The sequence below is a fragment of the Dromaius novaehollandiae genome, chromosome 5 (genome assembly GCF_036370855.1).
Source record: "Dromaius novaehollandiae isolate bDroNov1 chromosome 5, bDroNov1.hap1, whole genome shotgun sequence".
NCBI classification, from domain to species: domain Eukaryota; kingdom Metazoa; phylum Chordata; class Aves; order Casuariiformes; family Dromaiidae; genus Dromaius; species Dromaius novaehollandiae.
The window spans coordinates 69,008,781-69,064,011 of NC_088102.1; the positions used below are offsets into that span (position 1 = coordinate 69,008,781).

The following is a 55,231-nucleotide window of genomic DNA, read 5'->3' on the forward strand; positions in this document are numbered from 1 at the left end:
GGAAAAAATTGCTAGAAAGCAAAAATAAAAAGGAGGGAATTTTATATTTTTGCTCTCTAGGGATTCTTCCCCCTCCTTTTTTTTCTTTTCTTTTTTTTTTTTTTTTTTTGGCTTTCTGGAAATTTTTCTTTTTAGCTTTCCAGGAAATAGCTTCACTTTCTGGGACATTACCCTTTCTGCTCTCTAGGAATCCTGCCCCCCCCCTTTTTTTTTTTTTTTTTTGCTTTCTAGGAATGTTCTGCTCTTGTTTTTTTGCTTTCCAGGAACAGCCCCCCCCCCCTTTCTTTTTTTGCTAAGAATCTTTTCCTTTTTTTTTTTTTTTTTTTTTTTTTTTGCTTTCTAGGAAATTTTCACCTCTTTTTTATGCTTTCTAGGAACAATTTTGCTCCTAGGATAATGCCCAGAAAAATTCCTAGAAAGCATAAAGGGGGGGATTTTTTTTTTTTTTTTTGCTTTCTAGGAATTTTTCACCTTTTTTTTTTAAAATGCTTTCTAGGAATAATTTTGCTGCTAGCATAATTACTAAAAATATTCCTAGAAAGCATAAAAAGGGCGAAAATTCCTAGAAAGCAAAAAAAAAAAGCAAAAAATTTTCCTTTTTTAGGCTTTCTAGGAATTTTTTGCCCCCCCCCCCTTTTTAACCTTTCTAGGAATTTTTCACCTCCTTTTTATGCTTCTATGAATAATTTTGCTCCTAGGCTAATGCCTAGAAAATTCCTAGAAAGCATAAACAGTTTTTTTTTCTTCTTTTCTTTCTAGGAATTTTTCACCCCCCTTTATGCTTTCTAGGAATATTCTGCCCTTGTGGGGTTTTTTTGGTGTTTTTTTATTTTTTTTTTTACTTTCTAGGAATTTGCTTTTTAGGAATTACGCTAGGAGCAAAAATATTCCTAGAAAGCATAAAAAGGTGGTGAAAAATTCCTAGAAAGCAAAAAAAAAGTGAAAAATTCCTAGAAAGCATAAAAAGGGGAGCAAAAATTCCTAGAAAGCCTAAAAAGGTGAAAAAATTCCTAGAAAGCCAAAGAAAAGGGGTGGAATTCCTAGAAAGCATAAAAAAAGAGCGAAAAACTCCTAGAGAGCATAAAAAAATTCCTAGAAAGAAAAAAAAAAAAAAGAAAGAAAAAAGGCAACCCCCTCCCCCTTTTATGCTTTCTAGGAATTTTTCTAGAAATTATTTTCTAGAAAGCAAAAAAAAAAAAAAAAGGGGGGGGGGAATCCCTAAAAAGCCTAACAAGGAGAAGAAAAATTGTTAGAAAGCATTAAAAAAAGAGGCAATAATTTCCTAGAAAGCATAAAAAGGGGGGGATAAATTCTTAGAAAGCATAACAGGGGGCAGAAAAATTCCTAGAAAGAAAAATAAAAAAAAGGAGGGGAGGGGGACATTCCTAGAAAGCAAAAAGCAAAAGGGAGGGCAAAAAAAAAAAAAAAAAAAAAAAAAACCCTTTTTTAATGCTTTCTAGGAATTTTTTTAGGAATTATCCTAGCAGCAAAATGATTCCTAGAAAACATAAAAAGGAGGTGAAAAATTCCTAGAAAGCAAAAAATCTCCCCCCCCATGCTTTCTAGGAATTTTTCTAGGCATTATCCTAGGAGCGAAATTATTCCTAGAAAGCATAAAAAGGGGTGAAAAATTCCTAGAAAACAAAAAAAGGCAAAAAAAAAAAACCTTTTAATGCTTTCTAGGAATTTTTTAAAGAAATTATGAGCAAAATTATTCCTAGAAAGCAGAAAATGGGTGAAAAAATTCCTAGAAAGCAAAAAAAAAAAAAATGTTGGGAATGGGCAAAAAATTCCTAGAAAGCATAACCGGGTGTGGGGGGGAATTCCTAGAAAGCATAGAAGGGCGGCAAAAAATTCCTAGAAAGAAAAAGAAAAAAAAAGGGGGGGGGGATTCCTTTTTATGCTTTCTAGGAATTTTTCTAGGAATTATGCTAGGATATATGCTAGGAGTAAAATTATTCCTGGAAAGCAAAAAAAGAAAAAAAGAAATAGAAAGGGGGGAGGAACCAAAAAAACAAAAACAAAAACAAAAAACCCTCTCCGTTTTATGCTTTCTAGGAATTTTTCTAGGAATTATGCTAGGAGCAAAATTATTCCTAGAAAGCAGAGGAAAAAAAAAAAAAGAAAGAAAAGAAAAAGAAAAAAGTTAAAAAATTCCTAGAAAGCAAAAAAAAAAAAAAGGGGGGGGGATTCCTAGAAAGCAAAAAAGGGGCAGAAAATTCCTAGAAAGCAAAAAGAAAAAGGAGGGAATTCCTAGAAAACAAAGAAAAAAAGGGGGGGTTTCCTAGAAAGCAGAAAGGGTCAAGTCCCAGAAAGTGATGCTATTTCCTGGATTATTTTTTTTTGCTTTCTAGGAAGTTTCCCTTTTGCCTTTCCAGGAAATAGCGTCACTTTCTGGGACTTGACCCTTTCTGCTTTCTAGGACCCCCCCCCCCTTTTCTTGGCCTTCCAGAATAATTCCTCCCCCTCCACCGCCTTTTTTTTTTTTTTTTTTTTGCTTTCTATGAATCCCCCCCTTCTTTGCTTTCTAGGAAAAAGGGGGGGATTCCTAGAGAGAAAAAAATTGACAGAAATCATAGAAAGCAAAAAAGGGAGGGGATTCCTGGAGAGAAAAAAAACAGAAAAAGAAAAAAAAGCTAGAAAGCAACAAAAAAAAAAAAAAAGAAGGGTGAGAAAATTCGTAGAAGACAAAAAAAAAGCCCCCCCCAGAGGAAATTCCTAGAAAGCAAAAAAATGGGGGGGGGGATTCCTAGAGAGGAAAGAAAAGGGGGAAAAATTCCTACAAAGCAGAATGGGACCTCTCCCAGAAAGTGAAGCTATTTTTCTGGAGAGCAAAAAGGGAAAATTCCTAGAAAGCAAAAAGGAAAAGAGCAAGAAATTCCAAGAAAACAAAAAAAAGGGGGGGGATTCATAGAAGGCAAAAAGGGAAATCTCCCAGAAACTAAAGATATTTCCTGAAAAGCAAAAAGGAAAAATTCCTAGAAAGTGAAAAAAAAAAAGGAGGGAAATTTTATTTTTTTTGCTTTCTAGGAATTCCCCCCCCCTTTTTTTTTTTTTTTTCTTCCTGGAAATTTTAACTTTCCAGGAAATAGCTTCACTTTCTGGGCGATGTCCCTTTCTGCTTTTGGGAAATCCCTCATCCTTTTTTTTTTTTTTTTTCTTTCTCTAGGATTTATTCCCCCTTTTTTGGCTTTCTAGGAATTTCTATGAAAAAGAAGAGAGGAATGCCTAGAAAGCAAAAAAAAGGGGGGGGGGGATTCCTTGAAAGTTAAATAAAAAAAAAGGAGGGGGGGAAATGCCTAGAGAGCAAAAAGGGACATCTCCCAGCCAGGGAAGCTATTTCCTTAAAAGCAAAAAAGAGAAGATTCCTAGAAAGGAAAAAAAAGGGGGGGGGAGAGAATTCCTAGATAGCAAAAAAAAGGGGGGGAATGCTTAAAAAGCAAAAAAAAGGGGGGAGGAAAATTCCTAGAAAGCAAAAAAAAAAAAAAAAAAAAAAAAAGGAGGGAGGGAGAAAATTCCTAAAGGCCCCCCCCCAAAAAAAAAAAGGAGAGGAGGAGGGAATTCCTAGAAAGCAAAAAAAAGGAGGTGGTAGGAATACACTAAAAGCAAAAAAAAGGGGAGGGGAGAATTCCTAGAAAGCAAAGAAAAGGGGGGAAATTCCTAGAAAGCAAAAAAAAAAAGGGGAATCTCCCCCAAAGAGAAGCGCTTTCCTGAAAAGCAAAAAGGGGAAATTCCTAGAAAGCAATAACGGAAACAATCCTGGAAAGCAGAAAGGGCAAAATCCCTCGAAAGCCAGGGAGAAATCGCCTGGGAGGCAGAGGCAGTTTTCCTGGGCAGCAGCAGGGGTGGTTTCCTAGGAAGCCGTACGGGAATCCCTGGAAACCAGGGCTAAGTTTCCTAGAGAGCAACAACGAAATTCCTTAGGAAACCCTGGAGGAAGTCCTGAAGTGCAAACGGGGAAAATTCCGAGAAATAAAGGAGACGTTTCCTAGAAAAAAGTTGTAATTCCCTAGGGAGTCTAAGGGAAATTTCCTGGGAAGCAATGGGGCAATTTCCTAAAGAGCAACGGAGGCGTTTGGAGAAAATAATATGGCTGCTTTGCAGAGAGCGATGGGGGAAATCCTGGAACGCAAACGGGAAAAATTCCCGGGAAGCAACATTGAAATTCCCTTAAAAAAAAAACAAAAAACAAAAAACAAACAAACTAGGGAAATTCCTGCAGTGCAGAGGAGGAAAACGCCTGGAAAGCAAGGGGGCCCATCCTAGGAAGCAGCGGTGAAAGCTCCTGGAAGCAGAGGGGAAGTTTCCTGGAAGCGGGCAGCTCCCGGAAAGCCGCGGGGCACCTGGAGCAGGGATTGAAGCGTTTTGCACCCGAGTCTGTTTGGGCTCCACGCTGTCAGTTTGGGCTTAAACCGTGGCGAAAGGGGAAATTTCCTGGCCTGCAGGGGAGCAAATCCGCCGAAAGCGAAGGGGGGGGGAAGTTCCTCGAAGGGCGAGGGAAATTTCCCGGAAAGCGAGACGCAAAAGGGGAAAAGAGCCCCCAAAACCCGCAAGCTTTGCACCTGCCTTACCAACATCCCCGCTAAGGCCCGGGGCAGCGAATCTGCCCGTTTGCAAAACTCCCGCAAACCTCCGTGGCGGGGTTTTGGTGTTATTTTTTTTTTGTTTGTTTTATCTTAACAAAAAAAAAAGAGAGAGACAAAAAAACGCGCCGCAGCCTGGCGCTTGCCCATTTATGTATTTTTTGGGGAAACGCGACCTCGCCGGTGCCTCTTTCTGCCCCGCGGCCCGAAACGCAGCTGCAGGCGCCGGGGCCGCGGCGCTTCCCCTTTCCCGCGCCCGGGCGGTTCTCCTCGGGCCGCCGGGTGATTTCGGCCACGCGGCCGCCCCGCATGGAAACTAAAAGGCCTGAAAAAGAAGAAGGAAAGGTGGGAAAAGATAGATATATATATATTAAAAAAAAAAAAAAAAGAGAAGGGGTAGGGGAGTTCCCAGGCGCGGTGCTGAGCCCGCGGCCCAGGAAAGCCCCAGGCGGGCAGCGAGGCGGGCGGCCGCCTGGGAGAATTTTTGCAATTTTTTGCAAAATTTTGCAAAAAAAAAAAAAAAATTGCAACACAGCTTTTTTTTTTTTTCTTTCTTTTTTTTTTTTTTTAATTATCCTCGCTGTTGTTCATCGCAGCCTCCTGGCCTCCCACGCGCCGAGCGAGCGGTGCCAACCGAAACGGGCTGGTTTCGCCCCGGGGCAGGGGCAGGCCGGCATTCCTGCTCGAGGAGGAAATCCTGCCTTAAAAAAAATATATATATACATATATATATATATATATGCATGCGGCCGTGCTGCGGGGGGGTGGATTATATTGGCCCAGAGCAAGATGCACGGAGCCGCCGCGGCTGCCGGAGCAGGTGCCCTCGCCCCTCCGCCCCCTCCGCCAGCCTTTTTTTTCTGCTTTATAGCAATCATTTGTTTCGGCGCGGCTGAAAGGGCCCTTTCACTTTCGGGCAGCGCACGTGGTTTCCAGGAAGCCGGGGAGGCCGCGGGGAGCCGCCTCCGGCCCCCGCTATAAGGAGCCGCCGCGGACGGGAAACGCGGGGCGCAGCCGGCACCTGCGCCCGAGCCCGGTCCGCGGCGATGGAGAGCGAGGGGTAAGGCTGGGGGGGGGGTGGGAGGATGAGGAGGAGGAGGAAGGCTCGGCGGGCGCTGGGGGCTCGCCGCGGGGGCGTGCGGCCGCCCCCCGCGCTCACGGGCCGCCCGGCGCAGGGAGGTGCAGCCGCTGCGCTTCGGGCCCTGGCTGCTGCGGGCGGTGAGCAGCGGGGCGTACCGGGGCCTGGGCTGGCTGGACGGCGCCCGCACCGCTTTCCGCGTGCCCTGGAAGCACAACGCCAGGAAGGACCTCTCCAGCAGCGACCTGGAGATCTTCAAGGTAGGCCACCAGCATCATCACCACCACCACCCCCACCCCCACATCCCCATCTCCACCCCCATCCCCATCTCCACCATCCCCATCCCCATCTCCATCACCACCATCACCACCACCATTCCCATCCCCATCTCCACCATCCTCATCCCCATCACCCCCATCCCCATCCCCATCTCCACCCCCACCATCCCCATTCCCACCCCCATCCCCATTCCCATCCCCACCCCCATCACCCCCATCCCCATCACCACCACCACCATCCCCATCCCCATCTCCACCTTCCCCATCACCCCCATCCCCATCCCCATCACCCCCATCACTGCCAGCATCCCCATCCCCATCCCCACCATCCCCATCATCATCCCCATCACCACCACCCCCATCCCCATCACCACCACCCCCATCCCCATCACCGCCACCATCCCCATCCCCACCATCCCCACCATCCCCACCATCCCCACTATCCCCATCATCATCCCCATCACCCCCATCCCCATCCCCATCCCCACCATCCCCACCCCCATCATCACCACCCCCATCATCCCCATCCCCATCCCGGCGGTGCTGGTGCCCCCCGGCCGCCCTAACGCCGCCCCCCAGGACTGGGCCAAGGCCAGCGGCCGCTACCAGGCGGAGCGGGAGGATCCGGCCCGCTGGAAGACCAACTTCCGCTGCGCCCTGCACAGCACCCGCATGTTTGTGCTGCTGGAGGACCGCTCCAAGAGCGGCGAGGACCCCCACAAGGTCTACGCCGTCGCCGGTGAGGCTTGCTGGGGGGGGGGGGACGCCCGGCGGCGATGCCCGCCCCGCCGCACGCTCACCCGCCGACACCCTCCCCCCCCCCCCGCAGAGCCCCCCGAGGCCGGCGGACGCCGCGACGCCCAGCCAGAGGCCCCGCGGCGCCGGCAGACCCGGGCGCCGAGCCCCATGGGGTGCTCCCCTCCGCAGCTGGAGGTCGACTTCCGAGACCTGTCGCTGGAAAACGGCCCCCCGGGCAGGTGCTGGGACGGGAAAGCGGGGGACGGGGGGCGTTTCGGCCCCCCACCGCCCGCCGCCGGCGTCAGCGTGAAAGCGGAGCTGGCCGAGGCCCCGCTGGACGCGCTGCAGTGGGTGATGCAGCAGTGCGACCTCGGCCACCCGCCGCCGGCCTGGGACGAAGCGCCAGGTAAGCCGAGGTGCCCCGCGTGCCACCGCGGGGGCTGGCGGCCCCCCCCGCCGCCTCCCACCGCCCCTCTGCCCGCAGGAGAAGGCCTCTACGTGGAGGAGACGCTCGGCCCCGCCGAGGGCACCGGCCCCCCGGCGCTCCCGCCCTGGGCCGCCCCGGCGCCCGCCGACCCGCTGGAGGTGCAAAGCATCGCGGGTGAGCGCGGCGCCAGGACGCTCGCACCCGCGGCCCCTCGTCCAGCCGGCCCCAACGCCGCTCATCTGCCCTCCACAGGGGACGCGCTGCAGGTGAGGCCCCCGGGCCTGGACGCCGTCCTCGCCGAGCTGCCGCCGGACGACGTGCTGCTCTACGGCCCGGCCGGGAGCCCCTGGGAGGTGCCGGCGGCTCCCCGGGACGCGGGGCTGGTGCCGCCGGCTGCTCCCTGCCCGGCGGCTCCGGAGGCCGTGCTGCTGCAGGGGAACGCAGGTCGGTGCCCCGCGGCCGCCCCCTCCCAGCCGCTTTTGAGGTCTGAAAGGGGTTTTGGGTCCTTCTCCGCTCCGGCGGGCCGCGCACCCTCGCCTGGTTGTCGCGGGGTTGCTGGGTTCACCGCGCCGGTGGTGGGACGCCGGCTCGGGGGGCACGGTGCTGGCCAAGGGGACAGGCAGCGAGCAAGACCCCCGGGAGCGGGGCTGGAGCCACGCGGGGGTCCAAAGCGCGGGCAAAGCCTTCCTCACCCCCGCTGCAGGCGGCATCCCTCCCAACCTGGACGTCAGCATCTTCTACCGCGGGAAGCTCTTCCACCGCGAGGAGGTGGGCAGCAGCCGGTGCCTGCTGGCCTACCAGACCGCCGACCCCGCCGTGGCCCTGGACCTCCCCTGGCTGGTGCAGTTCCCCAGCCCCGCCGGCCTGGCCGACCAGAAGCAGCGGCGCTTCACCGAGGAGCTGCTGCAAAACACCGGGCTGCTGCTGGAGCAGCGCGACAACAAGATCTACGCCCAGCGCCTCAAGAAGTGCAAGGTCTTCTGGGCCCTGTCCAGGCAGCTGGACGTCGGCAACCTCTCGCCCAAAGTGCTCTGCCGCAACCAAGAGACGGAGATCTTCGACTTCACCGAGTTCTGCACGGGTAAGGGGGCCCGGCGCGGGGCACCGAGGTCCTGGTGGGAGCGGGTGGCCACCAGCCTCCAGGGGAGGACGGGATGGCGGGGACCAGCCTCCAGGGGAGGACGGGATGGGGGGACCAGCCTCCAAGGGAGGACGGGATGGCGGGGACCAGCCTCCAAGGGAGGACGGGATGGCGGGGAAGGGCAGGCCGGGCCGCAGCGGTCAATCCGGGTCCCTCTTTCCACGGGCTGGGGCGCACGCGAGAAGGTGCTCCATCCAACGCCTCCCAGCCCCTCCGTGCCCCCTCGACGCCCCCGCCTCGCTCGCTAAAACCCCTCTCGCAGAGCTGAGGGACTTCCGAGACTACCGCCGCGAGCGCTCGCCCGACTTCACCATCTTCCTCTGCTTCGGGCAGTGCTTCTCCAAGGCCAAGCCCAAGGAGTCCAAGCTCATCCTGGTGAAGGTGAGGAAGCCCCCGCCCGCCTAAGCAAAGCCTCCGGGGCGCGGGGAGCCGCTGGCGGGCCAGGGCGCGCGGCGGCCGCCCCAAACGCTGCGCCTTGCGCTTCCGCAGCTGGTGCCCAAGTTCTGCGAGTACTGGTACGAGCAGGTGCTGCGGGAAGGCGCCTCCTCCCTCCGCAGCCGCAGCCTCAGCCTGCAGCTCTCCGACTCCTTCAGCCTCTTCGAGCTCATCGAGCAGTACAACATGCAGCTGGACTGAGGCCCCGCGCGTCGGCGGCAGCGTCGCAGCGAGACCCAGGCGATCTCGGGGAGCCCCGAGCGGCCCGCGCCCGCCTACGCTACCCCCGGGGCGGCTCTCGACCCCAGCGAGGCAGGGCCGGGGCTCCAGGAGCAGCCCGCCTGGGCCGGGGGCCGCTCAAAAACCTGGCCGCGTGGGCAGCCGGTCCCGGAAGCGACCCGTCCTCCCTCCGAGGGTGAGCAGTCGCCGTTGCTGCCAGCCCTCCGACCGAAGGCAGCCACGGCGGGGCCAGGGACGGGCACCGGTGCCCGGGAAGCAGGTCTTCCGCGAGCCGGGGCTGACGGTGCCCCGTGGGGCTACGACGGGCGGCAAAGTCCTGGCCTCGGTGACGGGAGCGGGGCTCGGCCTGTGCCGGGCTGTCAGCTGTTCATATGCATTTTTGCATAGAACGTAGCCATTTACAGAGTTATTTTCTTAGGTTTCATGCATTTAAATATATATATATATAAATATAAAAATATAAATATACATGTATATATGAAAAACCCAGATCCTGTCTACTGGTACATATCCCTTCCCGACACTGACCTTGAGCCTCTCTAAAGCAGCCTGAGTTTTTCCTTTGTGAGGATGAGCACATACCCACCACCCCTCGCCTGGGCACCCGCCCCCACCACCCACCCGAGACCTCCAGCCCCTCCGAAGACACTGGGAACACTGGGGCAGGACAGAGCAAGGCTAGTGCTGGGAGAGGAGCCCTCTGCTCCCGCTCTTGCTGGTACCCAGGCCACAACAGGCACATTCTCCCCCCTCCTTCCCCTGACACCTGAGTAAAGTGACTTTCCATGCATTGTTGAGATATTTATTGCAAACGGAACTTGTAGACCAGGAAGCAAAGCACGTTGAGGACGGCTAAAACAATTCTTCTTCCACAAGTGCCTCCTCGTTGGCCCCGTTACTCACTTGAGATGTTCTGAAAAAGGAAGACGGTAACTAGGCTTCAAAGCACCCCAGGGAGCGCAGGGCCAGCTGATCACCGGGAAGCGTGGCGGGGGCTGTTCCTCCAGCGAGACCCTCAGAGCTAGAGCCCAGTCCAAACCGGGGACCCTAGCTAGGACCAGTCCAACGGGGGCCGAGCCAGCGCGTGCCGGGGGCTGGAAGCGGCTGCTCCCGCTCAGTTTGGGACGGGGGGGAAGAGGACGCGCGCGCCACGAGCCCAGCCGTCGTCGTCGGCACCGGGCCGGGAGCAGAACCCCCCCGGGGCGCGCGGGCGGGAGAGGCGGGGGCCGCGCCCCGGGGATGCACCTCACCTGCCGGTTCACGCGGACGTCGCTGGGCCCGAAGGTCGTGGTGCCGTAGCTGGTGACGTAGTAGCACACGGGGGGCTGCGCCGGGGGAGCCGCCGGCTGCTCGGGCACTGCGCCAGGAGAAAGGGGAGCGGTGTCGGCTGTCCAGCAGCCTCGCTCCGCTAAACCCAGCAGTTATTTACCCCCTCGCAAGGCCAGGAAAGCTCACTGCTGACAGGCTCTTTGATCCCACAGAGGGAGAGGAAAACCGCTCTGGAAGAACTCGGAGTAATTGCTTCAAGAAAGGGACCCGAGACCAGCCTCCCACCCCACGCTGCCCTCAGAGTCAGGGATAAGAGGTGCCCGTGCCTCTCTGTGCCTCCCAGCCCGCCTCCCCGTTTAATCCCCTACTCCTGGTCCGGTCCAGGCCCTCGGCGGATCTGCCCTTCCCACACGCAGGACGCAGGAGTGACTTTCCGCCCACCGCCCCTAGCTGCCCTGCGGCCCGAACCCACCAACGCTGCCCTCACCTCTGGGCAAGAGCAGTTCTGCTCGGAAGCGATGACCACACGTTCCACAGGTTTTAACCTCTTCCTTCGTCCTGCGAGGGAAAGAGCCCACAGAAGGGGAATGAGCAGGAGCTGCCCTCAACACCCGCCTTAGATGCTGCCAAAATCCCTGAAAAGGCTCCCTCTTTCCATGCTGGCCCTTCTGGACACGGTTCCTTAAGTCAGCCGGCAGGAGGGCTGCCGAGCCACCCACGTGTCCCTGTGCCCCGGGCAGGGAAGCGCGCTCAGCTTGCTCTGGGAAACTGGGGGATCGGGCACTGCCCAGTCCCCGTTCAGGCAGGGGGTCAGCGAGGACATCACGTGCCTTATGCCCGAGCACCCAAGTTCCAGCTTTTTTCACCTTTTTTTCCCTTGCTCGGGTATCCTGTACCATGAAATGCGGTGAACCGTTACCACAAGGGACAGACTGGTGCATCCAGGAGGACAACACGGGGCCTGGCAAGTATTGCAACTAATCTCACATGGCTTTTAAAAGCCCTTCGGTCCCACCGGCCCTGCAGCAACAGCCACCGGGCGCCAGCCCTCTGCTCCGAGGGCCACCGCCCGTACGCACACAATGTTTCTGCCATCCATGTCCGGCCACACAAGCTCCGCGGGACACCCGGCAGTTCGGCAAGGCGTCTTCACGCAGACGTGCAGCCCCGGCCACTCCTCTGAAAGCTTCTGGCCGATGAAGAGGATGGCGACGAGGAAGTCCCAGGCAAACCGGAATTCTGTGGGACGGGAGGAGAAAGCTGCGGTGACTCACGCCCGCCCCAGCTGCCTGGCGGGCGGGACGGCGGCGGCCGGGGGGTGACGCAAGGCCTCGGACCGCGCCAAGAGCGATTGCAGCAGCTGGGTCTCTCACGCTCCCCGGGGCCCTGGAAACGTGGACGGGGAGAGAGTTCCTCAACTCGTACGGTCCTATGGCTCGGAGCTGGAGACACGGACCAAGAGCACACTCTGCCAGGACCCTTAGGGACCGGAGAGAGGCTGACCTACTTGCTTCGTGAGAAATAAAGATTTGTCTTTCCACTTCCATCTGATGCCTCGAGCGCGGAACCACGAACAAGTTTCGGGGAGAAAGGGGAAGGTTCGGCTGAGCTGCTGACGCTTCAGAGGACCCTGGCCAGACTAGGGCACGCTGCAGAGCCTTCTGCGAAACTTCACCCCGAGGAGCGGAGGTGGGGTGGGCTAAGGGGAGACGTGTCCTTGGGAGCCACGAAGCAACGCAGCGCGCGTACGCAGGAGGCAGCTAGGGCGCAAGGCGAGGACCCGGATTCTTACCCCTCCTTTCTGCTGGCTTCCTGCACCGGAGCTCCAGGTAGCTGTAGGCTCTCTGGTTGTTCTCTTTGATCAGCAAGGGTTTGCCATTGCATATGAGCAGGCAGGTCACCTTGGCCACCCAGTGCGTGGAGTAGAAGGAGCAGGCTTTCACCAGGAACCTGCAAGGAGATTGCCCGCGGATTTAACCGCCCTCCTCCCTCCCCCGTTATCTCCAACATTAAGTGTGGCACTGGGTGGAATTCAAAATATGAAACCAATTTCAGCTGAAACAAATGTCGAAGCTGAAGGAGGACCCTCTCCTACCGACTGCTCAAGCAGCAGGAGCTAGGGCTAAACGCCAGGCCCACAATCAGCCGTTACAGCAAATTCACTAGCTTCCTAAGGCTAGTGCTAGAGCAGGAGTCAGGCCACCTCATTCCCAATACCTTCTTCCATCCTCTCCAAAAAACAGCAGTCAAAAGCCTCTTTCTTAAGCCAAGAGCTGCTTCCGGATTTGGCCAGTCAGACGAATTTTGAACGCAAGCCAAGAGAAGAAGCCCACAGAGGCAGGAGACTTTCCAGAAGTGCAACTAGTCACAGCACCAGTAGAAACTTGGCCCTCCTCAATTCTCTGCTGTGGTGGGCCTGAGAGACCTCTCCCAGCTGCGCTGATAGGCTAACCCTGTGGTCAAATCCCTGCCAAAAAACCCACCTCAGGTGAAAGGTGAAACAAAAGAGCGTTATCTTTGTTCGTGTGCAGGCAGTGAATATCGAAAGGATTTGTCCAGGGCTCCACAAGACCATGGCAGAGCTGAAAAGCCACCTCTGGTCTCGAGTCCCAGCCCAGTGCCTGAACTGATATGTTCCCTCAACAGCTGTGGGTCTGTCGACAGTCAGACCAGCTCTGTGTCAAGCAACCCCCAAACGGACCAGCCGGTGAACAGCCCACAACCTCAGCACAAGCTAGAAACTATTGCTTACCTCTGAAAGAAGCCCTCAGGTATTTCAGGTGAGAAATAGGCCCGGATGTGGAGGTCTTCAGGGTGATCTCCTCCCCACACCTCAGAAACCTCTTCGGTCTGGTTCAGGTAGGTTGGGAACAAGTACCAGGACTCCCCATGGCCTTGTGTTGCCTCCCATGGCTTCCCAGGCACAAACTCACCGGCCTCTGGGTTGAGAGCTTCAGCCTTCCTCACTTCCAGGCAGATCTCAAAGTGCTCCAGGAGGCTGAAGAGCTTCCCTCTCCTTCCGTGGGGCTTGTGTCCCATTATTTCCTCAAAGATGTCCTGCATCCCTTCCGAATAGAGCTGGTACTTGACCAAAGCCCGCACTGCCCGGTGGCACAGCATCGCCTTCGACTTGAAGGTCCACACCCAGTTGGACCTGTCCCTGATGGTGGAGTGCTCCCCTATGAGCGTGTCCACAGAGATGCTCTCAAGCTGCTGGACCAGGCGGTACCTCACGAGGAGCTGGGTGGGAAGGAAGGGAGAGAAGGGGCTGCGATGAGAGGAGCACAGCAAAACTGCAGGCGCTGTCTACGACCTGGGCCACACGGAGAAGACCCACACTCACCTTGAACATGCTTATGAGGAAGGTAGGCTGGAGAAAGACCGTGTTCTCCAGATGCTTGATTTCCTCATACCATATGATAAGCCCGATGCGGTGGAGGTACCGCAAGATATCCTGGAGAAGTTCTCTGCCCAGGTTGGCCAGATGCTCTCGATGGGAGAGTTTGCTGAGGAGGTACTGGAGGTCCATCATGCCTGGAGGCAGGCACAGGATTTCAAACCATATCTCCTAAGCCAGCAGTCAAAGGCAGACACTTTACAGAGCCAACAAACGCAAGCAATACCGCATGTCAAACAGACCATGCCGTCCCTAGGGTAGCAGCTGGGACCAGAACGCTGCTCAGTGGCTGCGCCCCAAAACGCTTTGCCCACCCTCAGCCGTCCCACTGTAGCAAGGCAGCTGACGGCTTGCTAGAACCTCAGCAGAGCTCCCGAAAAACGAGGCTAACACTTTTTTCAGTGTTTCAAAGTGTAGGCTTGTTTCTAGCTAGAAGATCTTTGACTGCAAGTTAAATGTCAGATTGTCACTAGTCATGCGGAGAACATACGGAGACAGGCAGCTATATGTGGAACTGAATACTTGGGCTTTTCCCCTGGAAGGAAAGAGCTTGCTTTGCCCCCTCTGATCCTGCAGCAGCCAAGGGAGCCAGAGAGAACAGCAAGTTTTGGTGGTGTTCATACCGCCTGCTTTAGGTATGTAAGTGCAGAGGCAAGGCTGCCTGTGAAGCCACGGGAGAGACGGAGGAGGGGCTAGACCTGGTCAGGGGCACTAAATAAGGTTAGCAGGACACTGGTTTGAAAACCAAACAGAAGCATTGCTTTTCACAACGCGCACTGGAGCTGTGGAGCTCCCTCCTGCAGGACATTGGGGATTTTAAAAGCTTGTACAGGGCCGAGGGGGGAAAGAGCAAGAGTTAATGAAAAGAAATGTACGGACAACTGAGTGCATCAGGGCACACCAAGCCGCAGATCGCCAGATGCTGGCAGAGCCTTCAGGTGAACGAACGCTTGTCCTTTCTTTATGCTTCTCCCTAGACGTCTGCCTTTGGGGCAGATGCTCAATAACACCGCTCAGACAGGACGGGTCCTCTGAGTCCGTGTAAAAGCAATCGTAGCGGCTCGCCCCCAGGTACCACCTCGCCTAGGAGCTCTGAGCCAGTCCTGAGCTCAGCCTTTCTCAGCTGGCTCCGGACAGACTTTGCTCGCAACTTGGGGCGCAAATAGCACAACCAGAAGCAGGTAAGGGGACTACTCCAGCAATAACGCTGCAGATTCGCGTTACTGCCCCTCCAGGCAAGAGGGGCCAGCGGGTACCGAGACCAGACAGCCTCTCTCACCGGCGGGCCAGCAAGGCCCCTGCAGGGAGGTGCGGGGGACGAGGAAGGCGCCGCCTTCTCACCGTGATCTGCCATCTCCTCGCTCTGCGCCACATCCACAATCGCGGCTTCCACTTGCCTGTAGACGGGGGGCAGCACCCGGACAACCTCGGGAAAGAGCTCCTCGTTTCTCACGTGCTCCAGAATAACGGCTTCGAGCTTTTTGATATCACGGTGATCGGTGCAGTTGACAGGAACGCAGTCTAAAACCTGGAACAGAGGAAGCACGTGCCTACCAAAAGCGAGTCCGGCAGAGGCCTCCACGGTGGTCGGGGCGCTGGAGGGAAGGTGAGGTAAGGAGGCTTTTTTGCTTTAACCTGCGAGGTGAAGGGGGGGACTAGCAGCAGCCGCCTGGTACTTGAGAGGTTACTGCGAAGGTGGAGCAAGGCTCTTTACGGAAGTGCATGGCAGGACGACGAGAGCCAAAGATCATACGTAAAACAGCAGATACCTAACTCGACAAGGAAACCTTTTTCCCCGTGGGGTGAGCCACGCACTGGAACAGGTTGCACAGCGAGGCTGTGCCGTCTGCATCCTCGGACGTTTTCGGGACCTGGCCAGGCAAAGCTCCGAGCTTGCTGGTCTGAGTTCACCACCGACCCACCTCAGAGCAGGAGGTCGGCCCGACACCTCCTAACGTCCCGTCCCGCCGGGGCTGCTCTGTGGTTCCACAATAACCGACTGGCAGGAAGCAGGGATGGGGAGCTGCCCACGCACGGAGACATGTCCAGCTGGACGCTGTATCCCCGTCACGGGAAGGGCACCTCCCCGTGTCTCTAGCTCTCTAGCACAGTCCACAGAAAGGCAGCTACCTGCACCCTGTGGCTTGCAAGAGCCTTTTTGCAAGTCTTGTTGCAAATGTCTTGTTAATATTTCTCTCCTTCGAAGAGCCAAAGGAGATATTCCGTCACACAACAAGGAGTTAATCTGCGTTACTCCCTGCTACAGGACTTCAGGATGCTCAATGCCTCAGGAAACCAAAAAAGGAACACTGCAGATTTGTGAAAGAAAACCAAACCAAAACAAAAAAACACCCAAGCAATCAAAGAAAGCATACCTCTCCCGAGGCGTTTGCTACAAGCCACAGCCAGAGCGAGCCCGGCACAAGAAGTGACGGAGAACCACCGGGAGTGACTGCCCTGCTGTTTGCGTGCCCAGCTGTGGGCAGTTGCCACTTCCACCTCAGCCACACAAGCAGCTGCAGGCAACAGCCCGACTCATCGGCAACGGGCGACTGTCGCTGTTAACACGCCAGGCTGTGAGCCACAACAGCCTGGGCACGGGCACCGTTCTGCTGCCACAGCAGTGGGGTCGGCAGCTGCTGCTAGAGGTGAAAGCAGGCAGCGAGGAACCACCGTGGCTTCAGCCACCCTGCTAAACCCACCTAAGAAGGCAAACCCAAACCCCGAGAGCTTGCCCAGCTCCCTTACGGCTGCAGCAAATCTCTGCTGACCTCAGCCCTACCGTTAACGTGCAGTTCTCCATCTCCTTCAGCTTCTCCCACTGGTCCACGTAAAATTCGGACTCCTCGCTGCCTTCCAGGTTGTTGATGAAGTGAGAGAGGTTGTTCTTCCTCTCCTCCAGCATGGCCGCAATCCTGGACATGATGTCGCACCTCTTCTCCTCCACTTCCCCCTCCTGGCAACAGTCGATGTGGGTCCCCACAGGGAGCACCACCGAGTTTGGCACGCGCATGAACAGGTTGTTGATCCAGAAACCCACAAGGTCCTTGAAGGCATCATCAGTAGTTTGGTACCTGCGGAGGGAGCCGGAAAAAAGAAAATCCCACGCAATTCACAGCCACCGCTCTGAGTCTTCAGCCAGCTCCCACCAGCGCAGGCCTAATGCGATGCCCTGCGTTGTCCCAGGGATTGACTAGAGAAAAGCCCAGATCATCTCTAAATGTTGCCATGGGCCATATGCAAGCCCAGGGCTACCAGTTTCCTCTCCCTAAGCTAAGCTGGCTAAAGCTGGGGGCTGTAGCAGAGTGGCTCTGCTGTGGAGGAGAGCATCCCTCTGCATCAAAAAGCCCAAGCCTGATGCTCCTTCTGCTTTCAGGGCTCACTAGAAGAGAAGCGAGGGCTTGTAGAGGTACTTTCAATGCAGAAAGCAGAGGTGGAGACCATTTAGACTGGGGTAAGTTCTCACATAAAAAGTCAATACTTCCCTAACCTCTCAAAACAGAGGGCTTAGGCAAGGTGCTGACAGATCTAGTGGTTTAATAAAAAGTGTGATCTCCAGGAAGGGGAAGCGGGGGAGTTAGTTACTCCGGTGGAGAAAAGAACAGACGTCTAGGTCTCATGGACTGAACCAGAGCAGAGGGAAGAGTCCCCAACCCAGACTTGTTTTTCTCCTCCCGCCCACTATGAATTCAGACCTGCACAGCACTTACATATGGAGATTGATGACAAGAATGACGAGTGCCTGCGGGGTGATGAACACATGGTGAGTCATGTAATACTCCAGCTGGCCAGCAAAGTCCCAGAAGAGAAAAGTGAAGTCCTCGATCCGGAACTCGCTGATCTCGATGCCAACTGTTCGCTCTTCCTTGGGCACCAGTTTGGTTTGCCCCTGCTTCAGGCTTTTGCAAATGGTGGATTTTCCTGCCAGCGAAGCCCCCAGGAACATGGTCTTGACCCTCTTGTCCTCCTGCCCCGAACAGTCTTGCAGCTGCGTGAAGTAATTCAGGATCTGCTGGATGCCACCGGCACACACCTCACTGGGAGGCTCCTTGAGCGGGTTCCCGTTGGCCTTGAACATTTTCAGGGACTGCCCCTGAAACAGCTCCCTGGGGAGCTGGCGAAGAGCATTGTTCTGCACGTGGAGCTCTTGCAAGCTCGTCAGCTGCAGGACAGGCTGGGGGAAGGCTCGAAAGAGGTTGTTGGACAGGTTGAGATACTGGAGGCTGCCTTGACACGCTGCCAGGTCCCTGGGGAGGGCACAGAGGCGGTTGTTGTTCAGCCGCAAGTGTTTGAGCCTGGAGAGATGGGAGAAAACCCCCTCCGGAATGACCCGGATTTGGTTCTGATTCAGCTCAAGCTTCTCTAAATAGACCAGGCTCTGGATTTCGTCCGGAAAGTCCACAATCTCATTCTTGGACAGTATCAACTTCTTCAGGTTGCAAAGCTTAGAAATGCCGGCGATGTGTTTGAGCTTGTTCCTGTCGAGGTCCAGGCTCTCCAGCACGGGGTTGCTCAGGACTGCTGAAGGCAGCACCCGCAGCCTCTGCGTAGAGAGCGTCACTTCGCGCAAACCCTCCGCCTGCTCCTGACCTGGACACGTGGGACAGGAAAGGCAGTTGAGGACCAGGTACCGCACACTCGGCCGTCGGCCTGCTTTCTTGCCTGCTGGGAGGGAGACTTGCACCCTTACGATGGCAGACCGCTGGTTCCTTTGAGCTTGTCACAGCTTTCAGATCATTTTGCCCAGTGAGAGAAAAGCAGAGGCCAAACAGAGGAGCTGTTTGAACAGCACGGCCACAGCTTGGGGCTCAACCTGCTGCTTGAACAACTCCTGTGCGCTCTCAGGAGAGCAGGACAAGCAGAGGCACGAGGGGCTTGGCTGGGACTGAGGACACTGGGAGCAGCAGGGGAAACAGTGCCCATCAGATTTTGACCAGTAACCCAGGAGCCACGTTATCGGCTTTTTTCTCATTAAAACACCACGGGAGCTCCAGCAGCAGACGCGTCTCATCTGAAGACAGCAGTTTTCCGCTCCCAGCACGGGGCTGGCAGGGCAGAGCTGTTCCCAGTAACTGGCCGAGCCAGCCCCCACGCTGCCACCCACTCCGGGGCCCAGACCGCAGCACGCAAGACGGGGCTGTTGACTTCGGGCACTTCCCTCTCTCACATCCTCGCCCTCTAGACGCACGCTACAGGTCTCCGAGGAGCTGCTGCCGGCCAGGAGGTCAGCAAGTACATCGGGAGGTCACCAGGGTCCCATACGGGGACAAAGTGGGAAAGGAGAATTGCACGTGGCCGGTGAAGCCAGGCCAGCCCCAAAGGGATGGTATTTAGAGCAGAGAGGTTCGCATATGCGAAGGCGGGGGCGGGGGAGAATGACACTAAATCGAAATAAAGTTGAGCTTGCTTCCCTCTCCTTCCTTCCCCTCGTTTCACTTCCTTGCCAAGTGACACCAAATGTGGTATCTCCTTGCGCAAGGCTCCACGCTCAGGAGCGACTCATCAGCTTTCAGCACTGCCATGTAAACCTGGAACGGGCACCGAGCCTCCCAGGACAGAAAGATTGTACCCTCTCCTAAACACACCGCTCTCCTCTCGCTCCTTCAAAAAGAGGAGCCAAAGGGCTCCCAGGCAGCTCTGAAGTGGGGCCCCACATGCAGCAGGAAGAGCCGGGGGCAGCTACTCACAGGCTCGGGGCTGGGCCATGGCTCTGCAGCGCAGCACCAAATCCTCCAGCACCAGATCCTCCAGTTCGCTCAGCCTCCTCCTTTCACTTCCTCCTCTCGCTCCCCGCCTCCCGAGGCCTGCCTGGCAACCCCACCCTCTCCTTCTCCATCCATCCATCCATCCCTCAGGGCAGCTCCCCAACCACCCAAGCACCTCTGGCCAGAAATCAAAATCTAACTCACTACATAAGCGCTGAGACAGACGGATCCCAGCCTCTTATTTCCAGCTGCCCGCAACGTGGAGGGCTCAGGAACTGCTCCTCCTCACGCCCTCCGCTATTTGCACTTTCTTCTCCTACACTCGTTTAGCAGAAGAACAGTTGAAATGCAGAGTAATCTAATCATTTCTGAATCCCTGTTGTGGGCAAAGTAAGGCTCTCCTACCGACGTGCGAACCTCAAGGACTGTGAATCATTCCTCACGCAGAAATCAGCAGCTAACCGAGATCCTGGCGTGTGACATGCCATCCAAAGCGACGGAGCGCCAAGGGAAAGGGTCATTCCTTGAAATGCAAGAACCTTGGCTCAACTTCCCGCCTGGTTAGCGAGGCTCTACACCCAGCAGTCCTAAATATACAAACCACGGCCAGCAGCGTGGCACGCGGCTCGTAGATGGGATGAACTGGGACAACCCAGCCAAGGGCAGTGCTGACCCCACCTTCACCACCCAGGGTTGGAGCCTACCCAGCTCTACGCCAGCTTTCCTACCCACACACGCAATAGCACCCGTGAGCCTAGCAAACGCTAAGCACTAAGGGCAGGACACTCCTTTTTCAGAGCTGCCTTCCAAAACCCAGAGAGCTTATTGCTACAAGGAAAACCTCCTCTTCTAGGGCCATCAGTGATGTCCAGGAGGCAGCGATGGAGGTCACCTATGAGATAAAGACAGTAGCAGAGCAGCTGTAGTGTCCGCTCTGTACAGAGCCATGCGTGCCTTTGCTAAAGGAGCTTCTGTTTGGTGTTACTGCTGTTCTTGTAGAGGAGGGGAAGGACACTAGCAGGAAGTCACTCTACTCAAGTCCTGCATGGGCTGAATAAATAAAATTTTCATTAAACAGGTGGCAGCACCTGATCCAAGAGGGTCACCCAGAGGGGGAAGAAAAAACAATGACAAAAAACATCAAACAAACAAACAAAAAGTAGAATATGCAGTACACTACAAAACCTGTTTCATGGACCATGCAGAAGGCAGCATTTTTAGATAACTTCCCATTACCTCACCTAAGGGCTGGCTTCCTATGTGATAGATTTAATCTTAACAACAGAGAGGAGGAAAGAATGAACCGGAACTCTTGCTCATGCAACTTCAGGGAAAGCACTTGCACAACGTGCATTTTTCTGCTTCCTCTCTCCTCCAGGCAATGTCAGATGCAAAAGTGACTGAGATTAAACAGTTCTTACAGTTCATGCCTTTCTGGTTCCTGTTAAAACAGGCTGTCATTCTTACTGCTAAGTCAAAGCTAATACCAAACAGTAATTTAAACTAGTGATTCACTCAGAGGAGCAAAAAAGACTGAAATGGTGTTCCTGGTTAACAGCGTAATTCCTTCCATTATCTGGTCAAGCTGTGTTTCCAAACTAGCTACTCTTTCTTATTTTGGGTGGCAGATCGTTCCAGAATCATTCCCTCTGATAAAGCTGAAGGCTCCTCATTTTCAGCCTAAGCTTACTCACAACCAGATTACGCTTGCTTAATCTTGTGCCAGTATTACCATAAAGGTCTCTGAACTTTATTTTGTCAAGAAATCTAATCAGGAGTGTTTATATTTTCAACCCCACACTCATCTGCTAGGTATATACTCTACAAGTTTAAGATTCAAAACTAAAACTCACTTTTCATTCAGATATTCCTTTGCAGTTTTATGGAGAATAACACGTCTAACAAGAGGCTTTGTTCTAAAATCTCCGAAGAAAGCCAAAAGTTATCAATCTGTTGTCTTTCCTCTCTGTATGAAAGGGAACCCCTGAGACAGGGAAGATCACCTCCAAAAAGCCCAGGGTTTGTCCCTCAGCACATCTCTAGGACAGTGAATCACAGGAGCAAGAGAGGCATTTTGCCAGTGCACCCAGCACTGGTGCACAGGCTTGTCTAAAGCCTCCAAACCAGCTACCTGGAGCCACAGTCAAAGTTACCATAGGCAAGCAGGGAAGCTCATGCTATAAATCAGAGGTCACTGAAGAGTTAGGAATACCAGCAAGCGATCAGAGGTCTTGGTATTTGTGAGCTATTCCTAGGCTCACCAGGGAAAAAAAAAAGTTCAAAGGTAGATAATTTTTAAAAAGCAAATTAAGAGACCCCAATTGCTGGCTTTTTGCAGATGAGTGAACAAGACTATCCTCTTCGAGAATAGTTTCCAAATGCGCTCTAAGAGGTTAGGAAGCACTCGCTTAAGCAGCTTTTTTTACTGTCTGCTCCAAGGGGCCATGTGTATTTAGTTACCATTGAAGGGAAAGGCAGTTTCTGAGTTGTAACCTATTGTTTCTCTATTCAGTTTTCCTATTAAATGTTTTTGCTCTTCCTAAACATAGGAATATGGGGAATGATAGTTTTTGCCAGGTGCTGAATGTATTTGTCAGTCACTATTTTTTTAGATGTCCACTTAAAAAAAGATTGGTCGCTCTGCAGTGCATGTGAACAAGGAGTACTTTTAAAAAAAGCAAGATGAAGTCATTACAAGTGCCTGTCTCCTTCGCTGCTTCAGATGTAAACCAGTCCTCCTACAGAGGAGGAGGAAAAATTGCTTATCCAACTCCAATCCTCTTCTAGAAACCCAGTACTCCTCCTGTAAGAGCCAAGCGTGCAAGGACAGGATAGCCAATGAAAGAGGCAGCTGTAAGACAAACAAATGACACCTGCCGTAGGACTAAAACCATTCAAAATAACTTTATAAATTCTGTCACATTTCTGCTTTGTACATCAGTTCACTTTATCCCTCAAGCTTGTACTGAAAATTCACGACGTTTGCTTTTTGTTTCTTTTCTCCTGAAAGGCAGACACAAACCAGCCATCAGTGCATTATTTACAGAAGTGCAACATAATCTCCCACCCCAAAATTAAACTTTTCACTAACAAGATACTTCCAACAAAGTGTAAATAAACACCACAGCTTGAGCAGTGTTTCTGAAGTCAATTTATAAAGGTTAGCTCACTTTTGCAATCCCCAAATGACAGAGCAAGTAAAGCTTCGCTCACCATCGAGCGGGCTAAAAATACCACATTTCAAGTATCAAATCAGGAGTTTCTAAAGACAATCCATATTTGATAAATAAACACAAGGGGAACAGTATATAGTTCTTGATATACTGTATATGAAAAGTGGTGTCCAGTTTCAAACTTTTAGTGAGACAGGTGCACAGCCCAAAATTGTCATTAAAGTAACCCTGAAAACTGTAGCAATTTGGGAGTCCAAACATTAATCTCTTCTGAGTTTCCCCTGGAATTACTCTGCTGGTCTGAGGCATCTGATGATTATTTAGTTGTACATCTGTAGGTAATCCAAAAAAAACCAAAAAAAAGAAAAACCAAAAAACAAAAAAACCCCAAGTTCATTCCCATATGGAAACAATTCAAAAGTAGATTCAGCAAATAAATCCTATTAGCATCTTGCTTCTCTGCACTTTGTTTTCAATGAGATGCAACTGCAGATCTATCATTCGCTCCGGAATAATGTTCTCAGCCAGAGCAAGTTCAGTCCAAGTTATGCTGGCTCTGGCTCGTTCTCAGTTTTCCACTTCGCGCACATCTTCACCATCAGACTTCTTATGCTTCCTCATATGTTTGTACTTTTCCACATATGCCTTTACCAGATTGGCTACCTTCATAGGGTTGATTTCTCCACTTTTGCTGTGGCAGATCTACAAGGGATTAGAAAAGGCATTCGGCCAGTTTACGGTACTGTAAGAGTTCAGGCAGATAACAGACAAACGATCAGGACTCCCTAAGCTTCCAAGCCGAACTGATTGCTGCAAAGGCATTAAACAAAAAAAAACAAAACAAAAAAAAACCCCACAGGTAAGACAGCTCTCAACCTGCCTGGTTTACAGTAACCTTGCACTAACTCTAGCTCTACCCTCCATGGTCACTTGTAAAATGTACAACTGAGATCTTGGTCTAAATGCATTTGAGCAAAAGTCACACCAGTTTCTTCCTCTCTGTGGTACAGCTCTCTGAGGTGTCATTTAACTGCCTTGACCACACAATCATTCTCACAAGATCACGTGTTCACCTGCTCATCAGGTATTTTTTTAAACCACAATCTGGTCAGCACTAAGACTGGAGACCAAAGTCAATGTCAGATAAACTGCAAGGCCCTCCTCCACAGCACACAGACATTACGGGAAGTATTACCGGATTTTAACACGCAAAGTATTTTCTAACTTATCATCAAAAACAGCTTGAGCCTTCTGACCAGAGTTCATAACAAGAAAGATTAGACCATTCCCAAGACACATGCCACGTCATGCTTCAGGACAGGCAGCTTAAGTTTAGCAATGTTCTAAGCCACTGAAAAGATGATATAAAAGGAACAGTGCAGCAGCTCATAAATGGCACATTCTGCCCTGCTTGAAGCAACTCCTGCTTCACTGGAAGACTGCGGAGTCTAAGTTAGAGTCCAAAGATCAGCTACTCAGTTACAGCATGTCTTTGCTGTACAATTCAAAGTTTACAATTCAAAGTACTGCCACCTATTTAGCTGTCTGTACAGCTGCTCCACTTCAGTTCACTGTCACCTTACCTTTTGCACTGCTTTTCGCAGAATATTTTTGTATTCCTCCTTTGTTATCTCCCTCTTCTGGTAAAAGGGTTTAATAGCAAGCTTCACCTCTTCCACAGCCCTTTCCTGCATGTGAAGCTTCTTCATGTACTACACAGCAAAGAGAAATTCATTACCTTGTGTTATCCAGGGAACGCTTTCCAAATCTAGTTCTAATAGAAGTGAGCTAACAATGAAAATTAAGACTCATTTCACAATTTCAACAAGCCAAGTAAGAGCTAGCCTCATAAACTGATCTCCTTCACTGTAAATTGCATTTCTGAAACAAACCAGTCTGTGCTATAAGAAACCCCTGCTTGGCATAAAGTTATTCTGTATTTTAAAGGATGCGGTTTTTTAATGTTCTACAGTTAAAGAATGCGTCTTTAATGCAGCTTCCATGCCTAATTCTAATTACGTGTTTGCTACTTGAGAGCATTCACTCACTTCTTCGTTTTTTGTTTTATCCACTGGAGGTTTGGGCGCTTTCACCTTTTCTTCTGCGTTTCCGATAGAAGCCGCTTGAATTCCTGGTTCAGACGCAGGAGCCAGGCTGCCTGGCTCTGGAGTCAAGCTCTGCCCTGCCACACAGCCGAGCGCTGGAAGACTGCCCTGCATGATGAACTGAACCGTGGGCTGGCTGACGGGTGCGTAGGGGGGAAGGCTTGAGGGCAGAGGTGGCGTCAAAGGTATATTTTGACAGTACACCTGTGAAACAGACAATTTCATAAATGCTTGTACTTAGAAGGATCGGGCCAGGATTTTCAGAACAACTTTTATCCACTGAAGCAGACAAGTAATTACTAGTTTGGACCAGAGAGGCTGAAGACCCGTCCCTCAACTAGGTCTCTGTGCAACAGCAACTGGCACCTGCCCCACTCAGTGTTGTCTCTGTCATCCACCAGCGCAAAGACTGATGGCACAAACCCATGCCAGCAGGTCAGTTTTTACAGCCTGACAGCCAAATAGTTCACAGCTTCTCAAACAGCACGATCTTTCAGTCAAGAAAATGCTGGAAATAGAAGCTGCACATGTAGTGCAAGATAAAAGGAAAATGTGCTTCTTCAACTGTAAGGACCACTTGAAAGATTAAGTGAGCAGAGGACTGCTGAGGTGTGCGGGCTATATGAAATGTACTGCACGCAGAAGAACTCTGCCATGAGAGGAGGGTGTTGCACAATGAGGGCACAGATGAGGTGGGATGCCTTCCACGACACTTGGCTGCTGGAAAAGGAACCAACCTGAGAGGAATCTAGATCAGGAAACATAGGCTCAGGAATCATATAATTGGTTGGAGGAGGCTCATTTAACTGCACCTGATTTAATGTTTGGTTCAAGTCCTCAGCTTTCCAGGCCCCTTCTTTCGCTCTCTGAAGTCTGTAAAACGGCATCCCTAGGTTCCCCAAGAGAAGAAAAAGAGAAAGTATTTAAGAACAAGATAAGCCTAGTAGGTCAAAGATTCAAAGCCAGTCATAAAACAAGATGTCTATTAACAGGGCTGGCTATAAAAAGGGTTTTTGTTTAACAATGCATTAATGTTTTACGGCTTCTGTTAATGGAGGACTTGTCATCCACTCCTGCAATTGCTTCTCACAGCGTTTGCACGAGAGTAACCAACGAGAACTACACAAACAACTTTGTCAACACACCAAGCACAGAGTCCCAGGCAAACCCTTTTCAGCAGCCTCAGCTCAGCAGAGCTCACGACAGCGAACTGCAGAGATGTGCAGAGCTGCTCAGTTTCGAAAAATTTTAAGAGTTTCAAGGAAAAAAAAAAATCATTCTAGTTAACTGCAGAAGGTGTGGAACTTGCTAGTTCAGGCACCTGGTCCCAGGATGAGCTTCACAGCTTAACAAGCTGCCAGCTGAGCTGTGCTACATGACACCATGTCCTCTCAGCCTGCCTCTACCGATTTCATTAACATGATTGACCTCATGATTTCGACAAGTGCAAAACACAGGCTTTCAGGACTGCAAAAGCCCAGTGTCAACCCAGCTCAGATGACACAGTAACCTATTACACTACAAGCACATTTAGCCAGGCTCCTAAACTCCAACCCTCACACAGCCTGCTTCACCTGCTATTTGTTTTCCCAAAGACCAAGACAGACTTACTAGGAGCTTTTCCGGCAGACAACGCGCCGCTTTCTTCCTCCTGAAGATTCCAGGTAACCCTTTTCACTGGTGCTTTAGATTTCAACAGAGGACCCTGAGGTACCACCTCCAGTTCGGGCTTATTGAAATTACTGTCTTTTTCATTTGACACAAGGCACTCATCTTTAACATCTTTCACACAATCTGTTATTTCGCTTCTGGATGAACTTTGAATTGGTGCAGCCTCAGTCTGAACTTGCATGGTAACTTCCTTCTTCTGAGGTGGTTCCATCAGAGATGGACACACGGCAGCGTTTTCTATTTTAACTGTAATCTTGAGGTTTGTATTGCTACAGCTACCAAGCGCTGCTGAATCACTATTATTCATTAATTCTTTTTCAGCTAAAGAGTCCACACTGCCAACTGAAACAGAAGTGCTTGTGTTCTCTGGTGCAGGGGATGCAGGTTCATCTGTCATGTCCTCACAGATCTGTTCCACCTTTATACTCTCCTGGGGCTCCCTCAGTTGTACTGGGATCTCTGCCTGTATTTCCTCCTCAAGTTTGATGTTTGGTTGGATGGTTATGGAAATCTGTTCTAGTGCTAGCTCCTCCTTAGGCTCTTCTTTGAAGGAATGGGGTTGTTCCAGACACCTGGATACGTTTTCTACAGGAGGCTTTTGATCCTCTTCTGGGGAAGGAAAAAGTGCGGTCTCTTTTGATTTGTGTTTTCTTTCTTTGGAACGTGACCTCGATCGTGGTCTCTTCTCCTTTGACTTGGTGCTTTTGTGCTCCCGAGACCGAGACGCAGAGCGAGACCGGGACCTCCACTTTCTCCTCTCCCGAGACCTGGATCTTGATCTCTTTCTCTCTCTGGACCTCAAGCTACTATCTTTGTCGTATCTCTCATAGCTTTTGTCCCTCCTATGTTTCCGCCTCTTAGTCCTCTCAATACTATTTGACCGGGAACGCTCCCTCCGTCTGGATCTTGATCGAGACCGTCTTTTCTTTTTCCTATTTTCGTAGAACTCTGAAGTACTTCCAGGGCTCCCTGAACGCGACCTAGATTTCCTTCTCTCCCTAGACCAGGAAGCTTTTGCCTTCTTATCCTTGGTTTTACCCTTCATTTTCTTTTTTTTAGATCGCTCATGACTACTAGAACAGTCAGTAGAAGACCTCCTGCTCTTGGGTTTCAACGTGTGTGTTTTGCTGTGCTCCTCTTCACTTGACCAAGAGGTGGACCTGGAGCTTCTGTCCCTTGAGCGTGCTCTATCCCTAGATCCTGATCGGGATCTCTTACGCTCTTTGACAAGTGCCTTTTTCCTTTTCGTCTTCTTCTTGCTTCGGGAACTGGAGTTTGAACGAGATCTGGAACGTGATCGCCTCTCTGCCTGTTCTACTTTTTGGACTTTTTGCTGCTCATCATTCTTTGATGGGCTGGCTGGTTCTAGTTTCACATTAATATTAGATCTAATCAATTCTTCAGCATTAAAGAACACATTAGGGCCTTCTCTGCTTTCCTCCTTTAAACACTCTGCATTAGAAATTCGCTTAACAGCAGTAGAAGTACAAGGACTGCTTAGAAAGTCTTCCTCATCCACATTTTCTTGTTCCTCTGCATCAGAGATCTGTTCAACAATCCTACTTTCTACTGTCACATCATCATGAGACTCTGCATTACTAGAAGGTACATCAGATTCAGCCCCAGAGCCAAATATATTTTCTACTGTGTAAGGGGTAAAACGACGGACAGTTTGAAACGTTTGAACTTTTGGATTTTCAATGGAAATAGTCCTGGTAATATTAGTCAGCGGGATCCCTGAGCCAAGCCTCTCAGGACTGCTGCTTGCTGAACTTGAGTCTGACCCCGTTGGCTCAAAGGGATCATATATTTCACTTTTGACCTGTTTTTTCTTAACAGAGAAAATAGGTGAAGGACTCTCCTTCTGCTGCACTTTGTCGTCAACAGGGCGGAAGGTGTTACAAAATCCTGGGTTAGGCAGCCTGCTGGAATGTCCTGCATTTCCAGGAATATTAATTTTAAAACTCTCAAAAGAGCCTGGGCCTTTGCCCCTTGAAAGGCCAAGTAGTGATGAACTGCTGTAAGTGCCTGTATCGGTAGAAAGAGATACCCCACTCGTACGCATTTGTTGCTGAGACTCCTTGGCATTTGACTTCTGACTCTCCACCTTGCTACCCTTACCCGTCTGATTAGTGCCCTCTTTACCAGTCAGCTGGGTTATACAGGAGCTAGGGATGTCACAGCTTTGGCTTCCGGCGGGATTTGGTTCCACATGCTTGCTGCTGGTTTCCTTTTTAATCTTTGGTATCCTGGGAAGCTCAAAGATATCAATTCTCTTAGGAGGTGGTTTTAACGGCTGCCTCACAGTTACAGCTTTTGAACCAGAATTCACGTTAGAGCTCAGGGTCTTCGAAGATGCGTCAGAGGGTGCAAAGCGTTTAGAGTTTCCATTAAATCTGGGCATTTCATCCAACTTGGAGCCATGCCTACTCAGACTAGACGTACTGTGAGTTTGAACAGACCTGGGCATCGCTGAATATTCTGATCTGACAGTTGCCTTTTCTGATGTAGCCTGTGCAGGGTTTGTTGCAGGCTCAGTCTTGCTCAATGAGGGTGAAGGTGATGAAAACAAGCTTGATGAGGTGGGTCTGGTGTGAGGATTTGTCCCCGAGGAAACTGAAGGTCCAGCAACGGACCTGCTTGCTGTGGTCCCTGAGTGCACTGCACTTGGTTGAAGGTTATGTCCTGAACCATCATCCACTCTGGAGTCACTTGTCGATTTTCTAGGAAGTGGAGCTATGTCATACAAGAGAACAATTAAGCTGTTCAATACACATTCAGTCATTTCCCCCCAACATTAAAAATTATTAACTCTATACTTCTTTTAAGTTCTGCTTTGGCTTGCGGACGTGCTACACAGTAAGAAGACAGTCCAATAGCTATTATTTTGGTCAGACAGCAATGTTTAATGCTAGACAACTGCATCTTTGAGGTAAACATTAATATTTAGGAAACAAATTATCCTGTTCTGCAGATGTCACTAGATTCATGTTTATTAGCCCATAGTCGCTGCATCATAAAAACTATTGTGGACAGAGGATGCTGTGGGAACTTATTTTAAGCACAGTGCTTGAAGCTTTAATTTGAAGGGATCCTTTCCAAAGATGACCATTCCAAGGGAAGACAGCTGAAGATGCTAACATGTATTCTAGAGCCATATCTTTGGAAAAGAAACATCTTGCCAAGGTCGTTATCACTGCTCTTCAAATCAAAGTACACTTCACAGGCAAGGAAGCAATGCAGGAGAAATGCCAGAAGAATTGGGTACTAAGATACCTCTGCTCTAACACTATTTGTTATAGCAAAGGATAAAACTACGGTGCAGTACTTCTGAAGGCAGAAAACTACCTACAAAATCCTCCAAAAACACTCCAGCTCTGCCATTAAAACAGAAACAAGCAGCACTATTTCAGAGCACATGAGAATCTTATCACTTCGAGTACTGCTGGTATCGAGTGCTCCCATCCAACGTATCCAAATGCTCAGTAAGAGTATCCACGTGTCCGAAACTACATAGCCTATAGGACAGGGGCAGATGTGAATAATACAAACAGAGTAGTTACAGCATGACAGAAGCAGCAAACCCTTACCTGCCTTCTTTGCTGTCAGCGAGCCGTCTCTGTTGATGACCACATCCGAACTACTCATCATGAGGAAGCTCTGCCCAGACAGGATACTTCCCAGCAGGTCAGGCACAGGGGCAGCTTCTGCTTCTTGATCAGGACTCAAGGCAGGTACACTGCTTCTGCATGTTTCAGAGGGGTTACATTTCCTTTACTCTTACAGCACTTGTTCTATACACATACATTACATTAAAAAAAACCAAAATCAACCATCAAGGGCAGGAACAGAAGTCAGCCAGGGAAGCTCACTTATAATTTTGGCTTCACTAGAGTCATTCAGCTCCCACTTCCCTCCAATAAGTAGAAGTTGAAGCATTTAGTTATTTCCTACAGGAACACCACAGAATAGAAAAGCATGTAATTGGACCAGAAACCTTTGGTAAGCAAATGCTTTTCATCATCTTATTTAAGAGCAATGCTCATTGTGGTATGCGGCAAGATTAACTTTCCAGCGTGTTTAAGGTTCATTCTGGAAGCATAAGCCGCTGTTGAGCACTTCACAGCGCTGAACTGCTGCATCCCAGCTGTCTCTTCTCCCCACCCAACCAGGATCACAAGTCTATTCCTCAGACCTACACTGCTATTTAAAAAAACTGATGCAACTTAAATCGATGTTTAGCATCAATTGTTAGAATTCCCAGATGCCTACTGGTAGGGTACTTAAGAGCACAGCGCAGGAGGAACTACACTGGAAAACAGCGGCAGTGCTCCCCCACGTGGGGCAGCACAAGCTCCCCTCCTTTATGCACTACTCAGTCTTGAGAAATGGTTTATAGCTATAACTTCTCTGATCTTGAAACACCATTTTACCGGGATTCCTATTTTATGGACCAAGGTCATAAAGACAAAAAAGAGAGGGAGGGGGGGAAAATACCACCCAAACTTTTTTAGTTTTTGTTTGCTTGTGTGTTGATGTTTTTTAAAAAAACTTCCGAAGGGTTCTGATATATTAAGGGACCAGTAGACTCAGGTCTTCCAGGGAGCTGTGCTTCATTTCTGGATAACAACAAAGCAAGCTTTCCAAACAGAACTTACACCAGAAACCTGCGATAGCATACAACAGAAAGACAGAACAGGATGGGTAAAAGCACTGGCCTCCCAGACCAGACAGAGAAACTCACCATATTCCAGGCAAATCATAACTCTAGAAAAGCTGAATTTCAGCTAAATAGTTCTGCCTTCTGAAAGCCATGCTATCCAGGCTACCTCAGAGGACAAGGAAAGTTTCCTGAAAGGCTTCCTTCAGGACAGACATGGGAAAAGCAGAGGAATATTCAAAGTTATCATGGAAATACACTATCTTAATCCTGATAAATAAGTCTTTGCTGTAAGCCAGATACCTAGCTGTCCTCTAACGCAGATCTCAAATCTTTTCATCAATTAAGTCGAGCCCTGCATTTCTCCTAGCTGTTCGGTTCTCCTCGCCTTGCAGTTTTCTGTGATTCAGTTTGTACTTGTTCCGGTCATTGCTCCTCTCCCTTTTCTCCTCACCATGCTCCTGCTCCCTCTGTCCCACTCCTCCGTGCTGCATCCCATGGCCCCGGCCCAGTGAGGCAGCGATGGGCCTCCCTACATGCTCTGGCTGGAGCCTCCTTCAGCTGCAACATCACACACCCAGGCTTGTAACGCTCCCCAAGCGGTGCCAGGGCACGCGATTCACACAGGGGCGGACACCCACCAGACAGCGAAGCAGCTGTTAAACTGAGGGTTCAAAGCAGACTGTCATCTCTCAATTTTCTGAGCTCCAAATGGCAGAGGAATTGGGTGATGTGAGTACATTCCTCATTTCCTCCTTTGGATGTGCAGGCAATTGCACCCTACTGCTCAGGGCGGGCCAATAACTGGCACTGCAGAGCACAAAATGAGTGTGTAACTAGATTCCCCTGCCCTCTCAAATAAAAAGACTGGCTTTTAAAAGTTAACGAGCCTAGGGATTGTTTAGTAACTCCACTAGTATGTTTAAAATCACAAACTAAGTGAAAAGAACCAGGATTATGGTGGAAAGATGAATCTGAAAGTTCAATGCAAGAATTAGAGCTATTAAGGAAGAAAAAGTGTGGGTCCTTCAACATAAAGAGCAATTCTTGCATAAAATGTTACAGTAATTTATACACATACACCCCCCCACACACATACACACACACATTCAAAATGCTCAGGGTAAGAAAAAAATTAAACCAGGATTGTCACTTAGGTTGCTTTTTTGTCAGGGCAATTACACAATTAAAAGAAAAAACAAACAAACAAAACAAGAAACACCCCACTTGAAAGATTTTTTTTTACCTGGGAAGTCCTACAGAAATAGGTCTAGCTACAGGACGATGAGACCTCAGTGCCGACTGCGAGAGAACTCTTCTTTTGGCACTCACTGGTGAATCTGGATTTGCTGGAACATCGTCATTACTGTGGGTAAAAAAAATTGAAACACCAACACGTGAATTTTTTCATGTCAAATGTATGGAGTAGGATCAATAGAGAAGATATGGTTAAAGAAGAAGTATCATTTATTACAATATATACATAAGACAACTTCTACAATATATTTGCTTTCTGCGACTAAGTAAACAGGACAGTATAACTTAGATTCAAATATAGTTTTTTTGGTTTTGGGGTTTTTTTAAACATTAAATGGGCGGTGTTCTTCTAAAAGGCAGCCAAACAGGTTTATTTGGTGGAAAACTAAATTTTGACAACACTAACTTCAGACCCCTCTCCTCAGCTTCCCCCTTCCAAAACCTAGGGCTTAAGGGTAAAGACTATGACATAGTAAGATTTCACTTTGCTTTAAAGTATCTGGAAAAGGGGAAAGAGAGAGAAGCATAGAAGGTTCTAGAGGTCTACTGAATTCTACATTACATTACTGTGCACTGTATACCAAAAATGCTGGCTATCTGTAGTTAAAACTAGTAAGTAATAACTGATTAAGATCTGATTCCTTCAGATTCTGGCCTTTGAATAACCTCATGGAAACCCTGGTTAAGCCTTCTGAGGCCTATCATTTTGGCAAACCTCTTTAAAGAGGGAAGAGAAAAAACAAATAGGCCAAAACATTATTCTGAGTTGCGTATACACAGTTGTCTTCAGATCTGAGATTTATACTACTTGCAATAAGTCACGAGCTCTTTTCCAAAGTATAACCCAATACATCAGCTTCCTAAACCTCGCAATAGCCAGGTTTCAAATATTCACAAAGATATGAATATACCCATACGCACACACAAATACACTGATGCTCGTGAAATTATCAGGTCCTCGATCATAATCTGAAGTTATTTTACCTTTCGTAAGGATCCAATTCATAGGGATCTCCAAACACAGACAGAGAAGCTGCACCGATATCTGCTCTCATAAGACCAAGCGAGGGCTCTGCTGCTTTGTATATGGAAGGAATTGAGGCGCCACGCATGGGTCTACCGAGACCAAGAGTTCTTGCAATACGGGAGCGAGTAGTAACCTCATTTTTTACCTGCACAGATAAAGAAACTAGGTTATTTATATCTATGTATTGCAAAAACAAGCTTCTGTCAATACCAGAAGTACAACATACTATAATGGTTTATGAGTGCAAAAATGCCATTAGAGAAGTGGCCCTTAGAAGCTATGGCAGTTTGGAAGCATTATTTTAACTTCGATTTTGGCTTATCTGCCTAGTTCACTGGCTGAGATTGGGAAGCATATTAGGGTAGATGCACATCCTGTGTTTAAAGCTCCAGATTCTACCGTTAACCAAAGTACAGTGATCAGGATATTACCAACTCCGCTCTACAGCGCCCTGTAACAGAAGTGGTGTGCAGTTATTTTATATTTTTGTTTTAAAACATTTATTAAACTTCCAATCATAATCGGTATGTCACTTTCTACAGAGACTGCACACACTAGAGCTAAGGAAGTATCCTCTAGTTCAGGTAAGTCAAGACAAAAGTCAAGCTGGTGCAGAATACTCAGTGGAGTTCAAACAATAACACTGTCCACAGCTGAAGAGGGATTTTAACAGCCCTCACAACTAATTAACTGGGTTTGCAACAACACAGACACAAGTATCCATAGCCTACTAAAACAAACAGGAGGAAGCGGTGGCAACTTTAACCGAGTTTGTATCAGCATCAAGTAAACACTACAGCTTAATGGCAAAAGCTTAACACAAAGCCTGAAGGACACACTTTACAGAGTGATCCCTGCAGCTCAGATAACAGGTTTTGTCAGCAACCCAGCAGGCCGGCCTGGAAGTTATAATTTATTTCCATGCACAATGTCTTCCTGGGCCCGCACATACTTCCACAGAAAGAGGTGATCTTGTTACCACTATAAAACAGTATTTTCCCACTGAACCCCGTGCAATACTGCTTTTGTGGATTGGATGGCTGAAAAATAGGAGAGATTCTGATACCGGCAGAAACTCACATGTGATCTTATTCTCATCTTTTTCCCCCTTCTCTTCTTCAGACGCTTGCGCCTCTTCAGCTGTGTTCCTGAACTCTTCTTCCCAACAGCAGATTTCGTCTGAGTTCTTTTTTTGCCTGCTACTTTCTTCCTCCTACCTGATGGGACAGAGGCAACCAAGTACCCAGCTGAGTGCTGGCACTGCGTTTTACCCACTTTTTCACATCCCCATGGCACACAGAGCAGCTCAAACAGAGGTATCTACAATGTGCTACAACAGTAGAAAACAGCATAGTAGAAAAACTGAATTAACTTAACCTAATTAACTTAAAAGTGACCTTTAAACTGAACAGGCATATTTCTTGGAAGGAAAAGAAAATACACCTGGCATATTTGTGTAGCTACAGAGGTGTGGCAGACTACAGCTGCTCTAGAGTATTTAGTATGACTTGGGCTTTCCCTTCCAAAGCTTTTATTTTCACAGATGGGAACTACAGAAGGATTCCAATGCCCTTACCTGTTTTTCTTTTCTGCCTTGGAGTTCGTGGTGTAAGAGGTCGCTGGTAGATGGCTGTGTTTAGGCCCGCTACAACTGCCTCAATTGTTTCATCCAGAAGAGAGGACATGAGGTACCTCGGCACATGCTGCATGCGGGATTAGAAGTTATATGTTACCGGTAAAGATCAGCTTCAAGATAATTATAGAAGCATTTGATGAAAAATGAATTTTGGATTCAGATGAAAAGTGCCCATGACATCTTCCAACACAAACCAAGGTGCCAGTTAGGTCACTCTTCTCATCTATTGACTGTCTTGTTAAGTGGAACCTGACCTTGCTTTTCAGGCTCACTCAGCGCTACAGATCATGGCTAGTCTAACTCAGGTTCTTTTCAATGAAAACAATCCCACACATTCACACAGCAGAGTTTTCCCAAACCCACCCAAATAACCTCTGGCTCCTCAGAGGCAAATAGAGGCAAAGACAAAAAAGCCAAAAGCATATGGGTCCCCCACCTTAAGCACCTCATTCTTTAGTCGCATTCACCCTAATGCCCTGTGGTCTTGTACAGAGGCTGCACCCCTAGCAGTGGCATTTCAGACACGCGCTTCATGGATCTCACCACCACAGTAGCCGTGAGCCTCCAGAGTGTCACTTAACTGCGGTAATCAGGGGCTGCTCCTACAAGGTTCAAACTCTTCTTCCCTCTGTAGGTTGACACGGGGTCAGCCACGTTTAACACAGTTAAACACACTTGAAGTGTACAGAGCCTGAAGCACCAGGCTCAGGGGGTGAACTCAAAGCCTCCTTGGCTGAGCCAACACAGCACCATTTCCTTTCCTTGGAAAGGGGCAAGAGTAGTCTTCTCTAAACAGCTAGGCTAAGTGACATGCTTATATCAACCGCATTCATAAAGTGTTTCTTCTACCCCCTTTATTCAAGCCACTACAACATATCTGGTGTTGATAAGTTTCCTATGAGCGGAGTAGACGCCAAGATGCTCCTGACGATGCAGACCATTCGCTGTGCTTACTTCCTACAGAAGCACATGCATCGGATTATATATAACGACACAAGAACTAGGGAACCTGCTTTAAAGCATCTCATGGTGGCAAACAGCATCAAACTGCAGAATGGATGCCAACGAAATGCGTCAGCAGAAATGTTTCAATTCGTCTTAACATAGCGGTAATTTCACCAGGCTTCACTCTTAGCATTTCTAACGTATGCTCCAAACTATTTTTACTGAGCTGTTTTTATTAGGACGCCACTGTTTTAAAGTACTGCAGGTGCCAACAGATTCTATATAAGCTTCCTTGATTTGGAGGAGGACAAGATGAAATAAGGGAAGCCCTGAACATTAGTCTAGTCAAAAATACTTATTTTCCTAGAAAAACCAGGTAACCACCGCTATTTTAGGCATGTACAGAATAACACGAATTGCAGAACAAACCCTCTGCTTTCTGAATACTAGAGCTTTCCAAGAATCTGAAATCAGCATCTCTCTGTATGCTTTGAGGACAACAGCTTAAGCTCTTCTTGTTAACCAGCAGAATTAAGCTTCAGTCAGCTCAAAGTATGAACTAGAATAAAATGTGCCTTTATTTAAAGACAAAGTGAAGTAAGTAATAGTACCTTTCCAGGTATAGTTTGTAATAATCTCTGCAGATTGAGAAGTGGAGCTGGGAATGGCTTCTTGAATGGGAAGTACTTGGCACCCAGGCTCGCACTACTATGCAACGGTAAAGTCCCCGGGCACCACCTCTCTCATCTGCAGGGAGACGGCTACACACTGTATTTCTAGAACAGGTAGGGAGAGAAAGAAAAGCACTAGCAGTTACCTTGCAAGTCTTTCACCTCAAACAATGCTCTGCCATTGCGGTTTTCTTAAGCATACAGTCCTGACAACTTGGATGCAACTGCTCAACAAGAATGCATCAAACCATCGAGTTCTCCCATTTTATTAATTCTTTTAAACCTGAGGTAAAAAGAGGCCCAAGTTTGGAGACAGCGGATTGTATCCAAATACGATGGCCTCTACCACGGAGGAGGTAATGAATTTAAGGACTACTGACACACTCTGGGGAGGTCCTAAAATCATTCAAAAGGTAACGCTAAAAACCTCAGGCAAGCCAGATCTTCACTGGTGGAAGAAATTTCAGACTCTATTTACAGCTTCAATAAGATCATTCTGGATTTGCTACAGATTTCCCTCCTCCCATTATAATGGTTTTGATGAGAAATTCAACAGGTAGACTTTGGAGAGCTGATGAACAGTCTACTATTCTTTCCAGATGGCAGGAAGGTAAGATAATAACAGAATATATCCTTCCCCCCAACTTCCCCCAGATTTCAACATTTTGTTTTGCTTCCCATATGCCAGTCTTCATTTACTTTTAATTTTTCTTCCCAAAGTTAAAGAAAATAAAAAAACTTGGGCACGAAGTTGAGGCACTTCACAGATCTTAAGTGCATTTTGTTTTTCTTTCTCACCCAACCTCTACAACTGGAAATTAAGGGAAAGTTTAATCCAACTAACCTCTCACCTCAAACTCAATCTTTTCCCAGTCTTACCCACCCTACTACAGCCTTTGCACCAGACCCAATTGGAAATCCACAGCCAACTGAATGACCTGAAGAAACACTTAATTTTATCCACTCTTCCTTTCTCTATCTTTTCTACAGTTTCCTACCTTTGGAAAAAAAATGACTTAATATAATCAAAGCAAATTACATGTGTTATTGTCAGATAAAAAAACCTCCTACTTCCATAGAATCATGGAGTTTGAACAGGACCTCAGGGTGTCCCTGAGGATCGCAGCTCAGGAGGTTCAACCCCTTAGTCAAAGCTGGATCAACACTGAATTCAAACAAAGTCACTAAAGACTTTCTTCCAGCAGGTCTTGAAAAATCACCAAGGATAGAGATTCCAAAATCCCTGTGGGCAACTTGTGCCCATACTTCACTGTCCTCAGTTTTTCCTTATGTCAAGCCTGCATTCAGAGCTTTTAGTATTTCAAGCATTCCTAGTCAATTCAACAGCAACATGAAGAAGCTGTTAATGTATTATTAGTCCTGGAGAGGTTATTCACAGGTTCTGCTTTTACAGTAAGTCGTAGTCAATTCCTGTGACAATTAAGGCTTTCAGTAGTAATGTAAGTGAAAGGTGGAGTACTGTGGCTAAAGCCAAAGGGCAGACAGGAGACCCCCAAGTTTGAAAACTTTTGTTTTGCAGTGCACTAATTGTTACCTCAAGGATCCCAGTTATTCCAGCCAGTGCCATCTGAGTTGTTCCTACTTTTTCAGTAAATGGTTTCATGAGTAAAAGAATCTCTTGGAGCCTGGGTATTTGGGGGTACCTCCTTGTGTAGTTTTCTCCAGTACCTACTAATGTCATTGAATTCTCACTGCAACATCAGTGAGGGCATCTGATTGTGTCTCTCCCCTCTTTCAGATGCAAATTGGCACAAATACAGAAGCCATAAAAATATTGTTTTTCTCTCTCCAATTTGGCTGAAGTTAGCCAGCAGGTTAAACTGTTATTAAGGAGACAGGAGGACAGACAAGCAAATACACAGATATCAAATAAACAGGCCTTGTCTTCTCAAAGCATGCTAAAATTCTAGCAGTAGTGCACAAACAGCAAATTAACATCCTCTGGAAATAGGAATAAAATTTTGCTCATGACTGGGGTGGTAAAAATGCAGATTAAGAAAGGAAAGTACTGCAATTGTCAAATTAAATTAGACAGTCTCGGTTATGTGCTGCCCAGCCACTTGTGCTATGCCTCAATAAAAACAAACAAATGAAAACAACTACTAACCATTTTACCTTGGACAGTCAACACTCAGGCTGCTTAGCTATTTAAGCTGGGGACTTGTTTCAGCTCTCCCACAAGGCTCTTTCAAAGGCTCATTAAACAAATACTTTTAAATACCTGAATTTGTTGCGCAGTTGTTATCCGATTCCTGTTTACTGTCGCCCTAACTCGTTCGCTTTGCCGAGTCCTGGCTATAGCTCGGGTTCGGACGTGAGGGCGCAGCCTGCTAGTGGTAGGAATAACATCAGCCACAAGGGCAGCAACCTCTTCTTCGCTCACGTGATCTGTATCTTGAAAGAAAAGATGCCTGGATCATTTGTCTTTCTACAGGTGGAAGAATCCAGACAAGATATTCTCTCTCTCAAGCTAATCACCTCCAAATGCAGAAATTCTCTCTCGAGAAAGAATGAACACAGACACCAGCACCACTGCTTCAGACTGTTACCCAGAAAGAGGATTTTCTAAGTATCAAAAGTTGCTGCTACACTGGCAATCCAAGGTCAGGATAATAAAAAGATTCCTTCTAATGCAATACAGTGACGTTTCATTATGCTTTTGGGCTAGCCTTGGGAAGGTTAAAGAATGCTTATATGGAGAAACTCCACATTTTATAACGTGGATCAAAATTTTAATAAACAAGATTCCCTTCTCAGTCAGTAAGTTGAAGAGATGATGTCTATCAAAACAACTGTTTTAAAATAGATCAACCAGCTGCTCCACATCATCTAAATCAGGAGAAAAATATCTATTTTGACTGGACAACATCAAACCCTTACCTGCAACAGCACTGATACCCATGGGGGCGCAGGCTGGACAGAACCATTCGTCTACAGGGACTTCACTCAGAGGTGGATTAAGGCATTCCATGTGATACCTAGAGAAGGGAAAAATAAATATAATAAAATTAAATTAAAATAAAAAAAAGGTGTGCTCTATCCACACACTATATAATGTGATCATCCCACATGCAAAGACATTTACTTAAGCTTGAAACCATGGTTTATGCATCTGCCTCTTTCAATCCCCAAAGAAACAACCCTACCTGATGTCTTTGAATCTAGATGATATTTTGATCATTTTAGGCTCAAAAAAGCTCAGAAAAGTGAGTGTGTTTGCCCTCATTGTTTCCTATGTACCTGGTATTTGAACCCAAGCTGCAACAAGTGTACTGACAGAGCCAAAACTGATGGTGGCAATGAGAAAAGAGAGAGAATGTAAAAGCACTGGGAGACAGACAATCTGGGAACAACATCACTTCCCTGGAACAGACACAATATTAATGTAACTGGTACTTATGACCACTTTATTCTGCATACCAGACACAGGTCAACTGCAATGCCTTGATACACTGAATACATGCACTGCATCCCGTGTGTACCGGGTGTTATGAAGAAAACAACCGGCAATAGGGATTTCTGCCTAACTGCACAAGGTAGGATTCAGAGCTTAGTTCAGTCACACTGCTTGCAGGACTGGAGACTAACCACACAATCTTTAAAAACACCCTACAGAGAACTGTGTTCATCCTGACCAAATTTCAAAGGGAAAGAAGAAAGCATGATGCTCCCTTAGCCAAACACTGCAAAGTGTTCTTCTCTACTTCACAGACTGAACAGCTAGACTGAGCAGTCTCACCAACCACTTAGAGAGAAGCTCTCCAGAAAAGCTTTTTAACACTATCCAACTTCAGTTCCACAATTTGTTCCATTTGCAGCAGTTAAAACACATCCAAAGCTACATGCGTCAGTAGCACAGAATTTTTTTGAAGTAACTCATATTCAAGCAACACAGCTAAAAAGATTTAAAACAGATTTCTCAAGTAAGCGAGGTGCTTCCCGTGAAAACTGAGTGCTAAGGCCAACATGCCCAGCCAAGGAACACTGGGAGACCATGGCCTTCAAGTAAGAGCTTCAAATTAGCAGCGTTTCTACAACCAACTTTGTTGTTCTTTTTCTAGAAAGAGGAAACCCTCCTGTTATTTCTGATACAGTGCAGCACTCGACGCAGAAGTCAAGTGAGAAGGGTGAAGCTCTTTTTCCTTTCCACACCAAAATTCACTATCTGGTAACATACTGCAGTGCCTACGGCAAGGAAATGGAAGGAGCATCCACCTGAGACTCTAACCCCATCTCCCAGCAACGCAAAAAACTGCAGGGAGTTAATCTTCCTTCCACCCACCACCCTGGCTTCAGATTTGTCTTTCAAAACCTGTTCCTACTAGACTCAATTTACAACTATCAACTAAATTATCAACTATCAACTTACAACTAAATATCATTTTTATTATAAAATATATTAACTGTCAATACAAACTGGGTTATTCTGTTCCTCTTGCATAACAGATTACATCTTAACAGAAAGGATTTTTTCCACTTTTTTTGCAGAGGCAAGAAGGTTAGATTGAAAAACTGTTTGCAACAAACCATTACTTTAAAAAAAAAAAAGTAACAGTATTTTTCTTGTCTGATGAAAAAAAAGAGCTCCTTTTCCATTGTCAGCTACCAGGAATGATATAACTTCCCCAAAGTAGTATTCTGACAAGTAATATTGTTAAGTTCAGGCTAAAGTCATAAAGAAGTACTTGTAGCAAGAGCTTCATTATATATATTTTGGATTATCCATGAGATTTTCTAATGTCACATTATGACCCAAATGACAGGCAAAGACTTTCAGCCCTAAACCCTCGGACAGCAAAGAACCTATTGCAACGGCTATTATGATCTTCTGATCTCCTGGAGAGAGAAAAACTTAATCATTGTAATTAAACTCAAGGCCAAACCTTATAGATAGGGAAGGTATTATCTGTTTTCACAGAAAAATTAAATAATTGATTTTTATGCACACACATTCTCTCAGATTCATTCATTTGCACTCTTGCACCTAGCTGCTCACAAGAGCCAAGACTGACTGCCTGAGGAGCCTGGCCAGGATCACGCGCACGCAACACGAAGGACAAGAGACACTGGCCATCGAGGCCTCATCGCATCTCCTGGGTTCTTTGTGACCGGCAGTGATGAACTGATTTTGGACTTGCTTTTCATACCTTTTAGGAATGGATGCTGTTTGGGATCTTTTGTCCAATTATTTTGTTTCAGTCCTCACGAACCATAAGGAAAACAAGACATTTGTGAAATTCAGGAATTTTAGCCGTGAGTATTTGGCTATAGATCTAGCCCTGGTCTTCCTCTTCTTGACACCTTATCTTTAGGTCAGTGAGTTCCTTTCCTCTTCTTGCTATGTGATCACTTTAATGAAGACGTGCATACAATTAATTTACTTAACCCTTGCACTAGGGTCTAGACACGCACACTTCTGCATTCACACTAACCATCATGCTTATTGTCACGTTACAAATCCCTACAGTTCAGAAAGTTAGACTGTCACGTTCCAACAAGACTTAAAGTGTCTTCACTGGAAGAGAATTTGATTACTTAAACTGTAAGATTACTTAATTCATTAGTCATAGCATGATACCACACAGATTAAGTATTGTGAAAAAGCCATATTAGGTTAAAACACTACCAAGTCCTAAAAATGACAGTAAATTTGGACTTAACAGCCTTTCTGAAGCCAGTGCTGCCCCCCATATTGATGGAAAGAGACAGGATGTCATTGGCTATAAAAATTTTGGCAAAAAGTAAATGATGAAAATTTTACTCCAGCACCAGGTCAGACTGAGAACAGAGGAATAAAACTAAGACTTGAAGCAAGCTATTTTACATTTTTCTCAGCCACAGAGAGCTAGTAGAGACTGTAAGCTCTTTCTTCAAAAAGTGTTTCCAAAGCTGCTAATTCTGGAAGCTTTTATAGATAACTAACTTTAGGAACATCAGACTAAAAAAAAAAAAAAAAAACAAAAACCACCCAAAACCAAGAACTATACCAGGCTTGAAAAACAATTAAAAAGATATATATATAATCAGTATTGAGAGACCACAAAGGAAGATCTGAAGCAATACCTTGAGTAAGTCATAAGACTTACGAGAGTTCAGAAAGAACTGAAAGACTTGAGATCAGATAAGACTTATGAAATGTTGCGTTAGTTCAAGTATTTTAGACCACTTGCTCAGTGTTCTGATGATATGCTTAACAGGATTTAGTGTTCGTGATTTTGTCTCTTCTCCAGGAAGTGAATCAATTTATATGGAGACTACAGAATACAAAGACAAAACTAGACTTATTAGGTGTCAATTAAGCTTGCTACAAGTCATTTTTTAAAGATTATTTTGCCTACTCATTGCAAGCAAGTATCTTGCTTTGTTTGATGAGTGAGTTTCAACATTGTCAAATGACAGTGTTGCAAGATTAAGACAGTATAATAGCTTTAAATTCTACCAGAGACTGTAGACCCAAAGTCATGTTCAATGTCTTGGTGCCTCTACAGGAACACTTCAAGTTACTTTACCTAACACCTTTTTTTCTTGATTGATAAAATAGAGACAGAAGTATACAAGAGAATCATCTAATAGCCTGAAGAGAGGAGCAAGGAGCAGCCCACAGACCAGATGTAGCCTGTGGACCATATGCCAGCCAGCCCTGCAGTACCATTTGCAATCATACGAGTGCTATATACATTTCAGCTTTTCTTACCCTGCATCACAGCCGTCACACAGCAGCAGACGATCCTCACGGTCACTCCTGCCACACACCTCGCAGAAGGTTGGATCATCCTCTCCATCGTTACCCTGAGTTTTTGTGTTCTCAACAGGAATCTAAAGGTGAGAGCGTGCCACATTTTATGCAGAACCTGTCACTTCTAAAATCTATTGTTGCATTAGCAGTAACTGCAGTAAAATCTAAAAGTAAACCAACTACAGCAGCTGGCGCATACCAGAATCTTATTTCATGCAACACAGCTAGGACACGATCAAATACTTGAAAAACACCAACTATCTTCCTTGTTTATGTTAAGTCAGACAGAGAGAACTTTAGAAAACCGGACTTTAAAAACAGATGAAACCAAAATTCCCCACATAAAGTTGAAAGTAGTTTAAAAGCAGGGGTGGGAGAAGGGAGGGAGAAAGCAAATTTGAATGTTTCTCACTTTTCTGATATGGGTTTGATGCTGCAGCTATTCATTCCCCTAAGTCAAAGAATGAATCAACTGCATTTTTTCTAAATTATTTTGCGATTAAAGTGTTAATTCCACTTCTGCTACAATGCAAACATTTAATGAGCTTGCTGTCTTTTCATAAACTTCTGAAGTCCCTGAATGACCCCCCAGAACAAATGTGTTCCTGACAGTAAAAAAGGACAATGACAGCTCCTCAATATTCTTTTGAGAGAGACCACCAGCAGACTGAATTTGTGCCTCTAAGAACAGGACTACTGCTTTGTCTCTTTCCTCTTACAAATCTAACTATTACACAATATAGCTGATGACAAGGCATAAGGAACAAATCAAGTGTGTTTAATCTACATTCTTCCTATTTGTGTTACAACAGGATTTGTAGCATGCTGGGCATTTTCTGCTTATGAGCAGGCTTCATAGAAGACCTTAGAGTCAAATGTCCATTATGCAAAACAGGCAGTTATGAAAAACATTTTTCTTCCTATCAGAGTCTAAATTGCACTTTAATTCATACACAACACTGCAAAAAACAGGGTTAAGGAGGAAGAATATTTTTAACAGGTCTGTAAAAGGCAGTCTCAAAATAGCAGGAAAATAACTCATACAGATAGCACATATCAGATAAACATGCTAGAAATGTAAGCCTTTGGAGAGCTATTTTGTGGAAGTTTGACTTTTTGTTTACTATAGTAGAAAGCTTACCTTTTTTAAGATTTTACCACCAAAACGTGCCCGAATACTAATGTACTTAAAGAGGATTCGATCCACTGGACAAGAGTTGGCATTCTAGAAAGAAAAATATTTTTATCTTTCCCATACAGTTAATAAGCACAGTTCTCAATTTGTCTTTTTGGAAAGTAATTTTTCAATTACTAGCATAGTAAGCATTTTAACAGCTATAGGTTTTGACAATACAAGTACCTAAAACTGACTTATCTGGTTTACAAACTATGGTATCAGAGAAAACATGCATTTTTAACTACAGGCTATCAGAACTCTCAGAGAACAGAGAAACAGAACAGGACTGGTACAGGGAAAAAATATATCGACACTCCACAAACATGAATCATGCCAAGTAAAGCAATAACTCAAGTCTGTGGGGAAAAAAAAAAGCTTAAAATAAAGCAGATATAAATACTACAGTGACCTGTTCTTACTACAGCAGAACAGAGCGACCAGAGGGGAGAGAGCAGAGCACATCAGAAGGCCACAGGAAAGCAGGAAGAAAACTTACCTTAGACCACTCCACTATGCAGTCCAAGCAGAAGTAGTGGGAACAATTCTCAGGAGTTCCAACAGCCTGATCCCTAAACGTGTTGAGGCAAATCGGGCAGTTTTCACCATCCTCATCAGAGGAAATGTTTGCTCCGTTTATGTGTGGCTCTAATTTCAGAGAATCTGTCATTCCCCCCACAGCAGTTTCAGTTTCCTCCTCCTCTTCCTCATTGTCATCTTCACCATCTTAAAAATGGGAGGTAGAAAACAACTTTCACACGCTGCAAAGCTTCAGCAAGGGAAGGCAGTGGAGAGGGGAAATGGGACAATGACACTGGCTTACAAAGAGTTCCAAATAAGCTTATTTTGTGGGGATGCAAGGACAAAGCACAGCTTCTCCAGTTTGAGGCAACGATTTTTGCCTTTTTTTTTTTTAATCCCATCAGTAAAAAGCACTGAATTATTCTGGCCAAAAATAAAGCCTGACAACGTGACTAGTCTTGCAAGAGATTAAAAGGACAGACAGCTGAAAAACAGCAGACAATCACAGTGACAAGACAGTAGGATATGTCTGGCTATCATCGAACACTGAGGGTGAGAATAAAGTCATCATGAGCCCAGCTTTTTTTTTTTTTTTTTTTTTTTTTTTTTAATAGACACTCTATAGGACAGAAAGTATCAATACACTTACCTGCAGAAGAACAGATTTAAGATCTCACAAATAAAACATGATTCTGGGGTCCAAATCAAAAGGTTTGGGTGCCGAACTGGAGACTGCTTAAGGCAGCTTGATTTTGAGTGAAATTCTCTTTAAAGTCTCAACATCCTTTATCGAAAGGGGTTCATATTTTTTTAGCACAAATTGAGACATATCTTAGGCTTTCCCTAAAACCTGTGAACTATGTTGCAACTTTTCTCTGCTTCTTGAAAACGACCTCAAAACATTTTCACTTTATTTAGACAGTGAAAACAGGGTCCTTGTACAGTCTATTGAATTCTCCTGCTTGGGCATAGGAGAGGATTTTTGAAAAGATTGACTGATACAGTTTTTTGGCACTTCGTGTCAACTTTTTAGTCTGCGCTCAAATCAATCTATCCAATAAATTGGAAAATTGTGCTCTTGCCTTCACAGCAAACTTCAGGATGCGCTGATGAAAAACCATTTGTGTCTATCCAAATAATAACTGAATGCAGCAGTTGCTGAAGTCTGAGCACCTAAAGACTACATTTTCATTGTAATTAATAAACTCAAGCAATATCCACACTCCTTTTTTCAAGAAAAAAAAAAAAAGTCAAGTCTTTTTTCCCCCCTGCCTCGCAAAGTTTACAAGCAATAGCAATTTATTTCCGAAACTCCCCATCACAACTTTCACTTTAGAGCTCCATGCCAAATCAAACTAAAAACAAAACAAAACTCTCAAAAAAATACATGCTTTTCCCGGGGGGGATGACAGACGGACAGTAGGAGCCACCATTGCTCCTGCTTGAGTAGAGAAAGTTCACTTTTACTATCTGTACAACACTTTAGCTAGTGGGTAGCCTTCAAACATACAAACGCTTTAAAAACCTAGGAATTTGGGAATATTGCTCGTTTGTTAATTACTGTAGCATGTGGGCATGTGTCTGGAACAGCAGCATCAGAAAAGCAACCAGAAAGTGACCGTTCTTAAGAGCATCTGTGGATTTGCATTTCATGGTGACTTTTTGGAAGGAAAGCTTTAATCCCATTCTTTCTGTAAAAATGCATTAACAGACCTACCTAATTCTTCATCTTCACTTTCTTCCTTGTCCTCCTCACCTCCCTCCTCCTCAGTGTCATCTTCTTCCTCCTCACTTCCAGTCTCATCTTCTGAATCACAGCTATTCCCATCATTGCTTTCTTCAAAAAGGAAAAGCAAGAGAAAGGAGAAAGTACCTACTTGATATGTGAACACCAAACAGACAGGGAGAACAGTGAAGGACACAGATTTCCATTACATATATAGTGAAAAGCCAGATTTCCTAGGTAAAAAATACTACTTTTCAGTAATATCAAAGCTGCCAAGTCTGAGCAACTCCATGAAGTATGTCAGCAGTTCGAGAGACAGAATTTAGAGGATGAAACGAAAATTTCTCAGGGAAAAAGAAATAAATGGTCACAAGTAGTTCTTTTTGGAGGTTAAAAGATAGGCTTTCAAACCTAGCACTAGCAATGCGCATGCACAGAGAAGATGCGTTTACCTGCTTCACTAAGGAGCGCCAGACTCTGCCTCTTGCCCTTGCCTAGCGCGGCATTCTTGTTTATCAGTTCATCCTGGCTGTCATCATCCATGGCAGGACATTGGGAACCAGCTCCCTGTAAGAAAGCAGACTTCAGTGAGACCACGTACAACCTAAATACGCACAGTGCTGTTGGCCCAGTGGAGAGCGACCGGTGCGCCTGAGGAGACACGAGCGGTAGAACGGACATCACTCCACTGCCAAGGCCCCCACCCAAGTCACTTCTTTATCTGTCAAAGACTAGGGGTCCAGACTGTCCAACTTATTCCCAGCTGGTAATTACAGTGGGCCTTTCTGATTCTTCCTCACTGGCAATAGCCTTCTGGCTGAAAAACAGCATTAGCAACAGTACCATGGAAAACCGAAGCAGAACTTAACCAGGATTTAACCACAAGAGTATTGAGCAATCACCTTTAAGCACTGCTCTTTTTCTCCCCCTTGAAACACTCTTTCTGACTGCAAAGCTTAAGTTAGATTTATGGCGGACTCTGGCTTTGTGCTGCTGAAAAGCAGTTATTACCAGGAATAGGAGGAAGAAAATCATTGATCTGTTTTCCCAGTGCAAATCAGAGGTGACCCAGAGATGAGTGCACCTCTTGTTCAGTGAGGTTTCAGATCACTGCTGAGCTAGGTGAAACCAGCCACTTGCTAAACTCAATTTACGTGCAAGATTCAGCTTTACCTTGTGCTCCTGCGTATCAGAAAAATAGGTAACCAAATCTCCATATCTAACAGGAATTCCTTGCTTGCCCCTGGAAGTCAGAACAGAAAACCTGCAGACACCAAAACCACCCTGCACAGTACCTATAGAGCGCGCAGCTGGAAGGCACCAGAAGTGACTATGCCTTTTGACAGAGGCCAAACTCTTGTATACTCTTCGCTTCAGAATCAGAGTTTACATGCTGTACACACCAGATGACAAAACACATTTCAAATCATCAAAATACTACCTTGCTCAGATCAAAAGAGAGAGGGAGGAAGATGAGGCTTTTTTTTTTTTTTTTAATATACACACAGGCCTTTTCACACCTCTGTCACGAAATACAAAAGTCTCAGCTCTCACAACCATCACTCCACAGGAAGGAGGAGACTCGACGTGGTGCATATTAACGCAGTCAAATGAATCGCTGTGCATCGGCACAGGCTGGCAATAAAACCAACAGTCACCGAGACGTCTCATGATTGAAATGCATAACGACAATCAAACATAGACTTTAATACACAGTGTTACAAAGGAACAAGGACCACTGTAACCTTCTATAAGCAAGTCACAGGTTAATTTAATTGACACAGAGCCAAATGTCACGTCTTAATAAGAAAAAGAAATGGGATTCTTCTACAAATGTGGCAGTAAATTTTCAGTCAGCTGCCTGTTCTCCCACTCTCCTTGCTCCACATCGCATATCTCCATATTAAAATAACTTCTGGAACAAAACATTATGTTTTATTCAAATGCTCTTGATGCATATCTTTACTTGCTCGCTCCCTTTCTGGGCCACATAGCACAGCTCTACGCTTAAGAGCCTTAAAAACGCACTTAAAAATTCACTAAACCAGACTAAACTGTAAATGGACTCTAACGCTCAGGAAAAAAAAAGCTGAAAAGGAAAAAGAGAGGGGAAAAAAAAAAGCTTTAACACAGCCAGGTTCTTCGTGAAGGTTTCTCCCGACTTCATTGAGAATCTTGCCTAGACAGATGATTAAGCTTTTAGCTATACTTGTGACTGTTAACAGGAGTGTTTAAGGACAATTTGTGTAGGCTGGAAACACTCAGATTCACCAAAACCCAGTCATTCTGTGATGTAACTGGAAGGATAGGAAGAAACACTCATTTCCATTAGGAGTTTTTCAAGTTTCAGCAGCGCGTGTATGAATTATTCAAACTGAAACTAAATTATATAATACGCTCTCAAATGCTAAACTAGTTACAGTAGCAGAAAATTAATTGCAGAGTTACACCTAAGAAAAGTCAGGGCAGAGATTGACCACATCAGTTTGACGGCACGACACTGGTAGGCATATTTCTGATGCACTTCACAAAAGCTTCTGCAGCACCAACTCGTATTTACATTGTGCTGAAAACCTTTGTTTATATCTGTTCTCCACTTTAAGGCTGCGAGAATATAGCGGTTTCCTGTTTGACTGTCACTGCCGCACTCACCACAGGTACGGAACCACAGATAAGGCTTCGTTTTGGCTAACATGAGGATCTTCGTCCCCCTGCTCCTGAATTCTCACTAAAGCGAAGAAGTAAGCGCTACAAGGAGAGTGAATAAAATCACTTTTATGAAATTTTAAAAAGATGAAGTTCTGCTCAACATACGCCTTTCGTAAAAGATCCCGAAGAAGTCAGATAACTACAACTCCAAATTGCATGCATTTATTCACTTCACTGCTGTGGAATAAAACAACTGCTTGCACCACAAAAGCCCATTTTCTTCTCTCTGCTACTTCACTAAAAGACATCCTTCAAGCACAGAGACATAAAAATCAGCACTTCTGACTTCACAATCTGATCTGACATACTTATGCTGCAAAGGCAAACTTGTACTTTGCTCATAGGCAAAAGTCAGAGTTAAAGAGAGTCCGGTATCACAGCAAGCAATCAAGTGCTCAAGTCCAGAAAAGTCTGCTTCACAAGGAGTTTGGAACAGACGGAGAGAAACCAACCATGATAAACTGAATTTAAGGTTTAAAGCTTCAAACAGTGCAAATACAAATCTAATTCCATGAACAAGCTTTTCATAACTGGGCAGCTGCTCTTAAGAAATGAAGAGGGAAATCAAAGTTGACTATACACATTAAAAAAAAGAACAAGTTACCATATTAAGAACAATAAGCAGCATGTCCGAGAGTTTTTCTTCTCATGGGAGACATTTCAAACAAACTACCACTATGACTCTGAAACACAGACATTTATGATGTACTTCAGAGAGTTCACCCACTTGTATAAAAAAAACCAGCACTTTCATTACAGCATTTATCACATCAAAATCCTCCTCCCCCCCCCCCCCCCCCCCCCGAGCTGGAACCAGCAGACACAAAATAGAGAAGAGGGGGGTTTTATTATTATCATGTAAAACAAAACAAAAGTCTGGCCACAGAGGAGACCGTATTCATTCCTCTGAGACAAGCCTTAGCTAGGCACCTCCAACATAAAAGCCAGAACTGCTGAAAAGCCACCAGCTGCCCCTGAAGGCCACTCAACTGAAGCAGCTACAGCTGCTTCTGGTTTTTGGGGTGCCAAGCAGAGGTACACCACACCTGCCCTCACCACCGCAGCCAAACCCCCACTGCTCGCCAGGTCCCTCACGGGGAAAATCCCACCATGTGCGCTACTCCGCGTAAAGCTCTCATGTCCTCCGATGCCCTCTCTTCTACAACTCATGGCAAAAATTATATTTAAAAGGAATAATTTAGGATGCGTCCCCAGCACGAGGCACATGAATACCAGAAGGAAGGTATTGGCTGAAGCTCTCTGGTCTTTGGATTCAGTCACCACTTTTGCTAAAGCCTGTTTAAACCCCTGGACAGGGGTATCACTTGCACATTCGCAGCCCGTACACTGCAAGAGATACACGAACTGGGGATCATTAGTAGCTCCAACTACTTTATCGTTTTGTCCCTAGACACAAGGGCAGGCAGTCGCACCAGACAGAGCAGGAACATGAGAAGAGCGGGCACGCGGGACAGCAGGAAGCTGTTCGGCATTGTCTTTGCAGCTCCACCAACACGCTGCCTGCCGCCAGCCACCGAACGCCGTCAGAGCCGCCTTCTCTGCTGGCTGCCCGCGCCCGTTACGCCTCACTGTCCTCATTCCTTCCTTCCTGTGCAGCTTAAGACCTAAGTGAGTAATGCTCAGGTTATTTGCAACATCCTTTCATAAGGCCTTCCCCACCCTGTCTTTACCTCCCCAAAAGTAAAAGAATCAAATCCAGTATTTAAATCACAGCTTGCACACTTGGGACAGGGTGCTGCTAAAGGAGAGACACCATACTCCCTCCTAAAAATCCCCAATTTTCAATCTCTTTTACATAACAACCTCGCAACATTTTAGTAAAACATTAATATTAGAGTAATAAATGTGTGGCAGGCACCATGTCACTTGCTGCACATCAGTGCTTTTTCCCCAAACCCTCAGTTCCCTTAACACCCTCGAGGGTCTCCTCAGGGCCAAGGCTGGCTGGTGCCAAGCACTGGGCATCTACCACGGCAGGGGCTCCACCGCAGGAGAAACACCCTTTACTATTAAGACAGGCTATGTTTTTACTTTGAGTCATGTTTTCAATCATTTGCACTGTACAACCAAGTAACAATTACATTCTCCAGCCTGTACTAGCAACCAGGCTTTTTTGTTTGTTTGTTTCCCGAACCCAGAAAATTAAACATTTCCTCCAGAAGAAGTGTTTAGCAAACAAGCACTTCACTAAACGTTTGGGTTTTTGAATTGAGATCCTTATGCATTACTACAAATCAGTATTTTAATTTGCTATGAGCACGTTTTAGCTAGAAGCTGAGGAAAGGTTTCTAAGCAATCAAGCTCTGAAGAAGGCTTCCAGCAGAAGTCACACGGACCAAAAATCTGCAAAACGCCAACTGAGCCCCACCTCAATCTGACAAGAAGCTGAAGGGGCGGCCTACACCGGCGAGCGACTCTTCCAGCCGTGTGCTCCTTGCTTCTAGCACGGCCCGATTCCTCCACCGCCAACTTCCTACGTTAGCCACTAGCTTTTGGAAGCAGAAGAGCCACTAAACCAGGCATTCGTTTTAATCTACTTGGGTAACATTCAGGATTAGGCACAGCAAAGAAAACAGAAGTCAGCTGGATTTTCCCGACATAAGGTTTTGAATACTAATCTAACTCCATTGGCAATTATGGAGCAGTCACGTTCCAAAGAGCACTTACAACTAAATATAAGTCTACTAAATACTCAACATGCGAGCTTTCAGCCCTCGCTGGCATATCCATTTGTTTTTTCAAATCAACCAAATTATACCGTTCCCTCTGGAAAACCAACGCCACGTATCAGAAACCGTTCAGCTTTGGTTCCAATTTCAGATGCTACACTGAAAGAAGAAAGCATACATGAATTGTAAAAAATCATTACTGTACATAGTTGAAAAAAATCTGGACATAATACAACTAATATCTGCCAACACCACATTCTGAATGTAAACTAAGAGAAACTACGCAGGCAGTGTATTCAGATTAACCAATGGCAGTAGTACTTCTCCCATCCAGAGCTGCACAGTGCCAATCTAACAGGCACAGGGAGCTTTAAAAAAGCCCTCTAAATCTAAATTTAGATTCGACTTTCCCCTGTTTAAGTTACAAAATGATTAACTCTTCAATGCCACTATCAGAACTGCCCATGCAGTTACTTAAATATTTTAAGCACCTAAGAAACCAATAGATAAGGCACAGAAAATTAATCTCAGAGAGCAAGTGAGGAACCGCATATCTTCCTCCTATTCTGGCGCCACCCTAAACTCCAGGTGCCCAAACCGACCACCAAGGCTCCCCGGGGAGTTTACACTGCACAACACCCGCAGCAGTTCGCTCTTTGGGGACTTGGCGACACGAACGAAGCAGCGCACAGACTTTGCAAAGACCTTTTCAAAGCCTGCCACCTCAGCCGGAGGAGGCAGGGACAGCGCGGATGCCTGTGTTACAAGCAGCAGCCAAGCTCTGCGCAATCCCCTGTTCCCTGCCCCTACTTTGAACCCGCTGGGTCATTTCTCCAGTTTTCCTGTTGCTAATCCAACATCCTCCAGTGCTCTCCATCCTTTCCTTCCTAAACATCCTTCTTCTCTTGGTACCTGCCCCCCTCACTGGGGAGGTCCCTTTCGCATCAGGTTTTCACGTGACCCTCATCTTTAACTCACCCTTTTCCCATCTGTATTAAAAGAAAAAGTCTTTTGCACTTATTTTTGTGATTTTTTTTTGCACATGCATAACCGCAAGAAAAGGCATCAAAACCTACTGTGCTACACGACAGAAAATAAGAGGCTGAACACCTCTGTGATGTGTCACCAGCACGCCCACACAGCAAACACCGCAAGAACTAATAACCGCAAACTAACCCTCCACCTCACCGACACCGAGCATCGGACACACCTCCGCGCTTGGGAGACACGCATCACTGAGCGCAGACACCCGGACAGAAAGGTCTTAAGAATGCGTTTTTCAGTCTACAAACACTTTTGCAATGAGCGATACTAAGTGATTCTGTGAATAAGTTAAGTTGCATAACAAAAGCCTGCACAAAAACCCCATTTGTACAGGGAAGCCGAGGTGTCCGCCGACTTCACCGTGAGGCAGTAAGTAGTCCATAACTTCTTAAAGCACACTCGTGAGCAGGCTACAAAAAGCAGAGGGGGGAGGAGAACCAAACAAACAAGCCAAAAAGCATTTCCGTGACCTACTAAGCCGTGTTTACAGCAGCTAAGTCAGCTTGCTGCTGCGCCTCCCCGAACCGCGCCGGGCCCGGCAGCGCCTGGCCTTGCGCCTCGCCTGCTCTCCCGCCGCCACCTACTTCGGGGAAATAAATAAATAAATATATTTTTAAGTTCTCTCTCTCTATATATATAGATACATATACGTATGCAACACATATATAAATAAAAATAAATAAATACAGGCAGATACAGAGAGCGGATAGCCACGGCGCGGCGGGAAGCCCCCTCCGCCGGGCTCCGCACAAGCCCGGCCCCGCCGCAGGCCCCGACCCGGTAACGCGGCTGCGGGCGGGGACGGAGGGCACCGCCGCGGCCCCCCGCGCCGCCCCCGGGACACTCACGCGAGGAGAAGGCCGCAGCGCCACGGGCCCGCCGCTCACCCAGCCGGGCGCCGCCGCCCCCCCGGGATAACGGGCCGGCCGGCCGGAAGCCCCCTCACCTGGAAGTGACCCGCAGCGCTTCCGGGTCGCGCGCGCCCGCGCGCTCAGGCGGGGATAGGCCCGCGGGGCTGCACCACCGCGCGCGCGACAGGGGGGGAGGCAGGCGGCGGCGCGAACCATCGGGCGGCGGGGGAGGCAGCGCCGCAGGGCGGAACCACTGGGAGGAGGGGGGGCGGCGGGCCGTACCACCGCGGGGCGGCGGGGGGGGCTGGGAGCCTCGGCGGTGCCCGGGCGCCACAGGCCTGTGGGCGGCAGCGGCTGCTGGAGGCCGCGGTGGCTTTCCTCGCTCACAGGGCTGGCGCTACCTGCTGAGCAACGCAGAAAAGGGGGAAAAAACACACAAACACTTTTTTCAGGTCAAAGGAGGCGCGGAGACAGGCTCGTTCCTTCGCAGCTTACAGGCGCTCGCTTTCCTCCCCCAGTTTTCCTGCTGGGGAGCCCTGCCCCGATTGCTAATTTAACCCATCGCGCCCGCGCCGCTTATCGGCACGCATCCCGGATACATCCCGTGTCCCGGCCTCCGCAGGTGCTGCCCACGCCCCGGGGCACGGCCGCCTCCAGCCCCAGCCGCGGTTATCCCCACGAAAACCCTGCGCCAGGCCAGCGGAGCACGGCTCCCCCCTCCCCGAGACACCAAGGGAAAGCGGAGCCCCGCGCCAGAAAAATACGTGCCCCCGGCTGAGGACACGGCTCCGTATTAAATACTTCTTTAAGGCAACTGGGATCGCGGCTGATTTTTTTTCCCCCCCTCCTAAGCGCGTAGCTGCTCTCAGCACAAATGTTCCCGCTCGGGCGGGTGACCGCACGCACGTAAAGCTCTTCCCCACCTCGTGCGTTAGTTCAACGGCTGCTTTCTGCTTGTCCCGAAGGCCGGGGGGGAAGGAGCCGGGCCTCGCTCCCGCTCGCACAGTTACGTGCGCTCCAGCCAGCGCAGGGCAGAAACACGTCCCTTTTCCCCCAAAAAAGCACCGAGCGGAGTGACACCCGGGCCGGCGTCGCGGGCGAAGGCGCCGCCGTTGACGCATCCGCTGGCGCTCGGAGGGCGGGAAAGGGGCCGGGAAGGATGGGGAGAGCCTGGGGACACGGAGGCACCGGGATTTGGGGCAGGTTTTTGGAAGAAACGCGGTTCCCCAGGGTGAGGTGCGAAGAGGCGCGGTGCCCACAGGGGAGGATTTGGGCAGGATTTGACAGTGTTTTTTTTTTGGGGGGGGTAAATCGGGAAAGGG

At 47.6% G+C, this 55,231-nt stretch overlaps 3 protein-coding genes across 6 annotated transcripts; 1 reads left to right on the forward strand and 2 right to left on the reverse strand.

Annotated features, from left to right (window-relative positions):
- Positions 1 to 5,392: 5,392 nt before the first annotated feature.
- On the forward strand, positions 5,393 to 9,004 carry IRF7 (interferon regulatory factor 7). The gene is made up of 8 exons (XM_064513378.1): positions 5,393 to 5,643; positions 5,759 to 5,921; positions 6,519 to 6,678; positions 6,769 to 7,083; positions 7,162 to 7,548; positions 7,808 to 8,185; positions 8,508 to 8,626; positions 8,735 to 9,004. Exons 1-8 carry the CDS (start codon positions 5,630 to 5,632, stop codon positions 8,879 to 8,881), a joined length of 1,683 nt encoding a protein of 560 aa, XP_064369448.1. The 5' UTR covers positions 5,393 to 5,629; the 3' UTR covers positions 8,882 to 9,004.
- Positions 9,005 to 9,708: 704 nt separating this feature from the next.
- Positions 9,709 to 22,063, reverse strand: LOC112987937 (malignant fibrous histiocytoma-amplified sequence 1 homolog). The gene is made up of 11 exons (XM_026108050.2): positions 19,274 to 22,063; positions 17,297 to 18,176; positions 16,369 to 16,660; positions 14,928 to 15,114; positions 13,533 to 13,723; positions 12,942 to 13,429; positions 11,982 to 12,139; positions 11,269 to 11,428; positions 10,677 to 10,747; positions 10,171 to 10,277; positions 9,709 to 9,833 (listed from the first exon to the last, which is right to left on the reverse strand). The coding sequence occupies exons 1-11, from the start codon at positions 19,428 to 19,430 to the stop codon at positions 9,816 to 9,818; spliced, it is 2,709 nt and encodes a 902-aa protein (XP_025963835.2). The 5' UTR covers positions 19,431 to 22,063; the 3' UTR covers positions 9,709 to 9,815.
- Positions 22,064 to 22,170: 107 nt separating this feature from the next.
- Positions 22,171 to 54,854, reverse strand: PHRF1 (PHD and ring finger domains 1). 4 transcript variants are annotated; one of them, XM_026108066.2, is made up of 18 exons: positions 54,833 to 54,854; positions 47,068 to 47,182; positions 46,607 to 46,726; positions 44,867 to 45,093; positions 44,335 to 44,418; positions 43,152 to 43,273; positions 39,338 to 39,435; positions 38,679 to 38,851; positions 34,761 to 34,887; positions 34,265 to 34,401; positions 33,142 to 33,329; positions 32,147 to 32,266; positions 29,831 to 29,985; positions 26,181 to 28,976; positions 25,382 to 25,458; positions 24,513 to 24,773; positions 24,048 to 24,176; positions 22,171 to 23,166 (listed from the first exon to the last, which is right to left on the reverse strand). In XM_026108066.2, exons 2-18 carry the CDS (start codon positions 47,156 to 47,158, stop codon positions 23,032 to 23,034), a joined length of 5,040 nt encoding a protein of 1,679 aa, XP_025963851.2. In that variant the 5' UTR covers positions 47,159 to 47,182; positions 54,833 to 54,854; the 3' UTR covers positions 22,171 to 23,031. The 4 variants fall into 4 exon arrangements, with proteins under 4 accessions (XP_025963851.2, XP_064369245.1, XP_064369244.1 ...); XM_064513175.1 differs by lacking the exon at positions 54,833 to 54,854 and adding an exon at positions 53,946 to 54,158; XM_064513174.1 differs by lacking the exon at positions 54,833 to 54,854 and adding an exon at positions 53,907 to 54,158.
- Between the last annotated feature and the right edge of the window lie 377 nt (positions 54,855 to 55,231).

Bases quoted from the DNA above. Each gene is read 5' to 3' on its own strand.
- IRF7 (XM_064513378.1), top strand. The intron at 7,084-7,161 runs GTAAGCCGAGGT...CTCTGCCCGCAG, and splicing joins GGCCTGGGACGAAGCGCCAG to GAGAAGGCCTCTACGTGGAG. The intron at 8,186-8,507 runs GTAAGGGGGCCC...CCCCTCTCGCAG, and splicing joins CTTCACCGAGTTCTGCACGG to AGCTGAGGGACTTCCGAGAC.
- LOC112987937 (XM_026108050.2), bottom strand. From the start codon at position 19,430: ATGGATGGATGGAGAAGGAGAGGGTGGGGTTGCCAGGCAGGCCTCGGG. The intron at 15,115-16,368 runs GTAGGGCTGAGG...CCTCTGTTCCAG, and splicing joins TGGAGAACTGCACGTTAACG to GTTTTAGACTGCGTTCCTGT. The intron at 13,724-14,927 runs GTGAGAAGGCGG...GCCTGCCTCCAG, and splicing joins CGAGGAGATGGCAGATCACG to GCATGATGGACCTCCAGTAC.
- PHRF1 (XM_064513174.1), bottom strand. From the start codon at position 54,125: ATGGTTCGCGCCGCCGCCTGCCTCCCCCCCTGTCGCGCGCGCGGTGGT. The intron at 38,852-39,337 runs GTAAGGGTTTGA...TTTTCTTTCAAG, and splicing joins GGGTATCAGTGCTGTTGCAG to ATACAGATCACGTGAGCGAA. The intron at 34,402-34,760 runs GTAAGGGCATTG...CTGTCCCATCAG, and splicing joins AAGGCAGAAAAGAAAAACAG to GTAGGAGGAAGAAAGTAGCA.